We start from the raw sequence: 72,089 nt of genomic DNA, 5'->3' as shown, positions 1-72,089 counted from the left end.
AATTTAAATAAGTAAGTGATATAAAAACATGGACGATGAATGGATAGGAAATTAATATGCTAATTCCCGTATGATGCCGACTACTAGTATTTATAACGGACATTATTCCACACAATTTGAAAACCAATGGAGAATTTATAAACAGTGTAAGTTTATACATGGAGCAAAATACGTTGTCCAAAAATGAGAGCAATGGATTATCGGCTACGCACTCAAAATTTCCTAAAATATTCCTACGTCTTAGTTCTGCTGGGTGTTTGAGCTCAGAAGATTTTTATAAGACTCAAAAAATCGCTATCTCTTCTGAAATATTAAGGTTGTAGCTCTTATTCCCCAAATATGTGATTTGCATACTCTCATGCATGTCCGTGGACTAATGTCCTGAGTTGCGTAAATGCGCACATAGTGCTGATCCTGAATTTGCGCAACTGGTGTGCTACTTAAACCGAGTTGAAAAAATTCTGCCGGTTTTTGCCTATATTTTTGGCGTCACACTGTTGACATGAGATGCAGAAAACAGCCGATAACTTAAACCTATCACGAAGCATTCTTTCCTTGTGTTTAAATTTTGGCTGTTGTTCTTACGAATATAGTACGCCGAGGTTACGTTTCTTGAAACCAGGCACTTGCCAGTTCTGTCAGAAATATCTCCAAAGAGATAGTTTAGTTATTAGTTGTTGCTTTTACATACACCCTGAGTCGTTGAATACATTGCATTTTGTTTTTTATTTTATTACAGTATTAAAATCAATAGATGATAATATTGATTCCTGACATTTCAGTCTTGGGACGGTCTGCAGTGTACGATAACTGAAGAAAACTTCACAAGCCAAGATCGGTAAAAAGCATTTTATTGGATGACTGGTGTCAAGAGAGCTATGCTGTAATTTTTAAAGCATAAGATCCAATGATGACAACATAACTGTCTCGAAACCTGTCATCTAATAAAATGATTTCTTAGCGATCTTGGCTTCTGTAGATTTCTTCAGTTTTCAGGTCATTAATAACGTTAAGAGACATCACAGAGACAATACCAACAGAATTCGCTAGATCGCATGGTGATCCAAGACCCTGCCACTCCGTAGCTGAGAAGTGAGGCAGCTGCCCCCGAACTGAAGCCGCCAATTGCAGGGATGAATATGAATACTGGCTTAGTGATGTAAAGGGTATGAGAGACAGCGAAAGGAAACCAAAGCAAGGGATGTTTACTTCGCAGTTCATATTGAGTAAAAAAAATCTGTCTTGAATGTAGTTTTTTGTATTTGTCTTACATTAAAAGACGGGAAGTTATAGACACCTATTTAAGAGTGAAGGGTTCCTTTCTTACAAGCAGGAGGAAAAATGTGGCAAGTTATCGATGTAAGATAGTTGGATGGCTCTTACGAAGTAGCAGACTGTGAAGTTATTTCATCATTCTTTAAGTTTTTAACTTTCGGTTCTTCTTTAATCTTTGCTGGAACATCCTCTGCATCAGTCTTTTGCGCTTGTTTTCCAATCTTTAATATATTTTTGTATGGTACAGTTTTTTGTACCTTCCTTTCCACAATTTATCCTTTTTTTTTTACTTCACCTAGTTTGGATCTGAGTAATTGTATCTCCCATACAACTTGAACTGGCCTTTTCATTTTCCACACTTTCTCCTAACAGGGGTATCGAGCCTTTATGAACGTTATTTGCATCTATTAATTCATTGTGTATGAAACGTTCTTCAGGTATTTGACATCATTTACTAGGTGCAAACTCACAGTTACCCTGTGATTGGCGGCTTCAATATGGGAACCCAACACTAGCGCCAATGATCGACCTAGTTGATTTTAGTGTGTGTGTGGGGCAGACTAAAAATAGAGTATAAGCCAAGATTTCTCCAACTCCTTCAGCCTATCGAGTCACACTGAAACACAGCACCACTATCTTTCATTTGCATCCAGGTCAAATATTAATTTTCAGTATGTAATCGTCTAGCTACAATTCCACTTACTTTTAGAATCTGTTCCTCAAAAATTTCAACAACGACGTTCACATTTTTGCGAGCATTTTCCACTTTAAAAGTTACACTAGAAATAGCAACTTTAAATTAATGCTACAAAGTAAATTTTGGAAGGGTACCGAAATTAATATCGAATTTGATTTTCTATTTTATTGTCCATAAATGAAAAAAGTACCCTCGTCTGCACGGAATATGAAATGTACCATGGTCTGTTGTAAAGTGAGTCGCTTTTTTTCCCCACTACGTTATTTTGAAAATCAGGAAAAACAAAACTGGCGTTCTACAAGTCGAAACATGGAATATTAGGTCCCTTAATCAGGTGGGTAGGTTAGAGAATTTAAAAATGGAAATGGGTAAGTTAAAGTTAAATATAGTGGTAATCAGAGATGTGCTGTGGACGAAGAACAGGGTTCTGGTCAGGTGAGTACGTGATTACAAAAAAAAAAAAAAAAAAAAAAAAAAAAAAAAAAAAAACCAAAGAGGGGTAATGCATGAATAGATGTATTAACGAGTAAGCTTTTGTGAACAGAGTAGTGAACGCATTATCATAGTCGAGATAGACACGAGGCCAACATCCACACTACAGGTTTGTAATCTTTTTGTTACCAGCTCCACATAGGATGAACATATTGAAAGAACGTATAATGAAATAAGGGAAATTATTCAGATAATCAAGTGATGGAGGCCCAGAACAGGGTAGTGGGTAAAGGATGAAGGGGTAAAATAGTAGCGCATGGCTGGGATATAGGAATGGAAGAGGAAGCCTCATGTAGAATTTTGCACATCCCATAATTTAATCATCGTTAACACTTGGTTTAAGAATCATGTAATAAGGTTGAGTACGTGGAAGAGACCTGGAGACGCAGGACGGTTTGAGATACACAGAAGCGCCAAAGAAACTGGTATAGACATCGTATTCAAATACTGGGGCATGTAAACAGGCAGAATACGGCGCTGCGGTCTGCAACGCCTATATAAGACAAGTGTCTGGCCCAGTTCTTAGATTGGTTACTGCTGCTACAATGGCAGGTTTTCAAGTTTAAGTGAGTTTGAACGTGCTGTTATAGTCAGCACTCGAGCGATGGGACACAGCATCTCCGAGGTAGCGATGAAGTGGGGATTTTCCCGTACTACCATTTCACGACTGTACCGTGAATATCAGGAATCTGGTAAAAAATAAACTCCCCAACATCGCTGCGGCCGGAAAAAAGATCTTGCAAGAACGGGACCAACGAGGACTGAAGAGAATAGTTTAACGGGACAGAAGTGCAACCCTTCCGCAAATTTCTGCAGATTTCAATGCTGGGCCATCAACAAATGTCAGCGTGGGAACCATTCAACGAAACTTCATCGATATGTGTTTTCGGAGCCGAAGGCCCACTCGTGTACCCTTGATGACTGCACGACAGAAAGCTTTGCTCCTCGCCTGGGCTTGTCAACACCGACAATGGACTGTTGATGACGAAACGTGTTGCCTGGTCGGACGAGTCTCGTTTCACATTGTATAGAGCGGATGGACGAGTACGGGTGTGGTGGCAACCTCGTGAATCCAGGGACGCTGCATGTCAGCAGGGGACTGTTGAATCTGGCGGAGGCTCTGTATTGGTTGGGGCGTTTGCAGTTGGAGTGATACAGGACCCCTGACAAGTCTACATGCGACTCTGACAGGTGACACATACGTAAGCATTCTGTCTTATCACCTGCATCCATTCATGTCCATTATGCATTCCGACGGACTTGGGCAGTTCCAGAAGGACAATGCGATACTCCACACGTGCAGAATTGCTACAGAGTGGTTCCAGGAACACTCTTCTGAGGTTAAACATTTCCACTGGCGACCAAACTCTTCAGACATGAACATTATTGAACATATATGAGATACCTTGCAACGATCTGAAGAGATCGTCACCTCCTCAGATACTCTTACGGATTTATGGAGATCCCTGCAAAATTCATAGTGTCATTTCCCTCTAGCACTACTTCAGACATTAGTCGAGTCCATGCTACGTCGTGTTGTGGCACTTCTGTGTGCTCGTTGGGGCCCCGACACGATACTAGGCAGCTGTACCAGTTTCTTTGGCTTTTTACTGTAGCTGACATAACGGGAAATCACAGATTTCGAAAATAATTTTTAAACTTCAAGACAATTCCACGGGCACATGTGAACTCTGACCTTAATACACTCCTGGAAATTGAAATAAGAACACCGTGAATTCATTGTCCCAGGAAGGGGAAACTTTATTGACACATTCCTGGGGTCAGATACATCACATGATCACACTGACAGAACCACAGGCACATAGACACAGGCAACAGAGCATGCACAATGTCGGCACTGGTACAGTGTACATCCACCTTTCGCAGCAATGCAGGCTGCTATTCTCCCATGGAGACGATCGTAGAGATGCTGGATGTAGTCCTGTGGAACGGCTTGCCATGCCATTTCCACCTGGCGCCTCAGTTGGACCAGCGTTCGTGCTGGACGTGCAGACGCTTCATCCAGTCCCAAACATGCTCAATGGGGGACAGATCCGGAGATCTTGCTGGCCAGGGTAGTTGACTTACACCTTCTAGAGCACGTTGGGTGGCACGGGATACATGCGGACGTGCATTGTCCTGTTGGAACAGTAAGTTCCCTTGCCGGTCTAGGAATGGTAGAACGATGGGTTCGATAACGGTTTGGATGTACCGTGCACTATTCAGTGTCCCCTCGACGATCACCAGTGGTGTACGGCCAGTGTAGGAGATCGCTCCCCACACCGTGATGCCGGGTGTTGGCCCTGTGTGCCTCGGTCGTATGCAGTCCTGATTGTGGCGCTCACCTGCACGGCGCCAAACACGCATACGACCATCATTGGCACCAAGGCAGAAGCGACTCTCATCGCTGAAGACGACACGTCTCCATTCGTCCCTCCATTCACGCCTGTCGCGACACCACTGGAGGCGGGCTGCACGATGTTGGGGCGTGAGCGGAAGACGGCCTAACGGTGTGCGGGACCGTAGCCCAGCTTCATGGAGACGGTTGAGAATGGTCCTCGCCGATACCCCAGGAGCAACAGTGTCCCTAATTTGCTGGGAAGTGGCGGTGTGGTCCCCTACGGCACTGCGTAGGATCCTACGGTCTTGGCGTGCATCCGTGCGTCGCTGCGGTCCGGTCCCAGGTCGACGGGCACGTGCACCTTCCGCCGACCACTGGCGACAACATCGATGTACTGTGGAGACCTCACGCCCCACGTGTTGAGCAATTCGGCGGTACGTCCACCCGGCCTCCCGCATGCCCACTATACGCCCTCGCTCAAAGTCCGTCAACTGCACATTCGGTTCACGTCCACGCTGTCGCGGCATGCTACCAGTGTTAAAGACTGCGATGGAGCTCCGTATGCCACGGCAAACTGGCTGACACTGACGGCGGCGGTGCACAAATGCTGCGCAGCTAGCGCCATTCGACGGCCAACACCGCGGTTCCTGGTGTGTCCGCTGTGCCGTGCGTGTGATCATTGCTTGTACAGCCCTCTCGCAGTGTCCGGAGCAAGTATGGTGGGTCTGACACACCGGTGTCAATGTGTTCTTTTTTCCATTTCCAGGAGTGTATATTGGTTATGCACTGCAGACTAAAACCTAAACAAATGGACTCGGATATGTTGAAGGAACCGGAGGTTATTGACAATTTCAGAGGGAGCATTATGCAATGATTGTTTGCAGATGGAGAAACATATACAATATAAGGCGAATGGGTAGCTTTGAAAGTGATATAGTGAAGGCAGCAGAGGATCAAACAGCTAAAAAGACGAGTCCTAATGGAAACCCTTGGATGAGTCAGGTGAAAGTGGATTTAATTGCCGAAAGAAGAAAATATAAAAATGTAGCGTACGAAGCGGATGAAAGGGAATACAAACATCTAAAAAAATGAGATTGACAGAAAGTGCAAAATTGCTAAGCATGAATGAAAATAAAAGCAGAACTCCATGTTCTTTGTCAGACGAGTCAATCGGGACCGACCGGCCACCGCGACCACCTCTGACAGCAGCGTCATTTGAATGCATAGGGTAGTGGCCTGCGGTCAGCCCATGGTTCCCACGGCCGTTGTCGCTGTCTAGTCCCTGAAGCCGCTACTTCTCATCCAAGTGGGTCCTCCATTGGGGGTCACGAAGCTCAGTGCACTCCATTCCAGTCCGCCCTAGCGATACTCGGAATCGAATCCGGGTTCTCCACATTACTGTCACAGTCGCAAACCACGGAGCTACGGAGGGAGAGATAAGCAGGAGTGACTAGAAGATAAATTCAAAGCATTAGAAACATGCATGACTAGGAGAAAGAAAGATGTCATCTATAGCAAAAATGAATCGAAAAGTTAAACTCCACTAAGAGTGTGAAGTATGAAATGAGCAATTACGCCCCTCGAGTTATTGCATAGGGGGAGGTGAAACTTGAAACACAGTATGAATATTAAATTTTCTTTAACAAAACTTTGCACCAGGCAGCTGCCCTTGGTACTGACACAGATTTAAGCAGTCGCCGGAAATATGTGGGCCTTACTACCTTGAACCGCGTGGGAACGCTGATCAAGCAGTAAACTAAACAAGGAGAAATTTCGAAAAGGAATTAATGTTCAGGAGACAGAAATTAAAACTTCGTGATTTGTCGAAGATATTCTAATTCTGCCAGAGATAGCGAAGAACTGGAAAGAACAATTGGATGGAATGGATAGTGTCTTGAAAAGAGGTTACATGATGAACATCAACAGAAGTAAAACAATTCAGTGGAACGTACTCGAATTAAATCAGGTGACGCTGAAGGAATTAGATTAGGAAACGAAACACTAAAACTAGTAATGAATTTTCCTGTTTCAGCAGCAGAATAAGGGATGGTGGCCGAAGCAGTGATTGTATAAAACGCAGACTGGCTATTTTTGATGAAAAGCATTTCCGGAAAAGACGAATTTGTTAGCACGCAATATAAATTTGAGCGTAAGGAATAATTTTCTGAAAGCTTTGTATGGTGAGTAGCCTTGTACGGAAGTGATAAGTAGTTCAGACAGAAAGAGAATAGTAGGTTTTGAACTGTGATGCCACCGAAGGATGTTATAGATTAAGTTGTTAGAGTAACGAATGAGGAGAAACTACAGGCTGTTTCTAAAATGAATGTAAAAATGGGAGGGCTCGTAGACTGGTTGAAGTTTCTGTTTATATGTTTGTTCTCTCTTGACCTTGATATTAGTTAATAAATCTCTTTGTGACACTGTAGGTCCTTATTATCAATTTTTCAACGACACCCATTCTCATTCACCACGATGTCGCTGATTTTGTTGTGGGGTTGAACGAATTAAATTAATTTTATGTCAAGTTAGCCAACTCATTAGGTGTTCCACACAGGGGCCGCTATTTAATGAATGTCAGATTTCCTTGCGCTATTGACAATGTGACATCTCTTGGGTGTGGTGGTTACGAGTTTTCAGTCGTTTGGCAGACGGAGAACTGCCGCCCCCATAGGCTAGCTTTCACAATCGATAGTTCAATCAGAATCATTTTTATCTTCAGAAGAGCGACTACTTCACCATTCTAATATTTTTTTTGCGTGAATGAATGAATACACGATGCGGAGTACATCAGATGGAAACTAAATGATTGTGAGTTTCGAATTTAGGTTCACTATAGAGAAAGTGAGTCAGTGATTATTAGCGTAACATTTCAGATGCTAAAAGATATTCTGTGGTGTTTAAGTACGCGTGTCTGTGACGAAGCATACCTGAGAGTAGTCAGACTGTATACTATTACTTTCTTAGGATCTTATGCATTTTGAGAAATAGGAAACTTTTCTGTGGAGTCTAGCGACCACTGAAAGTAGCAGCATGAGTATACACTTACCACATAAAAACAGACATCATACAAGCTTCCTGGACTATCAGGATCTTGTGGAAACATGTCTTGGTGACAGCTTAGAAGATTGTTTCCGGAATCAGTCTTTCAAAAGGTAAGGTTCCGGGGCTGAATCCAAGTTCAGAGCACAGTTTGCCACGTAGATTCAAAACAGAACACACTCCTTTACAGAGTGAAGGACTCTGACTAAAAATTATGATAGTATGATGATAAATCGCTATTTTGTAATCGCGAGTACGAGCGACTGCATTAGGATAGAAACACCTTACGAGCTGTAGGTTTTGGAGACAGAAAAATTTGGACCGATGATTCGACAGCTTCCCGACGTATACCTCAAGTGTGTGTTTAATACCGAAACGTAATGTCATAAAATGCAAAACCTATACTTCTCGTTTTTAGATAGAAAGGTATCTGTATTTGACGTCATCAGGGGAAGAGGGAGGCAAGGGTAGAAAACAGACGCAATCTGTAGTAATATGAGGCTGTTCGAATGGAGCAGGTTAGCAGAGATCCAGGAATTCGAGGATGCCCATATTTTCCGCGTATGCTTTGTATACATTGCCATTATTAGTTACCTCCTAATGACAGAGTTTTCGGAAGGCCAGCCGTCTCTTTGGCAGGATTAATAAATCAGGTGAATCTAGGAGAAGGGAGAGGCTCTGTTTTCGTTGTCGTTAACACTTTAGTTCCTTTTATGGGGTATATCAGAATGTATTACACTTCAACAGCTTTCATTTTTTCTACCATGCATCAACTTTCACATATAGCTTCGTCTAGAGATTTGGAGATTACTGAATATTGGTTTGAAGAGGGAACGTTCAAGATTTTGCACAAACATCCACCAGAGCTGTAAGAGCAGTCTGTCATTTTGAGATGGAAATTTTCCTTATCTTTTTATTTATTTAAGTAATTTTTAATTTTGTTTCCTTATATTATGTGAAATATGTAAATTTTCTGTGTGTGTGAATGTTGTATATGTATATATTTTGTAATTCAAGTACTATGTCCGGAGAAATCAATATCAGGTTTTCCCAGTGAATCGGTTATTTGTAATGTTGCAGGGTGCCGAGAGAGCTGCTGTCGTTTACGTAACACGTTTATTTCAACAGCGTACCTTGCCGTCATCTTCAGTTGATACCTGTAGAATGAGCGTCTTTGATACATCCCGCCTTGTTTATACTCTTATTGCCCTCTCGCCCCTACGTCCACTGCCGATCGCAAGCCGAGACTAATGAGTATGGGGGGGGGGGGGGGGGGAGAGTGCGAACTCTGGTCCTTCAGTACTCCTGTGGCCTACGTCATGCGCAGAAGTCGCTCTCGGCCGACGCTGTGATTTTACTTGGGTGATGTTGGGTCCCAAGCTTTGCTGATAGTGAACCGAGTGTCTGTGTTGATCAGCCCATCAGCCACTCTTATTTCAGTACCCTCTTTCATAGTACAGTCCTAGAACGACGGGGTCTGTCTTAGCACTTCCAGTTCTTCATACTTCACTGAGTCTCCCGTGGCCACGCAGTGTTCTGCAACCGCAAATTTTGCTGGTTGCGAAAGTTCGGTATGTCTTCTGTGTTCCTTCATCTTCCTTCGATTGTCCGCGCAGTCTCCCCAATGTCTGCCTTTCCGCACTAACATGAAACACTGTAAACCATGGTTTACAGAGCCCCAGGTCATCCTTCACCGTATCTAAAAGGACACTTGTATTCGTTGGTGGACGGTAAACGCATTTCGTGTTACATCGAGCCAGAATTTTGTTGATTTTGTTCGATACTTGGCCGGCCTACGGCGGATACGCCATTCTCTTCTCACCCTCGTCGTTTTCTGTCTGCTGTGCTTCTACTGCCTTAAAGCGAGTCGGATTATTCTCTCGTGGTATCTGTTCTTCTTGAAAAAATAATTGCCTAAGGTGGTTAAGCTCCCCTGGTAGGCTTTCTCCGTCAGATACTACTCGGCCGTTGTGTACTGGTGTACGCAGCACACTCTCACGCTATGAAGGCTGACTGCAGCTGGCAGCATGGAGATATAAATGTGAGTGGCATTCGTGTACACTCTGTGTTCTATAGCCCCGTCCGTTCTGCTCTTGACTAAGACGTCCAAAAAGGGGATTTCGCTATTTTCTTACACCTCCGTGGTGAATCTGATAATAGGATGGCCGGCCGGTGTGGCCGTGTGGTTCTAGGCGCTTCAGTCTGGAACCGCGTGACCGCTACGGTCTCCGAATCCTGCCTCGGGCATGGATGTGTGTGATGTCCTTAGGTTAGTTAGGTTTAAGTAGTTCTAAGTTCTAGGGGACTGATGACCACAGATGTTAAGTCCCATAGTGCTCAGAGCCATTTTTTTGATAATAGGATGCAGAGAGTTCAGATGTTGAAGGAACTTCTGAAGTCCTTCTCTCCCATGCGGCCACATCACAAACGTGTCATCAACATATGTGAAATAGCATACCTGCTTTTCTGCAGCTGAGTTCAGAGGTTTATCTTCGAAGTCTTCCATAAACAAATTTGACCTGAGTGCCACTTGCTGATTCCCTCAAGTTGAACAGGGAGAAATTCAACCCGACAATGTCTAATCCCTTCGTCTTTGTCATCACATCAACATTCTTTCTCTTCAGTGACGCCTATTATGAACAAACGGATGGCGTCGCCATGGGGTGCCCTGTGTAATCAGTTGTTTATGGACGCTTTCAAAGAGGAAGCTTTGGAAACAGATGTACTGAAGCCCCCATCTTTTTCAGATCTGTTTATGTTGTGGCCACATGCGAGTGAAAGAATTCAAGAGTTCCTTGAACATCTGAACTCTCTCCTTCCTATTATCAAATTCACCATGGATGTGCAAAAGAATAGCGCAATTCCCTTTTTGGGCTTCTTAGTCAACCACAGAACGGATGGGAATATGGGACACAGTGCGTACAGGAAAGCCATCCACAATGATTTGTATCCCCACGCTGCCAGGTACCGTCATCCTCCAAGTACAATGGTGGACAGGGCCCACGCAATATCTGACGAAGAAATCCTACCAAGGGAGCTTAATCACCTCAAGCACCCTTTTTTCGAGAAGAACGGATGCGACGAGAGAAAAATCTGGCTTGCTTTCAGGTAGAAAGTACAAGCCCTGCAGACAGAAAACGGCGAGGAGGAAAAACCAATGGCGTATCTGCCTTACGCCACAAAGTATCGGATAAAATCGGCAGCATGCTGTCTGAATGTAACATAAAATGCGTTTTCCGTCCACCTTCGAAAACGCGTGCCCAGTTAGGAACTGTTGCGGCCACATGTAGTAAGCGTTGCTTCACGCAGTAGAGAATGGCAAAACAGAGGCAGCCGGCGACCGAAGTGTTGCGAAGTAAGCGCGGCACAGATAGCCTTGCTGACAGTTGCAGTCTACCAACAAGCTGACGCAAGGACGCACACAGACCGAGCGCCAAGCGAAGCCTGGAAAGTGCTGAGTAAGGAGAAGTGAGGCCAGCACGCTAAGTTGCACTGCAATATACTGTGGGAGTAATAACAAGAAGCTGCCACTGAGGGTAAAAGACGTCCTCCTGCCGGATATAAATAGTGGAGCGCAGGCAGCAACGGACGGAAGCCATTAGGAAGTTCGGATTTGAGGACGGATGTGGTCCGTGTCCGAATGTTCAATCTTCGTAGGTGACTATTCCGGAAGTCTGTTCCAGCTCGCAGGACTCATACGTTCGCCACCAGATGTCAACTTCAGCTCTGGGGTCGGCCCGAGTTCGGTCGGCACCATGGCTGACTAACTACAGCGAGAACTTCCATAAGGACCGGACGCAGCGCGGTCTCGGTCACAGGCGCCGCCGGGGACTGACGCCCGGACTTCACGGCAACCCGGCCACGCCGCGTGGTCCGTCCATGACGGGACCTCGCGGACATCGCGACTGACGGCTTCCCAGCCGCCGGTGCAGCAGGCGTCGGCAGCTGACCTCACGGCGACGCGGCTCCGACCGGCGACGAGTTCACCTTAACCACAGGGCATCCTAACTTCAGCGGAGCACTGGTGGCCTAGTGCGATCAGCGGCGCGCGTTGTGCGCATTGTCGGAAAATCAACACAGCAGCAGCCAGGCGGAGGGATCCGCAGGGCTGGGCAGCGACGACGGGGGAGGAATTGTAAAGAAAGTTCAATAAATAATTGTAAAACTCCACGCCGTCTCGGTCTTTGGCGCAGCCACTGTGTCTGCTGCTAACAGGTGGCCAGAAGCCGTAACAAGTACTGAAGAAGTCGTAACAAGTGGACATCTGTCGTAACAGTACGGTGAAAGACGACTTGGGGCTCTGTAAACCAGGTGTTTTCTGTACTCCGTATTCCATGTAACTGCGGAAAGGGGTGTATTGGGGTGACTGCACAGAGAATCGAAGAAAGATGCAAGGAACAGAAGACACACTGAACTTGAGGAGTCAACAAAATCCGCAGTTGCAGAGGACTCCATGAAGTGTGGAGAAACGGAAGTGCTATGACAGACCTCGTCGTTTTAGGACTGTGTTTTGAAGGAGGCAGATGGGCTGATCAACAGACACTGGGTTCACTCCCAGCAAAGCTTGGGATCCAGCACTCAGCCAACTGAAATCATAGTGTCGGCCGAGAACGATTATCACATCCGACGCAGGCCGCAGGGACCAGAGTTTGCGCCCGGGATGAGGCGGCGAGCAACCGGCAGAAGAGGAAGGGAGGGGTCGATAAGAATATAAAGGAGGCTGGAGTGTAGGAAAGACGCTCTTTCTACAGGCATCACCTGAAGATGACGGCAAGATACGCTGTCGAAATATCGTGTTACGAAAACGATGCCATCCCACTGGATTCCCGACAGTAGCAGATACAAATTAATATCAGTCTAAAATCAGAGGAAGCGGGAGAAGAAGTGCTGCGCTTCAGCACGACGTACTTCTCTAGCATTTACGTCACAGCTCGAGGAATCTCTATTCGAGCTTTAGACGGCTATGCAAACTGGCGACCCCTGTCGTTACAATCTCGATGAGGTGTCTTAGCGTCATTAATGGAATATGAATTTTAATTACTAAAAATAATTGTGAATCAGGGACGACAATATCTTCTGTATTGAAGGTAAGGTGTGAAAACCACAACTACTAAGTAAGTAAAAGATCGTAATCACTACCGAAATCAGTTCTCCAGCTTTCACCTGTCTTGCGATCTAGGTACGTTTCCTGTTGCTATCTCTGTCATGTAACTTATTATCCCGATCGCAGTTACGATCAGTTTAATATGATTTCTTTTGTTTACTGGACATTTAGTTCGTTCCTTGTTTCAACTAAATCTTACTAAATTGTTTTAAGCTGATGAAAAATGGATAACTTTTTTCCTGGTATTATCATAAACGGATAGTCATCGAAAAACTAATACCCAAACAAAATATTATATTGCTTTTAGATTCAAGTATTATTTTTAGATGCACAGCATTTTCGCCTTTGACTGTTAGCTTTACATAAAAATCACAATAAACGTTTGTGAATTCGTACATACTGCATACAGCAACTCTTATTGCATATTTGTTTGCATACAATGGAGTTCACACGGAAGTAGGATTTAATTCTATTTACTTCTGCGTTTCCTCTGCAAGTGTCAGAATTCAAGCAGAGCTGTATGCTGTGATTGTGGCTAGTTGGTTCAAAATGGTTCAAATGGCTCTGAGCACTATGAGACTTAACATCTGTGGTCATCAGTCCCCTTGAACTTAGAACTACTTAAACCTAACTAACCTAAGGACATCACACACATCCATGCCCGAGGCAGGATTCGAACCTGCGACCGTTAGCGGTCACGCGGTTCCAGACTGAAGCGCCTAGAACTGCACGGCCACACCGGCCGGCGCTAGTTGGTACTTTCTCGCTGACTGTTTGCACTCGCACCGCGTGGATCAAATACATTGTTTGCCCAGCCCTATGGAGAAGGGAAAAGTTGAAGGACGGTTGAGTGGAGGGAAATGTGATGCTGTTTTTGGGCTAACGAGTGGTTTTATGTGTGAGAGGAGGATGAAGTTACAGGAAAGAAAACTAGAACTGATCATCAGCGTGGAATGTGGTTTGAAGTAACTGCAGACAGTTGAATGACAGTGTTGCACGAGAGGTTAAGCCTAGTTTACACGACGACACTAGGTTGCAGGCAACTGCACTACCGGCCACTGCGCATGCGCGCCGCGCGTTTGCGCAACTTGTTGGTGAAACTTAACACTTTCGGCGTGTTCCAACTTTGGCGAGACTAGTTACATGACTTCTGAGGTTATGTGTGTTCGTGGAGTGTAGACAAACTGAAATATGAAGTGGGGAACGGAGAATAATGTTCGCTTTTTGGGTATCTAAGCTTTTCATAGATATTTGTGGGATCTCAGTGATGTTGATTACAAAAATAAGTAACATATTGCTGCCGCTGATACCGTCATGTGCGATCATAACTTAGATGTTTTTTTAATATCTGAGCTCCAGGGCAAAATTTATTGAGTTAGGAACACATATACAACTGAATTAAGAAAAATACAAGCAATTCTAACTGTGGCAATGCTCTCGTCTACAAGACTAAAATCCCATCGTTTGAGTTGGCCAACTCTTTGTTAAAGAATATTGTTGACAGTAGGGAAGGGTATACAAACTCAAGAAGCTGCATTCTTTATTCAATATTCATCTATTTAAATCGTTGCAGCAGTGCTCCCTATTCACATATGTTAGAATTTTGAAATATTGGCCGGCCGCGGTGGTCTCGCGGTTCTAGGCGCGCAGTCCGGAACCGTGCGACTGCCACGGTCGCAGGTTCGAATCCTGCCTCGGGCATGGATGTGTGTGATGTCCTTAGGTTAGTCAGGTTTAAGTAGTTCTAAGTTCTAGGGGACTTATGACCACAGCAGTTGAGTCCCATAGTGCTCAGAGCCATTTGAACATTTTTTTTTTGAAATATTGCCACTGTAAAGATCTCTCTTCAAGAGAATGGTTACAAACCATTCTCTTCTTAATGCGGTCTGCTTCGAGTAATTATTGTTGCTAATTTTAATTATTATTACTCTTAATGTTAATAATTATTGGTGTTAATGAAATATCGTCATCACGACCTAAAACCGTATCTTGTAGCACGCCGAGTGTTTTCGATTGCAATGCACGCAATATAATATGTAATTTCAGTTCTAGCGACAGTGCTTCATGCATTACAGAACCTTTATTCCTTATCACATAATTAACTCTGTTTAGAAGAAACATGAACAGTTCTGGTGACATTCTAAGATAATTAAACGAACTTCTTGGATCTTCCGTTATAAATTATTTCAGAAAGGATGCTGAGCAACCGAGCTGACGTCTTTTCTTAATCCAGTCACGAATCGAAACACGTTTCTTATTTTTTTTGTTATGCAGCGATTCCACGCAACAAGCTTTAACTCCATCACAACTCGTGCGACGTGCAGCTGCCAAAACTTTCATTGCAGACACGACTCAGGGACCCACAAAACGACGAAACTGAAGTGTACACTGATGTCACCGTGTCTACAGTCATATATGAAACCACTTGCGTGCAACTCATTCCACGCAACGAGTGGCGCCACCCAGTGTCGTCGTGTAAACTAGGCTTTAGCGATGGCCTTTGGAAGACTGTTTGTGGACACGTTCAGCTAGAGATAAGTAATGTTACAATAGAAGACGTTAAAAATTTATCATGTGTATGGAATGCAATTTGAATTAGTCTACACTGTTGGAGACCGAATGGTTACGTTTCAAAGGAACTGTTAAAGAGCGTATGTATCTAGTGTACTTCTTATACAAGAAAGGACATTGTATCAGAGGACAAGACACGTGCTAGACGTTGAATTTTGAGGGTATAGAAGATCGAATTTATTGTAATTAGCAATTAATAAACGATCTCCCATTTGTACAAATAACAACAGAGTGAGTGATATGTACTAAAGAAACCAGTTTCTGTTAATTTAGTGTCCAGCCCTATTGAGCATCCTTCTATAAACTGTGCGACATAGATTTGATTTTCACAAAATTGTCCAAGTACAGCGACTGTTCAATCACTTAACAAACTTCAATAATTTAACGGTGAATCTGGCGATATTCAAGGGGGGGGGGGGGGGGAGCGGCCATATTGGATACGCCAGAGGCAGCAGAACCAGAGATCAGCAGCAACCCTACCTCCTACGTTCGTCAGCTGATAGGATGTACATCTTTGGCTGCAGTGAAAGGAAGAGCAATAAGCAGCAGAATGAAGTAACTGAACGACAGCCTACACCAGTTCAACGTGAATCTATCAACTGAATTGAACTTGTGAATCAACATTAAATTACAAAGAGAACTTTCCTTATTATCTCGAGGTAAGTAGATAGTATGAGCTCGCATCCAAGCGAAATTATATGAACATTTGCTATACACTGGACGTTGTTGAGCGCGTGACACTTAAGAGTAAATATCCAGATCGAGAACCACCACACGACGTAGTAGCTGTTGGGAATGCAGGAGAAATGCGGGCACAGCGATATGTAGACAGCGTCTTCGTCGGGTGGCTTGAGCACCTCCTCGGGACGCGGGAAGGCCTTCCTCGGGCTGACGGTGTCCGCAAATCTTCGCTTGCAAACCGCAGTGCACGCATTTTCCCCGACAGCACCAGAACATACGGGGCTTCCACATATTCCATATTTATTAACGGTACTATATTATAAGTCCTTCATTATACTGAAACCACCATCGCAACATAAATAGTTATGTGAGCATTTTCATTTAGCAACGCTATTTCAAGAAGCCAAGATGTCGAACAACGGTTAAGCGTTTGTGGTCATTTCATTAACTAAGACTGTCCAAAAGCAACAACTAAAACAAGAGATAGATGAATAGTTGAGAATAAAGCAACGGCACACTCCACTTGCTCATTAGAATCTGATGTCTCTTGTGGCTTAATAAAAATTATTAATGGTATCACAGGACAACAGAGAAAAACACAGTAATCATAGAGGAAAATGCGGTTGGAAATGGGTTGGGAATAACTGAAATTTCTGGCGACAGGAAGGTCATTTGAGTCGTGTTTAGTGTTGAAATATCAGCAAAAGACAGCAGTACAGTTGTCAAGAAAACACGCAGAGCAGTTATATGTGTCGTGCACTAATGTATTACTTAACTAAATAAGAGTAAAGAAAGGTTTTTTGTTCTTTTTTATTGTTATTTCATATGAGATGAAGATCAGTGCTGCTGTAGAGTAATATGCAAATACAAACGAATGGAAATAAAAGTCTCAGAAATACACAGATTTAGATTTTGATAAACGCGTAACTGTTGATACAGCTGGATGACGAAATTTCTTACTAATTTGTGTAATTTCGTGAGATTGTCGTGAATTTTACGCACTACTAGTGTGGAACTGTTTACGTCTAGCGAGAGGCAGGAGAGAGATATTGTACCCATCCCTTCCGACCAAGTACATTTCTCCATTAACCGGTTGTGTACGGAAATCTTCGGATCCCGCTTTTTAACTAGTAATAGCATTACAATTCTACTAGCTGTAACTGTTTCCTGTTAAGTAAATTTTGTATGTGTGAAAGGTATGTATTTGGACGAATTTTATATGTGTATTCTGAATTTCATTTCAAGTATAAAGATTAGCAGTGGCAGAACAGCTTCACCAGAAATAATTAAAGAAGAGGACGGTTATAATTTGATCGATTTACTATTCGGACAAAGGAGAAATGATCGGTTCTTTTGTTGTAAGGTGTTGCAATAATGAGGTTCACATTAAATGAAATCATTCACGCTTTATTTCACAAATGTACATTTCATTTTCACATCGCACAATACATATCTAGGAAGACGTGGGACAGAGGGCTGCTAATACATTATTCTGTTCTTGTTCCTTCCAAGAAGTCTTACAAAAATACTATCAATCGTGGAGACGCTATGCAGCCTATAAATTATTCTAGTTTATTAACAGATCGCTGCTGCTGACTATGGTGCTTAAACAGTTTTGTATCTAAAAATAACGTTGATGTCTATGTGCCATTGAACCACTTACCACATATCACACAAAAAAATATTGCTACAACAATGATATTTTACCTACAGTATCCGTGATTCAATTCCGTTATGGAATTGCCGTGGAGAATCACAGAAAACATTAACTATTTGAGATCAGCTTACTCTCATTCCCGTGCTTTCAAGTACCACACAGGATTTTGCGTCCAGAATAGTTTAGATGCGCAAATTTTCCTTATTAAATAGTATACAAAATGGAAGGATAGAAACTTATATAAAAACTATGCATTTAAACACAGTGAAGACACTGAAAGAACAGAGGCTCCTGTTTAATATCCACCTCGCAGTCTGCATGCACAAAATTGACGCCTAGTTAGTCTCAACATTCATGTAACCTTCTCCTAAGCCACTTCGAGAAAGAATGTTGGTACGGAATGTGGCTTTATTTAGCTCAACTGAATAATTACAGTAGTATTGTCGTTAGAGTTAATCTATGGTCCGTTTGAACATTGTCGGCATATATGTGGCTGCAAGACAATTCGCTGGAAGTAGCTGCTCGTATGGGCGCAAAACATTTGAAGACTCATTATGTAGAATGTATAATGAGAATTTGTGAGCATATGACTGTCGGACTCAATGGAAGAGAAAGTTATTTCTGAAACTTATGAGCTGGTTATTCTTTTAAAATAATATTCTTTTCATTAAAACTAGAATCGTAAGCGTTTCTATACTAATCATTTTGTCGAAGGAGAACTGTAACATTTATCGAAATGAAATACTGATATTCATCCACAAGTCAGCCATCTGAATTAAGTAGATATAGCGCTCTGGAGCAATGTATCTCTTAGCAGACTGCGCTTGATCCCGTTGTAGCATTGATTTGCGTACAAATAAATATATTTGCACTACTTTAACGGTTTCCATTTATGATGAAATTAAACTACATCTTTTTTCTCTTTCAAACAGTCACAGAAATCCACAAGATGTTATATTGCCTCATGGCGTGGACAAAACGTTCATCAGAATATAACCATCTACAGAAAAGTACATCAAAGATTTTAGGCGACTTCCACAGATTACAACACACGTCTGAGTTCAACGAATGTCTCTGTCTCAAAAACCATTAAAAGTTCTTGCTTTACAAAATAGCTATCGAAATATTGTCCCATCGTTTTTTCAGTACGAGCAAGTCGAAGTATAAGTAATCAATACATATCTAATATGAGCCTACAGTGTTTGTGAGCACGATGTTGAATGGGTGCTTGTATACATATTACATGGCATAAATTCCATTACAAAGTTCGTAACAAAGCTATAACGGTACAAATTTGTATAGAAATCTACAATAAACAGATCTGTATGAAACAGGTTCTGTTACAAATATACATCTTTCATGTGGACTGGATCTAATAGCGTGAGCAAGATTTTCTATTTACATTGTTCCATATATTATATAAAGTTTTTTCGCTAACACTTTATCAGTTGTTGTAAGTATACAGTGTATATGCAGAATTGCCAAGTTATATGACGATGTCATAAAATGCATACTTGTATAAAATACAGTGAAAATATATACAGTAGTTCAGAGAATTTCTATTCTCTTGATCATAAAAAGCAGGGAGTAATTAGAGCTCCCTTTCCTCATTAATGCCATAGTCAGTTCATTGAAATGTAAAATAAAATAAACTAACGTCTTTTGATCAGATTCTCTTCTTCCAAACAGATATAGCATGGTTCCCAAATTAAAAAAAAGAAAAATTCTCTTTACATTCAGAAAAAATGCCTTCTCGAAACTGTGATTAATTTCCCTAACTGGTCTTTCGGGAAAGCACAACTCATTCGATGAAGGTATTCGAGTAACATTGGTTTTTTTCAAAGATTCGTCCCTATGAAAGCAGTGCCATCACACGAAATAACATATTAGTCTGTCTCTGTATGCGCCTTGCCAACTATTTTACGTGCTTGTTCCAATTCCTGAAACTCTGCATCTTTGCGGATAACGCAATTCAGACGTCAGACTATAAACTTTTCCAAATTGAATCTTTAATTGTGAATCAACACCAGCTCGTGTCTTTTGCAGGTGATTCTTGTATCTGCTAGCAATTCGAATATCTTTCATGGCTCAACAAACATTTTGCATGTTAAGCGCAATGGTTCATTCTCAAACAGCGATACACATTTCTAATTATACTCACGCCAGAGCTTTATTTAAATGTTTTACGATTTTCTAGCTACACCGGTTGGTCAAAGGCCTGTGAGGTTTCTTCGGGATTCTCATTGGCTATTCTCAACCTACGTGACAGCTGTGTGACGTGGCTGAAAATGCGAAGTTTCGAGACCATTTGAAGAAGCAAAAAACCGGAGGAAAGTTAATTGTACCCGACGTTCGCATGACATGTTTGTAACTGAGCGATCAGTAAACCAGTATTCCATTTCGAAGATGGGGTTCGAAACCTGGTACCACTAAGAAACGTCGGCGTTGGAGGGGGAGGGTGGGGGAGGGGGGGCGAGAGAATCACTGAGACCAATCGTCCCCCTCGGAGCAGCTGACAGCTGATTAGCTACGTCAAACAGATGTAACTGTTCGAGTTTCGAATGGTGATGTTAAGAACCACAGTAATGCATTGTACTAACCATTTGCCTCTAAGACACAAAGGATTTAAAGACATTAGCTGCTAGTGGGCGGCAAGTTGAAAAATTGTGGCGGACTGGGATTCGAACGCAGGTTTCCTGTTTACTAGGCAGATGCGATGACTACTACGCCATCCAAAGCACGGTGTGAGCACTGAAACCGCACTGACTCCCTAGCCCGCCTCCCGTCTGACCCAAATTCTCAACTTGTATCACACACTACTGATGCAGTGTGCTCCCGCTCTTCAGCCTCCTTACTTGCGGCATCTCGGCTGTTCCTGTAAGACTTCGAGCTTGGTGCGCATCTGCACTGAAGCGATCACTGGCTTCCAACATGGTACGTTAGACAAAAGATTAGGCATCAGTTGATGGCCACTGTGTAGTGACCAGCGTCTGATGACAGGTTTACTTAATCAGCATTACGAAGCTTTGTATTCAATACCTCGTAAGTCGACTCTCTATTGACTGCACTGCGATTTGTTGACGCTGAAATGGTATCACCGCTAGGAAGTGGAGGCTGCTGGTTCACCCCGTTTTAAAGTATCGCTAACACTGAGTGAAAAACCAGTGTAAGTTACATTCACCAGTGTATTACTTCCCAATAACCCTAACTAACCATAACTGAATACTATAAGGCGAACTGAACTCCACCGACAACATCTCTGAGGCTGTTCACGGGCAGTTCGAAATTATTTTGGTATGACGGAGGCGTGGTGTCCGATATGTCGGTACAAAGTAGTTGCATCTCGTTTTGATTTCTTTCCTCATTTATCTTTGTATGTGTGTTGCACTGAAAACATCTGCACAAGAATTCAGATATCGACGGTATCCGGTATATTTTGATTTTGAAACAAATTTGTTCCACTCACTAACAACACTTATTGTTGACAACAGCGCTCCGCCGTTCTGGCCTAGACGTGCCAATCGAGACCGACCTACCGCCCTGTCACCCTCAGACAATGACGTGACTAGGAAGTGGCATGGGGACACGTGGGGTCAGCACACCCCTCCTTCGACCATTTTCGGATCCGTAGAGCTTGGAGCAGGTATTTCTCATCCAAGGAATTGGCATCAGAAGGCTGGTTCGACCACATTCCAGTCTTCCCAACAATGAAAATACGCTGACAGTACTGGGAATTGAACCTGCGTCGACCGCATGGCAGTCATCCACGCTGAGTATCTAGATACTGCTCGGTTTTGTCTCAGGTTTGTCTTTTCCAGCAGTGTCAGTTCTACGTTTACAGTGATACACACAACGGTATGGATAGGTTTGCTGGTACGTATCTCGTGTAAAGATTAACTGAATGCAATGGAAGAGCTGCACTGTAACGCTACACTGGGTTGTTCTCATAGCTACGGCAACCACACCACTATACTTTTGCATGCATCCGAGGGCAATTGCTTTACTCTGTGTTTAGTATTGCACGTGTCGGTGACTGAATATTGCACTATTTTTCCTTATTGAGTAGGTATTCTCACAGCAGCAAAGGTAACAGGAGTAACAAACTGAGAGAAAATTACTTTGTAACGAGCCACAGGAGATCACTAATACCTTATACCAAAATACTCGGAAAACATCTCTGTACAGCCTCCGAAATATGCAGACCTTACTACTGTCGTAAACAGTAGCTGTGTAGTGAGTAGTAATGGTGGTGTATCATAGAGCAAGACACAAAGGAATTAAAACTGTCAGCTGCCAGTGGGAACTGATGTATATCAATGGGACAAATTGGAAATCTGTGCTGGACCGGGATTCGAACCCGGGTCTCCTGCTTACTTGGCACATGCATTGATCCAGACGCAGTGGTCACTACAACTGCACGGACTACCCTAGCATCCCTCCCGTCTGACCTAGATTCTCAACTTACACCATGTACTACTGATAGAGCACCGCTGCCCATTAGCCTCGTTACTCGCAGCATTTCGCCGATTGCCGTAAGAGTTCGAGCTTAGTGTGCATCATTACTGAAGGGATGACTGATATCATCGCCTTAATTATATGGTGTCTATTCTTTCGTACACGTCAGCATGTGCCATACTCGTCACACGATGTTCTCCATCTCTATCTCTTCTCGTGCCGTTCAGTTAGTTTGCTAGCTGCCTTCGGTGTCGATTTGTCATGCGAATTTGTTTGCACCCCTGCTACTACAATAGAGTACCGTAGCACAAGCCACGTCAGAAGGCGGCCCAGTTTTAAACCTGCTGCTAGCCCCCGGCACCCAAGGGGATTTAATCTTCCCCAGGGCACCTTGGAGAGAACACCGCTCCTAAATGCAACGCCGCAACACTTCAGAAGCGATATAATTTAAGTCTCCGTTGTCTGAAGCAACAGTTTGCAAAGCCTATCAACATGGAAGGTGTCTGTGCTCAATCTAGCACCCCACGCAAGTAAAACTTATCCCCTCCACGCTTTCTTAAAGAGTCTCTCTCTGTCTCTCTCTACACAGGCTCCTGTTGACAGTATGTGAACTTTATCCTGTAGAGTTGATAAGCTCTGCTTTCAAGTGACGAATCTTTTAAGCGAATCAATATTTAAAAGGACAGACATGGAGCCAATGGAATGTAATACAGATCCTCGCACACGGCAAGAATCTGTGGTCGTATGCACTGTACGGTAAAGTTAAATATTGCACTTGACACAGACCAGACCCTATCCCCACAGTATCACATTACACATCATATTGTTTCACAGCGCGTATATCACAGTTCAGGGGGTGTGAGGGATCACCAGACCATTCTACACACGGCACTGTAGCTGGCCCACCGTCGAACCGCTGCCTCACTCCGTTTAGCCACGCCACACGTTGCACAAGACCACCGAACGGTCTGCCCTGCGCCGAGAGGGTGGCGCTCAGTCGTCGCTGCGCGAGGGCAGCGGGGCAGGGGGGTCTCCTAAACGGAGGAGCACCTGGTTCAGACCCCGTCGAGAGCCGTCTCTGCGGGCTCGCACGCGAGCACCCACTCCCAGACGCGGCGCGCCACCAGCCGCTGGTCGACGGTGGTCTCCAGCCCGTAGCTGGAGAGCAGCTTGCGCAGCCGCCCCTTGCCCTCGTCCTCCTCCATGAGGGCGCTGCTCGGCTGCTGGCCGCGGCCGTGCAGCGCCGCGCTCGACGACGTGTCCGCGCCGGACGCCGTCGCCACGTGGCCGCCCGCGCTGGCGCCGCCCACCAGCCACGTGTCCTTCAGGTACTTCTCCACCTCCGACACGGGCGCCCGCTTCTCCACCTTGTGCTCCAGCAGCCGCCTGCAAGCCACACAGCGCACCACCGTCAACTCTCGTCGTCGTCCTCACTTGTCCTTTGTTCGTAGTTATTACCTTGCATCCGTCCAATTACGAGCGTCACTCCAAAAGAAATGCACACTATTTTTGTAAAAATACAGTTTTCATTCTGCATGTGTGAAAGTTTTACAGTTGTTTTCGAACTCACAAAGAGACAGCACGACCGTGGGGTCCGGGATTTGTCCGAAGATTTGTGTGGTGAAAGAGGACCCCTAACACCTCACGTGGTTAAAATATTAGGACGCACTACTAGGAAAATCCCGGGAAAGATCAATCCAAAGTTTCTTAGATGCCTTTGTTGTTGTTGTTGTGGTCTTCAGTCCTGAGACTGGTTTGATGCAGCTCTCCATGCTACTCTATCCTGTGCAAGCTTCTTCATCTCCCAGTACCTACTGCAACCTACATCCTTCTGAATCTGCTTAGTGTATTCATCTCTTGGTCTCCCTCTACGATTTTTACCCTCCACGCTGCCCTCCAATGCTAAATTTGTGATCCCTTGATGCCTCAGAACATGTCCTACCAACCGGTCCCTTCTTTTCGTCAAGTTGTGCCACAAACTCCTCTTCTCCCCAGTTCTATTCAATACCTCCTCATTAGTTATGTGATCTACCCACCACATTTCAAAAGCTTCTATTCTCTTCTTGTCCAAACTATTTATCGTCCATGTTTCACTTCCATACATGGCTACACTCCATACAAATACTTTCAGAAATGACTTCCTGACACTTAAATCTATACTCGATGTTAACAAATTTCTCTTCTTCAGAAACGCTTTCCTTGCCATTGCCAGTCTACATTTTATATCCTCTCTACTTCGACCATCATCAGTTAGTTTGCTCCCCAAACAGCAAAATTCCTTTACTACTTTAAGTGTCCCATTTCCTAATCTAATTCCCTCAGCATCACCCGACTTAATTCGACTACATTCCATTATCCTCTTTTTGCTTTTGTTGATGTTCATCTTATACCCTCCTTTCAAGACACTGTCCATTCCGTTCAGCTGCTCTTCCAAGTCCTTTGCTGTCTCTGACAGAATTACAATGTCATCGGCGAACCTCAAAGTTTTTATTTCTTCTCCGTGGATTTTAATACCTACACCGAATTTTTCTTTTGTTTCCTTCACTGCTTGCTCAACATACAGATTGAATAACATCGGGGAGAGACTACAACCCTGTCTCACTCCCTTCCCAACCACTGCTTCCCTTTCATGTCCCTCGACTCTTCTAACTGCCATCTGGTTTCTGTACAAATTGTAAATACCCTTCCGCTCCCTGTATTTTACCCCTGCCACCTTCAGAATTTAAAAGAGCGTATTCCGGTCAACATTGTCAAAAGCTTTCTCCAAGTCTACAAATGTTAGAAACGTAGGTTTGCCTTTTCTTAATCTAGCTTCTTAAATGAGTCGTAGGGTCAGTATTGCCTCACGTGTTCCAACATTTCTACGGAATCCAAACTGATCTTCCCCGAGGTCGGCTTCTACTAGTTTTTCCATTCGTCTGTAAAGAATCCGCGTTAGTATTTTCCAACCATGACTTATTGAACTGATAGTTCGGTAATTTTCACAATTGTCAACACCTGCTTTCTTTGGAATTGGAATTATTGTATTCTTCTTGAAGTCTGAGGGTATTTCGCCTGTCTCATACATCTTGCTCACCAGATGGTAGAGTTTCGTCAGGACTGGCTCTCCCAAGGCTGTCAGTAGTTCTACTGGAGTGTTGTCTACTCCCGGGGCCTTGTGAGTATAAAATGTTAGTCCGTTGCCGAGCCGCCGTCTGGCCTACATGGTTAGCGCTCAGACCCTTACGCCAAAGGTCTCGGATTGTATTCCTCCTCCGGCACTTTTTTTTTCCTTCTGTTGCTTGCAAAATTTCAGCGCATTGTTACAGGAGAATCGTGAAATTAACTCCCGGGAAGATTGTATAAAAATTCATTCTATAATTCACCATTAATTATCGTCACCAACATTCCGAGACATGATTCAGTATGCCTGGTTTGCCTTGAAATTATCAGAAACTCAAAACATTTTCGTAAATGTTAGTGGGGCATGTTTTTGTACAGATTTATTGCAAACGCCCTGTGATTGATAAAAAATCTGCTGTTATATGTTGCGCAAGATGCAAAACTTATTGCTTTGTTTGTTTTTACGATAATTACCACTGCGGTTCTTGTTTATAATTATTATATGTATAAAAACTGAATGTTTCCCAATCGCCTTTGTTATTCCGATTAAAAACCCAATGTTTCTCCTGATATAATTTACAGCAAAAAAATGGAAAACCCACCGCCATGAATTGTGTTGTTGGATAGAAAGAAAATAGTTTTTATTCATTAATGTAACTAATATGTTAAAGATAATGTAGGTTTGCGAAACTTTCTGAATAATTGGTGGAATAACAAAAGAAAATGAAACAAAAGAAAAAAAAGTGCCAGAAGAGGAATCGAACCCGAGACCTCTGGCGTAAGAGTCCGAGCCCTAAACATCTAGGCCAGAGGGCGGCTCAATAATAGACTAACATTTTATACTCGTAAGGCACCTAAGAAACTTTGGATCGATTTTTCCCGGGATTTTCCGGGTAGTGCGTCCTAATATTTTAACCACGTGAGGTGTTAGAGGTCCTCTTTCACCACACAAAATTTCGGACAAATCCCCACGGTCGTGCCTTCTCCTTGTTAGTTCAATCTGTTCCCTGAGTGTCTTCAAGGTGGCTGCTATACTTGACGTTCGTCAGAAGCAATGTGCTGTCATAAAATTCCTGTGTTGTGAAAACGAGATAGTGGGAAACATCCATAAGAGGTTGAAAAAGGTGTATCGTATCACAGTGAACGATTTGTCCCGCTACGTTGGGATAGGGGAAGGAAGTGTTTGCAGAATACTGCAAGTGTTGGTGTTAAAAAAGGTTTGTGCCAGGTGGGTTCCCAGGATGTTGACAGTGGCTCACAAAGAAATAAGAAAAACGGTATGCAGCGAACTTTTGGAACAGTACGAGAATGGTGGAGATGAATGTCTTGGAAGAATTGTGGCAGGTGATGAAACATAGCTCCATCATTTTTCACCAGAGACGAAGAGGCAATCAGTGGAGCGGCATCATGCAAATTCACCCAAGAAAAAAAAAAATTCAAAACCACACCTTCTATTGGAAAAGTTATGGCTACTGCGTTTTTCGATTCCGAAGGACTCTTGCTTGTGGACATCATGCAAAGTGGAACCACCATAAATTCTGCTGCATATGTGACGACACTGAAGAAACTTCAAGCTCGACTGAGTCGTGTTCGACAACATCGGTAAAAGCAGCATGTTTTGCTGTTGCATGACAATGCACGGCCACATGTCAGTCAAAAAACCACGGACGCGATCACAAAACTCGGATGGACAACACTGAAACACCTGCCTTCCAGTCGTGACCTGGGTCCATGTGACTAATCTCTTTGGGAAACTGAAAGACTCTCTTCGTGGAACAAGGTTTGAAGATGATGACTCCCTTGTGCACACTGCCAAACAGTGGCTCCAACAGGTTGGTCCAGAATTTTACCGTGCGAGTATACAGGCGCTGGTTCCAAGATGGGGTAAGGCAATTGAGAGGGATGGAAATTATGTGGAGAAATGAAAATACTGTTCCTAAACGATGTATCTAAACACTGTAAAACTTTCAAACATGTAGAATAAAAGATGGATTTTAAAAAAAATAGTGTGCTTTTCTTTGGGAGTGACCCTCGTACAATCGAATGAAACGAATTTTCTTGCCATACAGTTTCGCCCTTATTATCTGCAAGGCATCTTCAGTGGTTCTAAATACATAGGTTGGATAAAAATTAGTGGCAAGACGGCAGTTACAAGCGTTCACCATATTGTCGATGTCTCTCAAGGATCACCCTAATGCACAGATAACGTCTTCTCTCGTCTTTTCTTGGGAGAATTTTAGAAAATAGTGGTTCATCTGTTAAGGAGATCGCATATAGGACGCCAGTGCGAACTATTCTTGAATACTGTTCCAGTGTTTGGGATCCGTAACAGGTCGGGTTGAAGGAAGACATGAAGGCAATTCAGAGGCGGGCTGCTAGATTCGGTAGGTTCGAACAACACCCAAGTATTATGGATATGCTTCGCGAACCCAAATGGAAAGCTCTGGAGGGAAGACAACGTCCTTTTCGAGAAACACTATTGAGAAAAGTTAGAAAAATGGAATGTGAAGCTGATTGCAGAAAGATTCTACTGTCGCCAACATACACTGCGCACAAGGTCCACGAAGATAAGATACGAGACATTATGGCTCATACGGAGGCGTACAGACAGTCATTTTTCCCTCGCTCTGTTTGTGAGTTGAACCGGAGGGGAAATGACAAACAGTACCCTGCGCTACGCATCGTACGGTGCCTTGATCATTACGTAGACGTAGCCGTACTGTAGCGCGTATTAGGAGAGATTCCTTCATTATGGTGAATAGGTCGTAATCGCACAGCCTCATAACGGATGAATACGGTGGATGTTCCAGTATCTCCCACCCCCACATACGCAGAAGCTTCTGTACGGAGTTAGTCGTGTGGAATCGTGCTCTGCCATCAAGGACCATGGGATGCAGTGGCAGAAGGGAGCGTTGTTGTGTGTTCCGACCATGTGCCACTTCAGTTTTGATCTACGGACGTTGATCGTGTTTTCTGAACATACCGCTAGGGTCTTCTGCACTTTTACAGTACAGACAGCAACTGACTCAAACACAGCCCTTGCCTCTCATTGCACCACTTCAACTGATCTTCTGCTCTGAGCTACAGGCGGAGGCAGTGCCATGTGACGTACACTACTTTTTATCCAACCCAGGTATATACAAAAGCGTGTTTTTTTACTATTTTGTTTTCTGTATGGGACACTGTGCTTATAGACAGTACCGTCACTTTAGCATTTTTATGACGTATTAATGGTTTAAATCTCCTCTTATAAATTTCTTAGATGCTGCTCCATTAAGTGTATAAATTGAGACTTTTTCATATTTACTGAAATAGTCAGCAACCAGTTGCACAAAAGAAACTTTATTTCCGTTAAGGGTTTCAGGTAGCTAGCGCCCTTCTTCAGAAGCTTATAATTATCGGATTATTTGCGAACGCAAATAATGCAATCATTTTAACCTTCTGAAGAAGGACACTAGATGCTTGAAACTGGTAAAGGGAATAAAATTTATTTTGTGCACCTGATAGCTGATAAATTCAAGAAATAGAAATACAGCTGCTGCTGCTAGTAGATAAAACACTTTTTTCATATAGTTTATTAAGTTTAGCAGAACGTTTGTGTTGATATGTGTCTCTTCGTTTATCACCTGTTTTTCTCACCAACGGCCTTCTGGATATGCTAGTTTTCCTGCATTGGTGTATGGAATTTGTCGTGGTTATTTATCTTAACGATTTTATCTCTTGTTCTAAGCTGGTAGGATGATAGTTAGGGTACTTTAAGTACTCTGCAAAAGTAGACTGGTATGTTTCACACTTCCAACAACTGATGTGTTTACAATGACAAAATCACACAGAAACAATGTACACTAGAACTTCAATGTATACAGTAACACACAGAGTACCAAACATACTAAGAAATGGGGTCTCCATATGGCATATAAAACTGTGTAAACTCCAAAAGCAAACTTAAACTAACCATCAATCAGTAGAAACAAATTTCAGGGATCAGTAATATAAAAGTATGAATGTCAAAATTACGATGCAATATACATAGGTATGACATCAGGCATTTCAGAAGACGTTACAAAGAACACTTCAGCTGTTGGAAGTATGAAACAGACCTGTCCACATTTTCAGAGCGCTTAAAATGCACAACCATCATCATGTAAATTTAAGACATCTACAACAAATGACTTATACTAATGCAGGAACACTACAATAACTAGAGACCTATTGCACAGAACAAACAGTTTATAAACAGCCAGACACATATCAACACAGACCCTCTGATAAACGTAATACGAGAAATGAAAAACAGTATACACGCCGGCCGCGGTGGCCGAGCGGTTCTCGGCTCTTCAGTCCAGAACCGCGCGACTGCTACGGTCGCAGGTTCGAATCCTGCCTCGGGCATGGATGTGTCTGATGTCCTTAGGTTAGTTAGGTTTAAGTAGTTCTAAGTTCTAGGGGACTGATGACCTCAGAAGTTAAGTCCCATAGTGCTCAGAGCCATTTGAACCATTTGAACCATATAAAAAACAGTTTACATTTGTACAGCTAACCATACTATGGCAATAAGAGAAACAGCAGCAAAATCGTAAAAATAACTCGTATAGAGCAGCACTTACGAAATTTATAAGTAGAAATTGAAACTCTTAATATACGTCACTGGAAAACAGAAATAACCAGAACTGTTAATAATCTCCACATATAACGACCAGTTCGTAAAACAATATGTTAGAAACACAGGTATGTATATATTTCAGGTGACTATAGATTCCTTGCAAATAATAAAGGCGAAACGAGTATGGGACGTAACATTCGGTACTTTGAGTGGCAATTAGATGGATCCAAAGTAATAATTATCAACATATAACATCATTGTCATTAAATACTTTACACGCTAAACACAAATATAGTAAACTGTAGACCGTTTCAAATAGCTTTTTTAAGTCCACAAACTAGCTTTAGAACATTTTTAAGTTCATCATTAGTGCATGAGTTACATACATATTTTCGCAGGGTTACGATGGGTGCTGGCTTGCGACCGTATGGTTAGTATGTGCAGTATGTGGTTAATGCTGAGTGCGTGAATAGGTATGTTACAAGGTACGGTAGTTGGTAGATGGGTACCATGTGAGGATATTTTGCTACTAAAAATATGTTGAAAAATGCTTGGTTTATGTGTTAGCGTCTATGAAATAAAGAGGAGAATGTAGACTGTTTAGACCACACAATCTAGGCAGGGAATAAAGGAGATAATATCAATTGCAATCCCTCTGTGACTGTTGACTTGTAGGGCACCCGAAATGGGTGTGGCGTGCTTATAATTATGTATTATTTATATTTTAGGACAATTAATCTGTAAAAAACGCACCACATGTTATAAGGAAAGCGTGTAGCCCGTCTGAAGATGAATCCTAACGATTAGAAACCGGTAACGATACCCTCTAAATATAGGAACTGAAAGTAAATTTGTGGCTGGTTGCTGTCCCAACACCAACATTTGTCAGGCATATGTAATTTTATGATTCGTATTTATGCTTTTTTAGTGAGATTAGATAGTACTTGCTGTATAAATCTCACTGTTTGTGAATCAGTTAGTGAAAGGGACGTAATTTTTCTGAATAATGTGATTTCAATATTGTCAGATGTTCTGAAAAGCCAAACCTAACTTGGAACACAGTTTCACTAAAAGGTCAGTGTTGGTAATTCCCCACAATCAGTACCAATTCCCTGTCCAGGCCATGTTTTTCAGTGACGGTTCTTAAATGTTTTCATTTATCAGCCAAAAGAATTTCATGTACATTTGAAAGTATTACGGCCAGCATTGCACAGCGCTGAGCCTGAACCGGGCATATTTTTATTTTTTTCATGAGAGTGGAGAATATATCGCGTTCCACCATTGCTGCTTTAGAGGTAAGGCAATATAATGCACAGGAATCAAAGTTATCAGTTTTGAACATGGCCAGAGGATTTAGTGCCTAAGGGATAGAATATATTTCGCAGTGACTGTTTTTCTTTACTGGTACTGGGAGTTGCATTGCCCAATCAATTCGTATAAAGTTATTGCTAACAATAATAAAGAGTAAGTACACCCCTTGGAGTTACAACACACTACACGATAACACCAGTTAAGTATCCGTTCCTTAGTCTTCAATTCATTCAATAATATCTAAAGAACGTTACAAACTGTCTGTGTGTTTCGAGGTATTCTTGTTGCCTGTAGGATGCCGAGTCCTGTCCCCAATATAGCATTCGTTACACCAGCTCAGATGTCAACTCCGCCCCAGAGTTTGTCTCCAGAATACCAACGACCAGTTACAACAGTTGTGGGTCAACTTGCCTCAGGAGTGGATAAAACGGCTTTGTGACACTCTTCCTAACCGAATCAGTGCATGCTTGCAGGTCAGAGGTAGATGCAACGTCATAGTGATAAGTTGGCTCATACTACGAAGTTCTTTTAAAATTTGACTCGATTTGGTAATCACAGCGATAACATGAAATACTGTCACAGGACGAAACAACAGTGAAATTACGCCAGCCGTTAGTACACTACTGGCCATTAAAATTGCTACATCAAGAAGAAATGCAGATGATAAACGGGTATTCATTGGACAGATATATTATACTAGAGCTGACATGCGATTATATTTTCACGCAATTTGGGTGCATAGATCCTGAGAAATCAGTACCCAGAACAACCACCTCTGACCCTAATAACGGCCTTGATACGCCTGGGCATTGAGTCAAACAGAGCTTGGATGGCGTGTACAGGTACAGCTGCCCATGCAGCTTCAATACGATACCACAGTTCATCAAGAGTAGTGACTGGCGTATTGTCACGAGCATTATCCTGTTGAAATGTTGGGTTTCGCAGGGATCAAATGAGGGTAGAGCCACGGGTCGTAACACATCTGAAATGTAACGTCCACTGTTCGAATTGCCGTCAATGCGAACAAGAGGTGACCCGAGACGTGTAACCAGTGGCGCCCCATACCATCACGCCGGGTGATACGCCAGTATGGCGATGACGAATGCACGCTTCCAATGTGCGTTCACCAGGATGTCTCCAAGCACGGATGCGACCATCATGATGCTGTAAACAGAACCTGGATTCATGCGAAAAAATGACGTTTTGCCATTGGTGCACCCAGGTTCGTCGTTGAGTACAACATCGCAGCGCTCCTGTCTGTGATGGAGCGTCAAGGGTAACCGCAGCCATGGTCTCCGAGCTGATAGTCCATGCTGCAGCAAACGTCGTTGAACTGTTCGTGCAGGTGGTTGTTGTCTTGCAAACGTCCCCATCTGTTGACTCAGGGATCGAGACGTGGCTGCACGATCCGTTACACCCATGCGGATAAGATGGCTGTCATCTCGACTGCTAGTGATACGAGGCCGTTGGGATCCAGCACGGCGTTCCGTATTACCCTCATGAACCACCGATTCCATATTCTGCTAACAGTCATTGGATCTCGACCAACGCGAGCAGCAATGTCGCGATACGATAAACCGCTATCGCCATAGGCTACAATCCGACCTTTATCAAAGTCGGAATCGTGATGGTACGCATTTCTCTTCCTTACACGAGGCATCACAACAACGTTTCACCAGGCAACGCCGGTCAACTGCTGTTTGTGTATGAGAAATCGGTTGGAAACTTTCCTCATGTCAGCTCGTTGTAGGTGTCGCCACCGGCGCCAACCTTGTGTGAATGCTCTGAAAAACTAATCATTTGCATATCTCAGCATCTTCTCCCTTTCGGTTAAATTTCGCATCTGTAGCACGTCATCTTGGTGGTGGAGCAATTTTAAGGGCCAGTAGTGTAGTTTGCTCCTGACGTTGTCGGTAATAGCCGAGGAAGGTCCGTGGTGTTATTTATGTTACCTGAGCAGCCTGAGGAACCGCGGCGTGAAGCGGCGGAAGAGCGGCGGCAGGCGCGTGGAGCGGCGGCGCTGCCAGCGCGAGAAGGCGGCGTAGTCGGCGTCCGAGATGTGGTCGGCCGCCTGCCAGGGCGGCGACGCGGCCAGGCATACCACGACGAGCACGGCCAGCTGCCACGCGTCGCCCGCCGTGCGGCAGTGGTAGCGCTCGCGACTCAGCACCGCGCACACCTCGGGCGGTTGGCACCACTGCCACGTGCAGCGCGCTCGCGACACCAGCGAGCCCTCGCGCCGCGCGGACCCGAAGTCGCACAGCTTCACCTGCGGCAAAGGCGGCAGCTTCAGTGTACCGAACGTGCTGGAATTTCTAATGCCTACTGCTATCGAGTCTGCAGTACAGGAGGGAACTCACCAGACTGCATGAGGGAGCCGATGTGTGGATCAGGGATGAAGGGAAGAAGAGCATCAGATTCCATATTTCTAGATTACCATAAAACGCCTGACACGGTGTAGGGAAGCAGCATACTCACGCCTTATAAAATTCACATCAGTCTTTCCATTGTGTGCCAGCCTAGTCCGCTGTAACTAGCTCTGACGTCATAAATATTGCGCAATACTTTAAAATGAAGTAAATAGCCTGAAACGTTTCTAGCATGTCAGGAGTAATAAAAAATCTATGTGTTGGATATCAGTTCAATAACTTTAACCATTTTCTAAATTTGGATGTTTTTCTGAAAAAATCATTGGCGCAACAGAAAAGAGCTAGAAACTTAAAAATTTATATTTAGATTGCTTTTGCATAATAATTTAATAGAAAACAGTATTCTAGATCTCACAAATTAAAATTTTAGTTGAAATTCATGATTTTCTGGGTTTTGTCTTAAAAATTAAGTAAGCAAGATAGATTAAGTAGGCGAATAAATAAATCTAGGATGTTTAAATTTAAGTAGAAGGGGGATCCGTTATAATCATAAAGATGTGAGAAGTTTCAACTGAATAACTATAGCGATAGCGTATCTCCAAAGAGCAAGTTCAGAGCTTGTCTACTGCGTGTAGTGTAATTAAATTAATTCTCTTGCCCAAAATATTTGACTTAGCCATGTCAGAATTTTATTATGATTACTTACTTGTGTGCTGATTGCACAATTAAATTGAAAGCTTCATCGGCCATCAGCAAAGGAAGCAATGATTTATTCGATAAAGTAGTGCATTACTAGCCCAGCGGCTAGTCGGGAGAGCAGATTTGATCAGGCGTTCCCTTAGCCATCCGCACCGCGGCTTTATATGTAAGAACACTGCAGGAGAAAAGAAAGGCCCCAGTTCTCTCCAGACGCTGGTTAGCGCACCACCTGTGCCAGGAGTCGCGTCGCGTCGGTATCGTTGATATAAACAGCCTCGGATGCAGTAATAAGTTACTCGGGATACGCGTAACCATGAAATCGTTTTCGAGTGAAGTGTTAATTCTGGGATGACGTTAATTACCTATCTTCAGTTTGCGTATTTCGTATTTTCACGGGCCGCCGCAGGACAGACATTCTACCATTATTTAGCGTGGCGTTTGATGAACATTATCATCAAATTATGGCGAGCATTCACTTAAACATTTAATTTGAACAGTTATAGTTGCATCAGCGCATTAGACTCTGAACTGCTCTGGTAGTTGGATTGTGTGGATTCTTTTTGGTCTGTGACTTTCAGAATATAGTGAACATTTTAGAGAGAATGGTTTTTGATTATGAATCCCAGACAATCTCCTAATTCCTCAGAGCTATAAGCTGTAGCTATAAATGTATTTCTCAGATGAAGTGGGCACTAGGAATTCTAATTACAGGCTTCACGTTTTGCTAATCACTTTCTGATTGCCAATATTGTAGTTAGAGAGCCAGTGTTGAGAACAGCAAACAACAGCATAAATACAAAATATTTTATTCAATTTTTCCACTCGCCGCCCCACAACGGTGCCTCACTGCCGGCTCTTTATATACAGTGAAGAGCCAAAGAAACTGGTACACCTGGCTAATATATCTTTTGACTCTGTCGTAAGCCAGACATGGCACTAGTTCCCAAGCAGCGACATGGTCGCGAATGGCACAGTGACCCGAAAATGTTCACTCATGCTCATAAATTAATGCTTGATATCTTCTGTTTGCCATGCATGGCAATTATGGCATAGGCATATAGGGAACACACACGACACAGATCTGTAAGTCCACGGTATTGGTGATAAGTTGAGAAAACGGTCACGAAACACATGCGCTTCATAACACCACTGTTTCTTACGCCTGTACCCCTACATCAGTATGGGATACGATCACCATGCACACGTACACAGGCCGCACAACGGGTTGGCATACTCTGGAGCAGGTGGTCGAGCAGCTGCTGGGGTATAGCCTCCCATTCTGGCACCAGTGCCTGCCAGAGCTCCTGAAGTGTCCTAGGGGTTTGAAGACGTGCAGCGATTCGTCGACCGAGAGCTTACCAGACGTGCTCGATGGGGTATAGGTCTGGGGAACAGGCAGGCCACTCCATTTGCTTGATATCTTCTGTTTCGAGGTACTCCGATGGCAGTTCGGTAGGGCCGTGCGTTACCATCCATCAGCAGGAAGGTGGGGTGCAAAATGACGTCCTCATACACCTGACCTATTACACACCCTCTGTCAAAGACATGCAGGGGCGTACGTGCACCAATCATAATCCCACCCCACACCATCAAACCACGACCTCCATACAGGTCCCTTTCAAGGGCATTAAGGGGTTGGTATCTGGTTCCTGGTTCACGCCAGATGAAAACCGGGCGAGAATCACTGTTCAGACTATACCTGGACTCGTCCGTGAACATAACCTGGGACCACTGTTCCAATGACCAGGTACCGTGTTCGTGGCACAAGGTTTTACATGCTCTCCTGTGACCAGGGTTCAGTAAAATGCACCTTGCAGGTCTCCAGGCGAATAAATCATGTCTGTTCAGTCGTCTGTAGACTGTGTGTCTGGAGACAACTGTTCCAGTGGCTGCGGTAAGGTCCTGGGCAAGGCTACCTGCAGCACTCCGTGGCCGTCTGCGGGTACTGATGGTGAGATATCGGCCTTCTTGTGGTGTTGTACGCTGTGGACGTCCCGTAATGTAGCGCCTGGGCACGTTTCCTGTCTGCTGGAATCGTTGCCATAATCTTCACTGTTTGTGGCGCATGGAGGACCCGTGTGTTTGGAGGACCTGCTGTGTTTGACCAGCCTCCAGTCGTTCTAGTTTTCTACCCCTCAAGACGTCATCAATATGTGTTCCTTCAGCTATTTTCAATACACAGTCACCATTAGCACGTCTGAAAACATTTCCACACTTACTCGCTGCACCGTACTCTGACATGCACCAACACACCTCTGCGTATGTGGACTGCTGCCAGCGCCACCATGCGACGACTGCAGGTCAGATACACCGCATGGTCATACCGCGAGGTGATTTTAGCACGCAAACCGCCCACCAGAGGGTTGTTTCACCATGTATCAGCATTATCCTTGATTTATGAGCATGAATGTAGAATAAACTTATTTTATTTCACCTCTGCGGTCACAAACTTGTAGTCGCTCAGACCACCAGTTTCGGTCAGCAGTGACCTTGTTCAGATCTCGGTACTGATTTGCTGCTTCACTTTAAGGAGTCTTTGACGCTGTCGTAAGCCAGACATAGCACTTGTGACAACAGGCGTGAAATAAAAGAAATTTATTCTACATTTTCGGGTCACTGTTCGATTCGCGACCAGGCCGCAGCTTGCAAGTCAAATGTGATGAAACCGACCGCTAAATTAGTAAAACCGGTTCGGTTGTGGACATTAAATCCTTGGGGTGTCCTCGTGTCAGTCGTTGTGCGGAAATCATCGTCGACGTGGCTGATAAAGTTTCTGTAAGTCCGGTATAATCTGTTCGCCGACATTCACGATTGGATATTCCCAAAACCAGCGTGCAACAGATTCTCAAAGACGATCTGCACCTTTGTGCCTATAAAATCCAACTTACACAAGACTTGAAACGAAAAGTACTCACGAAAAACGCCGAGAGCATGTGCCCTTTTGGTGCTTGCGAAACAATGAACGAGCAACAGGTTCATCAAAACCGTTGATAGCCACTGATAAGGCGCATTTTGTTGTTGAATGACGTCGAGAAGAAGCAAAATTGCGAAATTTAGGGCACAGAAACAGCCGGCCACGGTGGCCGAGCGGTTCTAGGCGCTTCAGTCGGGAACCGCACAACTGCTACGGTCACAGGTTCGAATCCTGCCTCGGGCATGGATGTGTGTGATGACCTTAGAGTCGCGCGGGATTAGCCGAGCGGTCAAAGGCGCTGCAGTCATGGACTGTGCGGCTGGTCCAGGCGGAGGTTCGAGTCTTCCCTCGGGCATGGGTGTGTGTGTGTTTGTCCTTAGGATAATTTCGGTTAAGTAGTGTGTAAGCTTAGGGACTGATGACCTTAGCATTTAAGTCCCATAAGATTTCCCACACATTTGAGCATTTGATGTCCTTAGTTTAGTTAGGTTTAAGTAGTTCTAAGTTCTAGGGGATTGATGACCTCAGATGTTAAGTCCCATAATGGTCAGAGCCAGCACTACGGTGGCGGTGTGAATGGAATAACAAGATTTTCAATGCAAAGAAATGGCACACCAGTTCAAATGGTTCAAATGGCTCTGAGCACTATGGGACTTAACATCTGTGGTCATCAGTCCCCTAGAACTTAGAACTACTTAAACCTAACTAACCTAAGGACATCACACACATCCATGCCCGAGGCAGGATTCGAACCTGCGACCGTAGCACTCGCGCGGTTCCGGACTGAGCGCCTTAACCGCGAGACCACCGCGGCCGGCGGCACACCAGTTACGTGAAGCAATAGAACAATTTTTAACGTAACTAGTGACCTACTTTTTCACATCGGAATTCTTCAGAAACAGTTACTGAAAATGAAGAACAAAACTCTAAATGACAAGACTGTCCTTTGCAGTGGGCAGAGACGTCTGAGGGAAAATAGTGACGTAAGCTGCGCTCGGCGCTGCTAACAGAAACTGCAACGTTTAACTTCACCACGTAATTTTGACACCGCAGCTGCTAGTTCGCTAGCTTTTGCAGAAATGGAAGAATAGGAAAAGTCGATATTAAGTGTTTCGGACAAATCAGATATTTGAAGAAACCTAACGACGAACCCGTGGGATACCTTTTATTGTGCCATTTACATGCAAGCATTGTTAGCAAAGTGGCTATCGCCAAGCGTGAACTTGCATCGTTTACGCTCCAGTTGTTCCTCTAAGTGGGATAAGCAGACAACTAGCTTTTTGACGTACAAAATATCTAATAATAAATCAATACTTAAATATAAAGCTCCAAAATCGGCATTATGTTTACAATGTGCAACCGATATTTTTATCGGCCGATCCGTCGATATTTTGTCCGTAGATACGAGGGGCGTTCAGAAAGTAAGCTCCGATCGGTCGCGAAATGGAAACGACTATGAAAATCCGATAAAGCTTTGCACAGGTGTGTTGGGTAGTGTCTCTAGTATAACCCCAGTTAGCATCACGTCGCTCTTCTCATTTCTGAGCTCGCAGTGAGTGCGTAAAGATGTCTAGAAAATAGTGTCTGCCGCCAAGTACGAGGGCCTGGTGAGAAATTTCGCCTGAAGCTATGCAGCTAACATTACATAACTGCCGTGCTGTTTCTTCTTCAAGACAATTCTCAGCCGCATTCTGCAGGGGCAATGAAGATGCTCCTGCATCGTTTTCAAATGGAAATGTGAGATTACCCACAATACAGTCCGCAATCGTCTCCCCCTGAGTTTCATCTCTGGTCACATGAACCGCTGTCTTTGAAGACAACATTTTGACACAGACAACGAGGTGTAGGCCAGCGTGGAGAATTGGCGGAAAGCACTGGCGGCTGCCTTCTATGATGAGGCTATTGAAAAGTTGGTACAACGCTATGACAAAAGTCTAAGTCAGAACGGCGACTACGTAGAGAAGTAGCTGAAAGGTGTAGCTAATTGTTACAAGTAAAACATTTCTGATGTTCACTGTGGTTTCAATTTGGCAATCAATCGGAGCTTACTTTCTGAACAGGCCTCGTATATCGTTACTTTTTCGATGTATCGAATGCAGATACCGGTGCTTTTTAAAATATCGATATATTGGACTCCCAATATTTTTAAAAATATCAACAGTCCCTGAGTGCGCCCCGTACCAATGCTGCCACCAGTAACTGGAATCGAAGCCGAGCTGACCACTCAGCTACAGGGGTTGATACTAATATCATATTTCGTACATAATCACAGATATACACTGCAGTAATATGTAAATTACTTAATTCCATCAATAAAGTTGTTTGTCATTACGAGCTGAAAAGTTGCGTGCTTTATGGGACATCCTTTATTTCACTGTTCACCTTTTATGACCTCACTATTTTTTATCTCCCGTCCGCCTCCGTAGCGCAGCGGTAGCTTTACCGCCTACCACGCAAAGGGGCCGGTGTTCGATTCCCGGACGGGGGACTGGGTGTTTTGTGTCCTTCATCATCATTGACACGCAAGTCGCCGAAGTGGCGTCAACTAAGAAGATTTGCAATACGGCGGCCGAACCCCGAGGGGGATATCCGGGCCAATAAATGCCATACGATCATTTCATTTCATTTAAAGCACCAGTGCCAAAGCGGAAAAATCTGTTAAAATGTAAAACGTATATCTAGGCATCACAACTGTATCAAAAACAATAATCGGACGAATTACTCCTGCCTTTGGCGATGATTTAACTGAATGAACGAAATGTATATCCCATCGAAAACACACATTGCGGTAGCTGCTTGCACAGTAGTGTCACCGAGGTGAAGAGCAGCGAGTGGAGTGCTTGGAGAAGGCGGATCTGATTAGCTTTCCTCGACTTCTTATTACTATTTACTGCTTTCAGTTTGTTACAATTCGTTAAGTTCAACCAGCGTTATTTTTCCTGCCTGGTGGCCGCTAACGCCCCAGTTACCTGCCCTGGGGGTTAGTGTATGTAACGACAGTGTACTTTTCCCGCCGTTGCTGTTCGGTAAGGCGTGTAGTTTTGATAGCTTTCTTGATTGTAGGCCGGTTGGTGATTTTTTCTACTCTGGTGCTAGTGATTCATTTCTCCTTCCGGGCGCTCTAAACACTGTATTCTGGGGACGTAGTGCAGACTGCCGGTTCCAGCTTTGGCGTATTGTTCTATCGTTGTATTTGGTTTGTCGGACGTCAGGTAACTTCAGCAAGTAATCATTAGTCATTCGTTGGACTACCACTTGTAATGAGTTACCATCTTTTGAAGTGAATGCAACTCTTGGCTGCCTATCTCATCGCTCGCGAAAGTGTTTGTTACAGAGGTCGATTCCTGGAGCACCGTCTGTGACTGGTCCTTGTGTTTTATTATTGTATTATTTATTATAATACTTTGTAATGCCTACATTAAAGGTTGTGATGCCTTCTGCTGTGTTTGTGGCTACTTACCTGTAATACTTTAATATTTGTAAGTTGTAAATTGCAGCGAGTTCTTAAGCATTCTTAATTTATTGCCATTCTTGGCGTATAAGGCCTTCAGCCGTGATCACAGTGGCTTGTTTTTAAAACATTATCTGTTGTATCTGTATTTTAAGTGTAAGGATTGTCTTACAAGGTTTGGCATCATTTTATTTCACTCGTTTGGTGATCAGTTGCTTGTTTTTTGTTTTTTAAATTAATCTTTGCTTTCTATTTTCTGTTTTACGGCAGGTTTCTAAATTTTTTAATGTAATTGCCGTTCCTGGCGTGTAAGGCCTTCAGCCGTAATTGTGGCTATTTGCCTTAAAATTTTGATTTGGTATCGGTATTTTCAGCAGTAAGCCTTAAAACCTTATTTACTGCCATGTCTGGCGTCTGATGCCTTCTGCTGTGTTTATGGCTATTTAACTGTAATATTTTAATATTTGTAAGTTGTAAATTGCAGCGAGTTCTTAAACATTCTTAATTTATTGCCATTCTTGGGGTATAAGGCCGTCATCCGTGATCACAGTGCCTTGTTTTTAAGACATTGTCTGTATTATCTATATTTTATGGTCATTTCTAAATTGTAACTCTCTGAAAACACTATTATTTTACACAGTTGTTCATTCCTTCATTAATAACATGTGGTTTCTTTTATTTATTATTGAGTCTGGAATTATTGTTTTGAAATAAATGTGTGTACCTATAGAAGGCAACCAATAGTAACTGACTACGGCCCCGTCCACAATCGTAACCGAGTCCTGTCTTCCTCTGACTACCAGGTCACTTAGTCAGAGCCAGAAGTCTGATAAAAGTAAAAGAAATAATTAACGAGGAAAAGTGAGTACACTGAAACGCTTACCATGGCCACGTGCTGCAGCGGTGCGTTGTACACAGTGGTCGTAACGAATGGCACTGCGAGGAGCAGCTTACCTTGGTCATGTCGGCGGTGAAGACGAGCACGTTCTCCAGCTTGACGTCGCGGTGCACGATCTGCTTGGAGTGCAGGAAGTCGAGCGCCGAGCCGATCTGCGAGGCGACGCGCTTCACCTGCTCCTCGGGCAGTCCTCCGGCCTTCACCGCCCCGGACAGGTCACCCAGCGGCGCGTACTCCTGCCAGCAAACGTCACACATGTGCTCTCGTCACAGCTGCCAGGCCAATACTGCTCAGAGACATAAAAGTGAGTGCTGGGGTGTGCTACAGATTTACTGTGTATCGAACGATATGAATGTAACAGAAGTGTCATTCAACTACAGCTTTCAGTTCCATCCCCCATCCACCCCCACCACCAGCACAACATACGTTCCTCATCTCCAAATTGTGCCGCACATGGTGACACACGGGCGCGTTGTTAAATAGAGGTCTTGAAATTAATGTACGTTTATTCACATTAAGTCAAAGCTCATTTTAAACTTTTGTAGTCCAGTATTCCTCAGTTGCGTGTAATATTACTGTATATTGACAATTTTTACTTATGGACCGTCTGACAGCAACTGAATGAAACACAATTTTAGTGCCTTACGCGTTTGGCCTTTGTTTTCTGCAAGGCATCATCAGTGGCCTGGAATATGTACATATGTTTGCCCTTTAATATACATTTTTGTCACTGTACCTATAGGTTATAAACAGTTCTGGTGGTTGGTATTTCCTATTGAGTAGTAATGTTTTCGTTGTGCTTCCGTTCAAGGATCGACACACCAGTCACTAAGCGCTCCACCAAAGTGAGGTCGCTGGTATTTTCCACTGTTATTCTCCAAACACACGGAAAGACAAACAACGAACTGGTCAAAGCAACGGGCTGTGTTGTCCTTCCTGGGCAGTCAGTTGGCAGTTACGCGGCAATCACGTTGCAGTTCTCGTGAGGAGCACTATAGTAATATCAATGATCTGTATGGGAGCTTCAAATCTTAAATATATTAGCATGGTGGTGTACGTATGGACGTTTTGGACAAATAGTCGTAAGTGTTAATAAAGTTGCAACGAAATAATTACAGTTTTGGCCAACCCACATTGATGACCATTAAAATTTCAGCACCCCGAAAGATAACAAATAACGAAATTTTGATACATGCAATAAAACAGCCACCAGATACGGAAGGAAGCAGTCAAAAGCTCTTGACCTAGGTTCCAACACATATAAACGGGCCTTCTTCAAAAATCTTATTACCTTTTATATGCTGATCCTAATGGGCTGCCTGAAGGCTTAGTGATAATTAAATGTGACAATCGTAAAAACAGCCATCTTGTCAGTTTTAATTATGACTGGCAGAACATGTGGGTTGAAACGTAGGTCAAGTGATTTTGAATACTACCTTCCGCAAATGGCGGCTGTATTTATGCCATATATAACATTTGTAGAGTTGCTGCTGCAACCTTGCTTAACATTTTTGCTTGTTGTTCATACACTAAAGTAGCAAGAATACATTGATTTGGGGCTATACAAGGTGTGAAACTTAGTACACAGAGTTGGCGTCCGGGTACACAGGACTTCCCTTCCTTGACGAAGGACATTCGGCCGCGAAGTTAAATAATTAAATAAACCTTGCCAAATCCTGAAAAGCGAACCCAGTGCTATGAGAGAAAAATGCTTAGGAAAAGAAGAAATGGGAAGAATAAAGCTAATGACCCACCCCTAATGGCACAGACGTGGTGAGATATGTATGGGTAAAGGAATTGAGAAGAATATTACTTTTGAAGAAACAGATTCCATTCCTATGAGTCTTTCTGCAAACACAGCTGCTTTGCACTGAGATGGCAAAAGTCGTGGGATACCTCCTCATATCGTGTCGGATCTACTTCTGCCGGTGTAGTGAAGCAGGTGGACGAGGTATGGACTCAAGTCGCCGGAAGTCCCCTGCGGAAATTGAGCCACACTACCTCTATATCCGTCCACAATTGCGAAGTGTTGCCGGTGCAGGATTTTGTGCACGAACTGACCTTTCAAATACACTCCTGGAAATTGAAATAAGAACACCGTGAATTCATTGTCCCAGGAAGGGGAAACTTACATTCCTGGGGTCAGATACATCACATGATCACACTGACAGAACAATAGACACAGGCACATAGACACAGGCAACAGAGCATGCACAATGTCGGCACTAGTACAGTGTATATCCACCTTTCGCAGCAATGCAGGCTGCTATTCTCCCATGGAGACGATCGTAGAGATGCTGGATGTAGTCCTGTGGAACGGCTTGCCATGCCATTTCCACCTGGCGCCTCAGTTGGACCAGCGTTCGTGCTGGACGTGCAGACCGCGTGAGACGACGCTTCATCCAGTCCCAAACATGCTCAATGGGGGACAGATCCGGAGATCTTGCTGGCCAGGGTAGTTGACCTACACCTTCTAGAGCACGTTGGGTGGCACGGGATACATGCGGACGTGCATTGTCCTGTTGGAACAGCAAGTTCCCTTGCCGGTCTAGGAATGGTAGAACGATGGGTTCGATGACGGTTTGGATGTACCGTGCATTATTCAGTGTCCCCTCGACGATCACCAGTGGTGTACGGCCAGTGTAGGAGATCGCTCCCCACACCATGATGCCGGGTGTTGGCCCTGTGTGCCTCGGTCGTATGCAGTCCTGATTGTGGCGCTCACCTGCACGGCGCCAAACACGCATACGACCATCATTGGCACCAAGGCAGAAGCGACTCTCATCGCTGAAGACGACACGTCTCCATTCGTCCCTCCATTCACGCCTGTCGCGACACCACTGGAGGCGGGCTGCACGATGTTGGGGCGTGAGCGGAAGACGGCCTAACGGTGTGCGGGACCGTAGCCCAGCTTGATGGAGACGGTTGCGAATGGTCCTCGCCGATACCCCAGGAGCAACAGTGTCCCTAATTTGCTGGGAAGTGGCGGTGCGGTCCCCTACGGCACTGCGTAGGATCCTACGGTCTTGGCGTGCATCCGTGCGTCGCTGCGGTCCGGTCCCAGGTCGACGGGCACGTGCACCTTCCGCCGACCACTGGCGACAACATCGATGTACTGTGGAGACCTCACGCCCCACGTGTTGAGCAATTCGGCGGTACGTCCACCCGGCCTCCCGCATGCCCACTATACGCCCTCGCTCAAAGTCCGTCAACTGCACATACGGTTCACGTCCACGCTGTCGCGGCATGCTACCAGTGTTAAAGACTGCGATGGAGCTCCGTATGCCACGGCAAACTGGCTGACACTGACGGCGGCGGTGCACAAATGCTGCGCAGCTAGCGCCATTCGACGGTCAACACCGCGGGTCCTGGTGTGTCCGCTGTGGCGTGCGTGTGATCATTGCTTGTACAGCCCTCTCGCAGTGTCCGGAGCAAGTATGGTGGGTCTGACACACCGGTGTCAATGTGTTCTTTTTTCCATTTCCAGGAGTGTACGTCCCATAAAAGCCACATGGGATTCATGTCGAGCGAACTGGGTAGAATTTTTGAGAATGTTGTTCAAACCAATCTCCAACAGGTGTGGCTTGGTGACCTGGGGCATCGTCGTTTGAGAACATGAAGTCCATTAATGGCTTCAAACGGTCTCCATGTAGTCGAACGTAACCATTTCTAGTCAATGATTGGTTCAGTTGGTACAGAGCGACCAGTCCGCTCCATGTGAACACAGACCACAACGTTATGGCTAATTACCTTGTAGTAGTTTCCGCTGACGTGGTTCAGTTCGTCGACACGTTTCTCACTCGAGAAAGAGTAACAAAACACTACAAAAGCCACCATCGGCTTGCACAGTGCCTTTTTGGCATCGCCGGTCCATGGCTTCGAGCAGTCAGCGTCACACTTGAACCTTGCCACCAGCTCTTATCAACCGAAATGGGGGTTCATCTGACCAGGCGCTGGTTTTCCAGTATTATAGGTTCCAACCGATTAGAGATGGGCAAACTGAAACACTTAATTGTTTCGAAACAAATGAAACAGTACAATGTAATGTTTCGATACGCTGTTTCGAAACAGTGAAACAGTTTGTGTTTTGTAATCTAATAAACCTACACATTTTATCATCTTGAATGTCTACTGTATAAGTATGTCCATATAAACACAAATGAGGTGCGAGAGCGCTAATCATTTCGCAGAAAGTATGAAACTATCACTTGGGAGTCTTGGCAGTTTCGTATTTCCTGCAGCAAATGCGCTGCTTTCGTGTTGTGTGACTTACATACTTTTCAATTGGCTGAGGACAGCCATAGCTGAAGACAGAAGAACCACCACGAACGGAACTGGAGGTGGGAGCAAACTGCAGAAACAACGAATATGCTATTGGGATTCCCACATTCCGTTAGTATGGGTAATATACCCATCCTGCTAATTTCCATGCACACAAAGGGAATCATTGTGGATAATAGGCACAGTGACTATAGACTCACAGATAACACCAAATAATTCGAATAAATAACAAAATTTTGCCTTTCAAGGCGTTTCGAACCGTTACTATAAAGTCACCATGTTTCCCAGCCCTCCCCGTTCACCACTGCACTATCAGTGATATGTCAAACAGATTGCTTGCAATAATACCTAGATCAAATTTATGTATATATCTAATAACTGTCACTCTACGCCTTTTTTTATTCAGAATGTTGTAGGCTTACTTGCGTTTCTTAATACGATTACTCTACATGAAAAGAGAAGCGTATGTTATAAAAAAAGTGTAATTTAACCGAATGATTTTCACATATTTATTATTTTGAATGTGAATAGTATGCGTTGTTTCATTGTTTGGTTAGTGTTTATAAAGCAGATGTTACGCCATTTCGTAATAGGACAGTCAGCTAGAAACGAAGCTTTATTTTCGGATATCTTAAGCTTCATTCTATTGCTTGTCAAAAATATTTCGCCACTCTTGAAAGTGTTTCATTAAGTGTTATGTTGTGTTTCAGTGTCTGTGCCGAGCCCGAATCTCGTACGACACAGAGCGGAATGAAACATCACTGTTTCGATACAATTAGTCCGTTCCAAGCGCAGGTGGACTGAAACAGCCTTATTTTGAAACAACGATACAGTTTCTGTGTCCGGCTCGAGATCGAATCTGGTGCGGTTATCCGAGACAGGGGCGGAATGAAACACCACTGTTTCGAAACAGTGAACCGCAGCCGTTCCGAAACACTGAAACAGTTCCACGTATCGATACACTGTATCGAAACATAGAAACAGTGGCCAAGTCTACAACCGATATGGTCATGATCCCAGAGAGGTGCTGAGGCGATGTCGTGCCGTTAGCAAAGGCACTAGCGTCGCTCATCTGCTGCCATAGCTCCTCGAAATACTGAATTTCCTAACGATTCCCGTAACAGAATGTCCCATGCGTCTGGCACCAAATACCATTCCGCGTTCGGAGTCTGTTAATTCCAGTCGCGCAGCTATAATCACATCGGAAACCTTATCACACGAATTACGTGAGAGCAAATGACAGCTCCACCAATGCACTGCCCTTTTACATTTTGTGTACGTGCTACTCCGCCACCTGTATATGTGCATATCGCTATCCCGTGATTTTAGTCATCTCGGTGTGGACCACCAAAGAACAAAGAATGTTCCGTATGTTTCGTTAGGATCCCATACTACGAACTGAAATATTATAGCTGATACACGGCCTTGCCCCATCACTACACCAGAAAAACTGTAAGCCAACAGTTTTGTAACGCACGAAAATCTGATAGCTGTTTGCTAGAGGGTAAATACTGAACGGCTTCCAAAGAAAACGCAATGCTCCCGACGGGAAGAAGAAAGTAAGATTTGCTTCGTAACCTACTGTCAACAACCAGGTCATCAGAGACGGAACACAGTCTCGTAACAGAGAAGGATGGGCAAGGAATTCGGTCGTGCGCTTTTGAAAGCAAGCATCCCGCCACTCGCCTTAATTAATTTAGGAAAGCCAGGGAAACTACAATATTGATGGCCGGAAGGGGGTTCGAACATTACTAATATTCAACGTAAGTCTATGTACTAAACCCATCACCTCTTCGGTGCTACCCGCTGGGGAATGGAAAACCGTGGAAGGGGCGGGGAAGGCTGTAGGGGGGGGGGGAGGGGAGGGAAGGGTGGAAGAGGATGACGGAAGAAATAGTAGAAGGTGCTCGATCGTCGTCTCTTCTTTCAGGAAAACCAGGGTGCCGCGAATGCTCGCTGGGAACAATGTCGTGGCAGGGAGTGGAGCGAAATGTACCGGGGCTCTGGCGACGACGGGGCATTCGCTGCACCGTTCGTAGTCGAGAAGACGCCTCTGGCAGAACTCTGCTGCGCAAATGGACCTGCCGGCATGAGACATGTATAATGACTGCGTGGGCAGGAGAGGAATACTAAATTTTTCACTGGATGGAAGCACAACGGAGAGCGCCAGACAGTCTATAATAACTTTGTTGGTCGCAATCGCATATTATTTATACGGTAAGCGGTAAACTTGACATCGTAAATCGGGACTATCAAGCAGACGAAATAAAGAAATTTTGCTACCTTAGAAGCAAAGTGCCACGTCACGAGCGAAGCAAAGAAGTCATAAAAAGCAGATTAACACAGACAAATTGAGCATTCTTGGCCGAGAGAAATTTGGTAATGTCAAATATAGGTCTTCAGCTGAGGAAGAAATTGCCGAGAACGTACGTTTTGAGCATAATATTGAATGGTAGTGAATCATGGGCGTGAGATAACTGGAAAAGATAACAGTCGAAGCGTTTGGGATGTATTGCTATAGAAGTATACTGAGAATTAGGTGGACTGGTAACGTAAGGAATGAGGAGGTTGTCCGCAGAAGTGGCGAACATACGTAAATCACTGACAAGGAGAAGGGATAGGATGAGAGGACATGTTACGTCATCAGGAAATTACTTCTATGGTACCACAGAGGGTAAAAACTGTAGGGGAAGACAGAGACTGGAATACGTCGAACAAATAAAAAAAAAATGGTTCAAATGGCTCTGAGCACTATGCGACTTAACTTCTGAGGTCATCAGTCGCCTAGAACTTAGAACTAATTAAACCTAACTAACCTAAGGACATCACACACATCCATGCCCGAGGCAGGATTCGAACCTGCGACCGCAGCGGTCGCTCGGTTCCAGTCTGTAGCGCCTAGAACCTCACGTCCACTCCGGCCGGCTCCAACAAACAATTGAGGATATTACTGCCAATGTAAAATCCATGCAAGGAGCGCGAAGGCAAGATAAGAGAAATTAGGGATCGTGCAAAGGCATGTAGAGACTCGTTTTTCTCTCCCTCCATTTGCGAGTGGAACGAGAAGGGAATGACTAGTTGTGGTCCAAGGTACTCTCTGCCATGCACCATATGGTGGCTTCTGAAGTATGTATGTAGATGTAGATAATTGCCAGAGGTATCGCGTCAGTGAGCTCTTCCATCTCAGATGCCGGCTACGTCCTCTGGGGGACTCTGTGTCAAATCGATATCTACAGAGGCCTAACGATCTCTGACCGCACATATCTATCGATACGCGGGCTTGGCGGGAATCTGAATAACTGTTAGGTAGGAAAGGATCCTTTTCCAATTTGATACTGGAACGTTAAGCTGCAAACAAAATATGTGCGTATTTCTTCGCGGGCGTGCTGAAAAGTAATACCTTCGAATTTTATATGTACAAACTATTAAAGCTTTGTAATACGTCTTTATCCTGCATGTCTACATATTTATTTATAAACATAGTCACCCTGGCGACGAACACATTTCTTGCAACGAGAGACCAGTTTGTTGATACCGTCATTGTAGAACGTTTGACTTTGTTGACGGAGTCACAACCTCACCTCTACTTGAACCGCTTCATAACTATCAAGCTTAAGTCCCCGGATGTGTTCTTTAAAGTTTGGAAACAGATAAAAATCGGATGGGGCCAAGTTTGGACTGTGTGGAGTCGGGATACAGATGAAAATCGGATGGGGACAGTCGAGACTATATGGAGCATGATCCATGTCACTGAACCAAAGGCGTCGGATTGTTGCAGATGTCGTAGCGCTCGTGTGTTGCCATGCTAAAGGTGAAGGTGCTCCATGTGTCGATGAATTCTTCGAATTCTTGCTTGCAGTTTTCTGAGGGTCTCGCATACCTTGCAGAGTTTATGGTGGTGCTTATAGGCATGAGTCCCAATTAAACACCTTGAATATCCCAGAACTTCCCCCATGAACCATGGACCTTGCCGTTGGTGGGGAGGCTTGCGTGCCTCAGCGATACAGATGGCCGTACCGTAGGTGCAACCACAACGGAGGGGTATCTGTTGAGAGGCCAGACAAACATGTGGTTCCTGAAGAGGGGCAGCAGCCTTTTCAGTAGTTGCAGGGGCAACAGTCTGGATGATTGACTGATCTGGCCTTGTAACATTAACCAAAACGGCCTTGCTGTGCTGGTACTGCGAACGGCTGAAAGCAAGGGGAAACTACAGCCGTAATTTTTCCCGAGGGCATGCAGATTTACTGTATAGTTAAATGATGATGGCGTCCTCTTGGGTGAAATATTCCGGAGGTAAAATAGTCCCCCATTCGGATCTCCGGGCGGGGACTACCCTAAGAGGATGTCGTTATCAGGAGAAAGAAAACTGGCGTTCTACGGATCGGAGCGTGGAATGTCAGATCCCTTAATCGGGCAGGTAGGTTAGAAAATTTAAAAAGGGAAATGGATAGGTTAAAGTTAGATATAGTGGGAATTAGTGAAGTTCGGTGGCAGGAGGAACAAGACTTTTGGTCAGGTGATTACAGGGTTATAAATACAAAATCAAATAGGGGTAATGCAGGAGTAGGTTTAATAATGAATAAAAAAATAGGAGTGCGGGTTAGCTACTACAAACAGCATAGTGAACGCATTATTGTGGCCAAGATAGACACAAAGCCCATGCCTACTACATTAGTACAAGTTTATATGCCAACTAGCTCTTCAGATGATGAAGAAATTGATGAAATGTATGACGAGATAAAAGAAATTATTCAGGTAGTGAAGGGAGACGAAAATTTAATAGTCATGGGTGACTGGAATTCGTCAGTAGGAAAAGGGAGAGAAGGAAACATAGTAGGTGAATATGGATTGGGGGGAAGAAATGAAAGAGGAAGCCGCCTTGTAGAATTTTGCACAGAGCATAACTTAATCATAGCTAACACTTGGTTCAAGAATCATAAAAGAAGGTTGTATACCTGGAAGAATCCTGGAGATACTAATAGGTATCAGATAGATTATATAATGGTAAGACAGAGATTTAGGAACCAGGTTTTAAATTGTAAGACATTTCCAGGGGCAGATGTGGATTCTGACCACAATCTATTGGTTATGAACTGAAGATTGAAACTGAAGAAACTGCAAAAAGGTGGGAATTTAAGGAGATGGGACCTGGATAAACTGAAACAACCAGAGGTTGTAGAGGGATTCAGGGAGAGCATAAGGGAAAAATTGACAGGAATGGGGGAAAGAAATACAGTAGAAGAAGAATGGGTAGCTCTGAGGGATGAAGTAGTGAAGGCAGCAGAGGATCAAGTAGGTAAAAAGACGAGGGCTAATAGAAATCCTTGGGTAACAGAAGAAATATTGAATTTAATTGATGAAAGGAGAAAATATAAAAATGCAGTAAATGAAGCAGGCAAAAGGGAATACAAACGTCTCAAAAATGAGATCAACAGGAAGTGCAAAATGACTAAGCAGGGATGGCTAGAGGACAAATGTAAGGATGTAGAGGCTTGTCTCACTAGGGGTAAGATAGATACTGCTTACAGGAAAATTAAAGAGACCTTTGGAGATAAGAGAACGACTTGTATGAATATTAAGAGCTCAGATGGAAACCCAGTTCTAAGCAAGGAAGGGAAAGCAGAAAGGTGGAAGGAGTATATAGAGGGTCTATACGAGGGCGATGTACTTGAGGACAATATTATGGAAATGGAAGAGGATGTAGATGAAGATGAAATGGGAGATACGATACTGCGTGAAGAGTTTGACAGAGCACTGAAAGACCTGAATCGAAACAAGGCCCCGGGAGTAGACAACATTCCATCAGAACTACTGATGGCCTTGGGAGAGCCAGTCATGACAAAACTCTACCATCTGGTGAGCAAGATGTATGAGACAGGCGAAATACCCACAGACTTCAAGAAGAATATAATAATTCCAATCCCAAAGAAAGCAGGTGTTGACAGATGTGAAAATTACCGAACTATCAGTTTAATAAGTCACAGCTGCAAAATACTAACGCGAATTCTTTACAGACGAATGGAAAAACTGGTAAAAGCGGACCTGGGGGAAGATCAGTTTGGATTCCGTAGAAATGTTGGAACACGTGAGGCAATACTAACCTTACGACTTATCTTAGAAGAAAGATTAAGAAAAGGCAAACCTACGTTTCTAGCATTTGTAGACTTAGAGAAAGCTTTTGACAACGTTAACTGGAATACTCTCTTTCAAATTCTGAAGGTGGCAGGGGTAAAATACAGGGAGCGAAAGGCTATTTACAATTTGTACAGAAACCAGATGGCAGTTATAAGAGTCGAGGGGTATGAAAGAGAAGCAGTGGTTGGGAAGGGAGTGAGACAGGGTTGTAGCCTATCCCCGATGTTATTCAATCTGTATATTGAGCAAGCAGTAAAGGAAACAAAAGAAAAATTCGGAGTAGGTATTAAAATTCATGGAGAAGAAGTAAAAACTTTGAGGTTTGCCGATGACATTGTAATTCTGTCAGAGACAGCAAAGGACTTGGAAGAGCAGTTGAACGGAATGGACAGTGTCTTGAAAAGAGGATATAAGATGAACATCAACAAAAGCAAAACGAGGATAATGGAATGCAGTCAAATTAAATCGGGTGATGCTGAGGGGATTAGATTAGGAAATGAGACACTTAAAGTAGTAAAGGCGTTTTGCTATTTAGGGAGTAAAATAACTGATGATGGTCGAAGTAGAGAGGATATAAAATGTAGACTGGCAATGGCAAGGAAATCGTTTCTGAAGAAGAGAAATTTGTTAACATCGAGTATAGATTTAAGTGTCAGGAAGTCGTTTCTGAAAGTATTTGTATGGAGTGTAGCCATGTATGGAAGTGAATAATGGACGATAACTAGTTTGGACAAGAAGAGAATAGAAGCTCTCGAAATGTGGTGCTACAGAAGAATGCTGAAGATAAGGTGGGTAGATCACGTAACTAATGAGGAGGTATTGAATAGGATTGGGGAGAAGAGAAGTTTGTGGCACAACTTGACTAGAAGAAGGGATCGGTTGGTAGAACATGTTTTGAGGCATCAAGGGATCACAAATTTAGCATTGGAGGGCACCGTGGATGGTAAAAATCGTAGAGGGAGACCAAGATATCAATACACTAAGCAGATTCAGAAGGATGTAGGTTGCAGTAGGTACTGGGAGATGAAGATGCTTGCACAGGATAGAGTAGCAAGGAGAGCTGCATCAAACCAGTCTCAGGACTGAAGACCACAACAACAACATATCCCAGAACTCCTTGAACATGATTTGGCCTGCTGATGACACGGTCTTGAACTTTTTCTTGGCGTCAGCGACCCTCTGTGGCGGAACTCCACTGATGCTCCCTTTCGCCGGCCGCAGTGGCCGAGTGGTTCTAGGCGCTTCAGTCCGGAACCGCGCGACTGTTACGGTCGCAGGTTCGAATCCTGACTCGGGCATGGATGTGTGTGATGTCCTTAGGTTTAAGTAGTTCTAAGTCTAGGGGACTGATGACCTCAGATGTTAAGTCCCATAGTGCTCAGAGCCATTTGAACCATTTGATGCTCTCTTTCAACGCTTGCCACAATGTTGCTAAGGAACCCATCACACTCTCGCTCAAAACGCAAAAGAAATTGTTGACACATGTCCGGTACCCTCTGTTAATGTCATGAATGAGCATTCGAAGCATCCACGAAGCACACAGTTTTCTGTATGGCAGTTCTGCATTGACGCCCAGTACACACTCTCGTGATATGCCACACATACATGTGAGCTGTGTAGCAACCGACGATTTTGTCTGACGAGTTCATTAACATCTTCTATGGATTTCAATTGGAGGCAAGTTTTCTGCTGCTAGAAACTAGATTAGAGCATTCTGTTTCTCACGCACCGACATACTTTGTTACGTTACACACCGCGTCAGCGAAACCAGAAAATGGACCGAGTGATGTGCATGACATGTAGCCGATATTTAGAACAGAATAAATTCTTCGCAGGCATTACTTTTCGGAACACCCTCGTATTTATTGATGACTTAATGACAGGGAGAGGAAAATTTCGAAAAAAATAACGCGAAAAATAAAGTGAAATTCGCGGTTTTTGGGGAAATCTTTATGACATATTGCCAAATCTGTAGTTGTGCAATCTACAAAACTGTTACAAAAACAAGGACGGCATTTGGCTAATATTCGCAGGTGATGTTATTGAATGTTAGAGCTGCATTTTGGGTGCTAACTCCTGTAAACTGGGAGTTCGTGTACGATCTTAAACTAATTGTTCATTTCCTGCGTAACTGACTTTGATTTCACGACGTAAACAGCACCGAAACCAGCAAAGAGACGCCACCAATTTGGCAAAAGAAAACCAACTAGGTTGACCAAAAAACAACACCGAATTTGCCACAGAGGCACCGCTGAATTTGGCAAAAGACAGCATCTAACTTGTCAAAAATCAACACCAGATTTGGTAAAAAACACAACGAATTTGGCAAAAAACAACATCGATATTAGTAAAAACATCAAATTTTACAAAAAGCACAAATTTGACAAAAATAACAACACTGAATTTGGTAAAAAACCGAACTACACCGAACTTGGCAAAAAGCCAAATAACACAAAACTTAGCAAAAACAAAAATAACATCGAATCTGGCAAAAACTAGACAACACCGAATATGGCAAAAACCACCGAACTATGAAATAATAATCATCACAGAATTTGGTGAAAACAACACGGATTTTGGCAAGAAACGCAGAATTTAACAAGAAACAACACAAAATTTGGCAGAAAAAAGACATTAAATTTGGCAAAAAACAGCACAAAATTTGCCAAAAAATAACACCTAATTTGTAAGAAAATGAAACAGTTACAGCCGTCCTTATGATTTATTGTGTAGTTACTTGTTTCGTGATAGCCCCTTCAGCATCCCGCCCGGTTGGCCGTGCGGTCGAACGCACGGCTATCCGGGCGGGAAGGAGCGCCTGGTCCCCGGCACGAATCCGCCCGGCGGATTTGTGTCGAGGTCCGGTGAACCGGCCAGTCTGTGGATGGTTTTTAGGCGGTTTTCCACCTGCCTCGGCGAATGCGGACAGGTTCCCCTTATTCCGCCTCAGCTACACTATGTCGGCGATTGCAGCGCAAACAAGTTCACGTACGCCTACACCACCATTACTCTACCACGCAAAACATAGAGGTTACACTCGTCTGGTTTGAGACGTTCCCTGGGGGGGCCCACCGGGGACCGAACCGCACAATAACCCTGGGTTCGGTGTGGGGCGGCGGAGGAGTGAAGTGGACTGCGGTAGTCGTCGTGGGGTTGTGGACCACTGCGGCTGCAGCGGGGACGGAGCCTCTCCGTCGTTTCTAGGTCCCTGGTAAACATACAATACAATACAATATCCCTTCAGCATCAGCTGAGGCCTGGTGCACTGAAGCGCCGAAACTGGTAGCTACACAGCAAGTTGTAAGTAGGCTGTTCAGGTTTTTATGTTGGTAACGCCATTTAGCGCTCCATATGGAACATCCCCTTAGAAAAACAGACATTTCTCTCTTTACTTATTCTGATCATCACTAAACTGACACACAATATTTTTACCGCAACGCAATATGACTTCCAACGATCCCTACAAAAGAATGGCCCTGTCTAACATTAACCTATACCTTTCACAAATCACTTACCTCACAAAAGTCTTCGTTACTTGAGCTGCTGCAACACAGCGAGCACCACTACTGCCAGATAAATAAAAGATTCTAACTACTGAAGGCACTAACTACTGATAGGCATAGTTAGCAAATGAAAGATTTTGATAAAGAACAAATAATGTATGTACCTTAATAGTGTTCAAAAGTTATTATATATATATATATATATATATATATATATATATATATATATATATCAGTTGATGACATCCAGTCTTGCAGATATACTGTGTCTGATGGACACACGTCCAGATCATCCGCTCTCAAAACTCCGCCACTGCAGGCGGCTCACCTCCAACTGCGCGACGCTACGCGCTGTTCACATCCAACTGCCCAACACTTCAATAGCAAATTACAACAACGCAAACCAGCCACAGACTGCACACAGCATAGTCAGTGATTTTCATATGGAGCGCTACATGGCGTTACCAACATAAAAACCCAAACAGCCTACTTACAAAGTGACATAATAATGGTGGCTGTAGGTGTTTCATTTTCGTACAATTCTTAATGGCCGTAGTCTCTCAGACCCCCAGTCAAAATGATGGACGTATAAAAACACCGAATTTTGTCATAAAGTAAAACGATTCTTTCCTGCATATTTGTCATATGATGACATGATGGAGACCGTGGCTGTTGTTTGAAGACAAATGTTGATGGTGTTAGGACAGCAACCAGCCACAAATTTACTTTCAGTTCCTTTATTCAAAGCGTATCGTTACCGGTTTCGAATCGTTGTGATTCATCCTCAGACGGTTTACACGCTTTCTTTATGACATGTGGTGTGTTTTTTACACATTAATTGACCTAAAATATAAATAATACATAATTATAAACACGCCATACACAGATGGTTACGTTACAGATTTTCGTTGCATGTGACTTACGTGAAACGTCGGTTTGGAGTGTTTGTTTTCATAGTATTCGTCCAAGAGATTCTTTCCTGTCCCTGCTTATTGGACATGTGCTGCAGACCAGGAACAGTAGCATCGGTATGACGCAGTGTGCGATTTGTGCTTTTACCAGGGGGGGGGGGGGGAATGTCTTAGGGAGTTTGTATAGTTATATATTTTACTAGCTTGGACCGTGGCGTTACCCATGGTTAAACAGTTATTTATAAATAGATGTTAATTCCGAAACTCACTGTTCACGCGTATGCACTATCAGAAAAGCCACCCCTTGTAATATAGTTAAAAGTACATTATAGGTAAAGCTTATTTACAAAATCATCTACATACAGGTATACGAGGGGTATTCAAAAAGTAAAGGCACATTTGTGAAAAGCTGTACTTATTCTGATGATAGAAAACTGAAACATGCGTTATTTTTCTAAGTAACCTCCCTGGACTTCAATGCAGTTTTCCCGACGTTTTAGGAGTTTTTTTATTTCATGAGATAATACGTTTATCGGTTGCATCTGTAGCCAATTTTGCACCGCAGCAATGACGTCTTCATCACTTTCAAATCTTCTCCTCTGTAGTGCTTCCGTTAAGGGTCGAAACACGGGAAAATCGCTTGGAGCCAGGTCTGGACTGTATGGTGAATGTTCCAACACCTCGAATCTGAACTCCTTTATTGCGTCGGCTGTCCGTTTGGCAGAAAGTGGGCGAGCGTCATCTTGCTGCAGGATGACACCTCTTCACAGTTTTCCACGACGTTTGGATCTGATTGCAGGTTTTACAGGGCTACTACAAATGACTGAAGCGATTTCATAAATTCACTGTAGCTCCATTCATTGACATATGGTCAAGGCACACTACAGATACGTAGAAAAACTCATAAAGTTTTGTTCGGCTGAAGCCGCACTTCAGGTTTCTGCCGCCAGAGCGCTCGAGAGCGCAGTGAGACAAAATGGGAACAGGAGCCGAGAAAGCGTATGTCGTGTTTGAAATGCACTCACGTCAGTCAGTCATAACAGTGCAACGACACTTCAGGACGAAGTTTAACAAAAATCCACCAACTGCTAACTCCATTCGGCGATGGTATGCGCAGTTTGAAGCTTCTGGATGCCTCTGTAAGGGGAAATCAACGGGTCGGCCTGCAGTGAGCGAAGAAACGGTTGAACGCGTGCGGGCAAGTTTCACGCGTAGCCCGCGGAAGTCGACGAATAAAGCAAGCAGGGAGCTAAACGTACCACAGCCGACAGTTTGGAAAATCTTACGGAAAAGGCTAAAGCAGAAGCCTTACCGTTTACAATTGCTACAAGCCCTGACAGCCGATGACAAAGTCAAACGCTTTGAATTTTCGGCGCGGTGGAGATCATGCTCAGCAATTCATGTCATGGCCTCCACGCTCTCCCGACTTAACCCCATGCGATTTCTTTCTGTGGGGTTATGTGAAAGATTCAGTGTTTAAACCTCCTCTACGAAGAAACGTGCCAGAACTGCGAGCTCGCATCAACGATGCTTTCCAACTCATTGATGGGGACATGCTGCGCCGAGTGTGGGAGGAACTTGATTATCGGCTTGATGTCTGCCGAATCACTAAAGGGGCACATATCGAACATTTGTGAATGCCTAAAAAAACTTTTTGAGTTTTTGTATGTGTGTGCAAAGCATTGTGAAAATATTTCAAATAATAAAGTTATTGTTGTAGTGGACTGACAGGGCAGCCAGTCCACAGTGACGGGTAGCCGAAAGGGCACACGTACACACACGCCGACTGGCGCGAAGTCTGGAACAGGATTCGTAATGAATGCAATAAAGAAAAGAACGTAGCTATGGAATATACTTAACTTTTAATCCTTATTTGTATACAGCATTCTTGATGATACAAGTGAGACTATCTTGAGATACATGCAATGTTACAAATGGCGCCTTGCTAGGTCGTAGCCATGGACTTAGCTGAAGGCTATTCTAACTGTCTCTCGGCAAATGAGAGAAAGGCTTCGTACGTGTAGTCGCTAGCAATGTCGTCCGTACAACTGGGGCGAGCGCTCGTACGTCTCTCTAGACCTGCCATGTGGTGGCGCTCGGTCTGCGATCACACAGTGGCGACACGCGGGTCCGACATGTACTAATGGACCGCGGCCGATTTAAAGCTACCACCTAGCAAGTGTGGTGTCTAGCGGTGACACCACAATTGTAGAGCTGTGAAATCGCTTTAATCATTTGTAATAACCCTGTAGTTTCGTACGCAACACATCAGATCCACCATACAATATAGACCTGGCTCTAAAGCCTCGTTTAAGCCGGGGCGACGTCTTGCAACATTGTGGCATGTTACGGAAAAGTGGCGTGCGTCGTCTTGTCGTTTAGTTCTAAATGTTTTGAAATGCTCAACTACTACATAACACTTTTCAAAATTAATAAGCAAACATATTAATAGTATTAGTAGTAACCTTTCAGTGTTCGGCTCCACAAATTTAAATTATATGTACAGTTTTACTCCAGTGCGTGGGAAATAAACATCCCAGGTTGGGATGCATAAACTAAAACCAGAGGAGAGGATGGTCTGATGCAGAGGGGGGGAAATCCCCACCATCCACCCCTGCAATTCGCACACTGATCCCAGGTTGGGATACATAAACTAAAACCAGAGGAGGGGATGGTCTGATGCATCCCCCCCTGCAAATCGCACACTGGTATGACGAGACGGATCAACGTACCTGGGCGAAGACGTAGCAGCCGTCTGCGCGGAAGGCGACGGGGTAGACGGAGAGCACGGCGGGGTGCGGGCTGACGCGGTAGCTGTAGTGGAACTCGCGCTGGAAGTCGGCCACGCTGGTGAGCTCGGCGTGGACGGCCTTGAGGACGACGGTGGTGCCGGTGCGGCGGTGCGTGGCGAGCAGGATGCGCGCGAAGCAGCCCTCGGCCAGCGTGCGCGACACCGAGTACTCGGCGGACAGCGACAGCTCGGGCAGCGCCACCTCCTGCACGCGGTGCATCGACTCGGCCGCCGCCTGCTGCGCCTGCGACCGCGGACCGCCGCGCATCCTGGCGGCAAAGTACACGCTGTATAGCCGAGCATAACATACACTGGAGGAACAAAAACGCAACACCAAAAATAATTAATGTAGAATGACGACATTACGTGAATACATTCGTACAGGCTACATCCGTGAGTGATTAACATCGCAAGATCACAGGCTATTATACGCGCGAGATAAGCCATTGCAAATGTGAAATGCTGGTACATTAATAACCAGTGTAACCACCTGTGGTGTGCTTACTGTAAGACCGTCAGTAAACACACCGTCAGATTATTTCACTTGTCGCTCTAACGAAGTAGTGTCAGCAATATGTCTCGTGGTCTTATCGTAGCGTGCTTATCTTCTGCCGTTAGGTCAGACGGTAGAAATGCCACTTGCACACTTAGAGTAGCAGTTGACGGTGACCAACTTTAAACAGAAGTTCATTAATTTTCACACACATTTATTAAAATAATATCAAGCATCAAAATTACTTAACTTGGTTCTGGATGCTGTTTACAATTGACAATCTGAATTCCTTTGGTATTGGTACGTTAATCTTATTCTCCCGTATATCTCTGATACTTGACAAAAGTGTCTATAAATTTATCTTCATGGCTATGTACAGGAATATGGTAATATTATTAGGCGCAGACTGAAACTTGACTATAGACTGGTACAGACAAATGTAGAACTCGTACAGACTGGTACAGACTAATACAGACTGGTACAGACTGTTTCAGACAAATGCAGACTGGTACAGACTGGTGCAGACAAATGCAGACTGACTAATCGGAGGTCTGTACACTCGTTATAATACCTCGTGCGTTCATCTATCACTGCGCGAGTGTGATCCGCGAGAAGAAAAGGTTCAATGTTAGCAGCAATCTCATTGGCTGCATTACATATTAATACGCGGATCGGCGGAAGCAGAATTTGGTCTGTCTCTATGGCAGCGACATCTCGTAGTGCGGAGATGGACGAGCGCTGCACTTGCGCTGTTGTGCTTAGCGGGGCGCACTCTAGTGCGAAAGTTGTGTACGTGCTGACTACGCGGAACTATGTACACAACACCACCACAGCCCCCTATCGCCCCCTTCCATCCTGTTTTCTCCCCGCCTACCCTCTCTCTGCCTCCCTTCTCTCCCCCAAGTCCATTTTCATTTTCCCTCCTCTGCCTTTCCCCATTCCCTCTCGCGTCTGCCCTGCCCCCCCCCCCCACCTTCTCCCACCGTCGGTTCCCTCTCCCCCCTTTCGTTTTTCTTCTCCTCCCCCCTTTTTTTCCCCCTCGTCTGTCCAGGTCCCCCCCCCCCCCCCCAATGCCCTTGGCTGTGATATGTCATCATCGTGCCAACTTTTTAGTGCAGTGTTTCCAGTGATTGTTAAGTGTTGTGCGCCTTCTCAGAAGTGTTGCGAACGGACGTCATGCTGTCGCTGGGTGCGATTTTTATATCTCTTGCGAACAGAAACCAGACTGTCGCCGTGTTTTTTTTTTTTAATTCTCTGTCTGCTATTTTCCCTGTCTGCTTCCTGTGTATTTTATCAGCATCGCCCACCCTTTGTTTTATGTTTTAACTTTTCACAATTTTTCGACGTTTTACAATTTACGTCACCGTTTTATTACCTGCTTTTATTGTTTCTTTTCTTCTTATGTTTTACAAATTCTGTAGGCTGAAGAGCAGCGTACTAAGCTGCTGCCAGCCCGCCCCTTTCAGGGGGAATCGAAATTCAATAACTGAAAAAAAAAAAACATCACAGCGAGAATGTTGAATGCAAGCATGTAGACGTGCATGCATTGCGCTGTACGGGTGCCGGATGTCAGTCAGTTTGTGGGAGTGTGTAGAGTTCCACACCTGTTGCACTTGGTCGGTCAATACAGGGACGGTTAATTCTGGTAGTGGATGACGCTGGAGTTGTCATCCGATGATGTCCCGTGTGACAGATCTGGTGATCGAGCAGGCCGAAGCAACATGTCGACACTCTGTAAGGCATGCTAGGTTACAACAGCGGTGTGTGGGCGAGCGTTATCCGGTTGGAAAACACCCCCTGGAATGCTGTTCATGAATGTCAACATAACAGGTCGAATCACCAGATTGACGTACAGATCTGCAGTCAGGGTGAGTGGAATAACCGTGAGAGTGCTCCTGCTGTCATAGAAATTGCACTCCAGACCATAACTTTGGGGGTAGGGTCAGTGTGTCTAGCAAGCAGATAGGTTCGTTGTAGATCCTCTACTGGCTTCCTTCTGATCCACAAATGGTCATTACTGGCACCGAGGCAGAACCAGTTTTGATCAGAAAATGCAGCAGTCCTCCACCCTGCCCTCCAATGAGCTCTCTCTCGTTTGACGCCACTGAAGTCGTAAATGGCAGTGGTTTGGGATCAGTGGAATGCACGCTACAAGGCGTCTGCCTTAGAGTTGTTCTTCAAATAACCGATTTGTAACGGTTAGTTGTATCAGTGTAGTGCCAACTGCTGTTCAGATTTCTGCTGCACCTGCAGTATGACGCGCCAGAGCCACGCGCCCTACACGATGGTCTTCGCCCTCGGTTGTGCCAACCGGTAACCGGTCTTCTTGCGGCCATACATGATCATGATCATGATCACCGCTGCCAGAAATTACATACATCAAATAAAGTTTTGCATCACCTCGGTTCCGAGAGTTCCGGAACCTCTACAGAAAATTGAAATAGAGATCAACATAAACATCATTTCCGCCCTTTTTATTGCTCGTGAAAACCACACATTGAATGTTGTACCACCACACAGCGAGACCTTCAGAGGTGGTGGTCCAGATTGCTGTACACACCGGTACATACCTCTAATACCCAGTAGCACGTCATCTTGCAATTATGGATACCTGTATTCGTCGTCTCTTACTATCCACAAGTTCAAGGCACTATTGGTCGAGATCCCTTATAGTAGTTGGTAGGTCACATCGTCCATAAACAGCCCTTTTCAGTCCATCCCAGGCATCTTAGATAGGGTTCATGTCTGAAAGACATGCTGACCTCTCTAGTCGAGTGATGTCGTTATTCTGAAGGAAGTCACTCACAAGATGTGCACGATGAGGATGCGAATTGTCGTCCATGAAGATGAATGCCTCGCCAATGTGCTGCCGATATGGTTGCACTATCAGTCGGAGGATGGCATTCACGTATCGTACTGCTGTTACAGCGCCTTGCATGACCAGCGGCGTACGTCGGCCCCATATAATGCCAGCCCAAACCATCAGAGAACTTTACCTTGCTGCACTCGCTGGACAGTGTGTCTCAGGAATTCAGCCTGACCGGTTTGCCTCCAAACCCGTTTCCGACGATTGTCTGGTTGAAGGCATCGATGAAGAGAAAGTGATGCCATTCCTGAGCGATCCATTCGGCATGTTGTCGGGCCTATCTGTACCACGCTGCATGGCGTCGTGGCTGCAAAGATGGACCTCGCCATGGACGGCGGGAGCGGAGTTTCGCATCATGCTACCTATTGCGCACATATTGAGTCGTAACTCGACGTCCTGTGGCTGCACGAAAAGCATTATTCAACATGGTGGCGTTGCTGTCGGTATTCCTCCAAACCATAATCGGTAGGTAGCGATGATCCACTGCAGTAGTAGCCCTTGGGCGGCCTGAGCTAGGCATGTCCTGTCTCTCCGTATCTCCTCCATGTACGCACAATCGCTTTGATTCACTCCGAGATGCCTGGATACTTCCCTTGTTGAGAGCCCGTTCTAGCACAAAGTAAGAATGCGGAAGCGATCGAACAGCGGTATTGACCGTCTAGGCATGGTTGAACTACAGACAACACGAGCCGTGTACCTCCTTCCTGGTGGAATGACTGGAACTGATCGGCTGCGGACCCTCTCCGACTAATAGGCGCTGTTCATGCATAGTTGTTTACATCTATTTAGTGACATCTCTGAACAGTCAAAGGGGCTGTGTCTGTCATACAATTTCCACAGTCAACGTCTGTCTTCAGGAGTTCTGGGAACCGGGATGATGCAAAACTTTTTTGATGTGTGTATATAGAGTGATTACTATCCTGCCAAGACTTTCTCCAACATTGCAGAAGGAACATCTACCATCTCGTAGCCTTATTAAATGGCCTCTCAAACTCAGTGGCGTTGATAATGACTAACAGCAACTCACCACATCCACTGTCAAAGTTACGAGAGTTACAGCGTGTGTTTAAAGCAAACGTGACATGCATCCTCGTAGTTGCGCTACTGCGCCACCTTTATGCCACTGGCGCGAAATTTGAACAGACTTCATCCTTCAGATGTAGAAATACGCCTATCAACCTTCGTTTATGTCGCACAACTCGTTCTTGGTGTTAGAATTTTTTTTCCATCAGTGTCTAGTGATATAATTGTATATTTGCATCCCTTTTCCTCAATTGTTCTACGGTAAAGATAAGAAAACTTCCCATTTTTCCACCTGAACTTTATTCTTACGCGTATTCATGCCAGGCATCTTCAGTGATATTCATTTTTGTGTCCTGTTCATGCAGCCATTTGTTATTCTGTGTGTGCTACAAGTACGTAGGGTAAACTTCTTCCAGTAAATATTTCTTTGTGCATTACTTATACTGTAGTAAACTGCACATGCTTGCACTCCTCTTGGAACAACTGGAAGAAATAGAGTACCAGCAAAGCAGAGAAAGACGCAGAAAACGTCCTTCCTCGCTTTTCGTAGGGTGTCACGGGAAGACCGTCATTAACGATATCCAAGAACTATCTTGAATACGTGTCACTTCTAGTACATCATCTCAAATACATATTGAATGGAAGGAAAAATCAGAAGATTCCAATAAGCCGGGTGAGGTCGCGAACTGTGTCCTCTACTCCTTTTTCTTCTTCTTTTTCTTCGTCCCTCAATATTTAGGCACTATACCTGTCCCGAGTTCACATTTTTAATACCATTTTTTCCGTCCTGTATTGTTTCCTTTTCCTCGGCGCTTATACTTGTATACAAACATGTTTCAGTTGTTGCCTCCATTTCTCTCTATATTCTTCGACTTTGTCGTTTAGGTTATATATTCGTAATTGTCCTCGCATATTCTTTTTTTTTCTTTTCTTTTTTTATAAGATCCCTCCTCGAGCAGCTTTTCACATATCTTAAAAAAATTCTCTTCAGCTGCTTATACGTTGTTTTTGTTTTTCCTTTTTTCAGTCGAAGATTCACTGCCATAGCCCAAGAGAGGCACAGCCACTGTTTTGTAAAAACTTAATCTTGTTCTTTACGGTATTATTTTTACTTCCACATATGTGCCGAAATTTACTGATTTTATTCTGTACGCCATTGTCGTTAGTCAAACTTATTATTGCACGCTAAATATCTAAAACCTGACAGATGTTCCAGTACCTTGTCTTCAATAACAATTTCTGATCAGCCTTGGTGTTTTCCACAGCGAGCCGTAACTTTAGTTTTCGTGCTGCATATTTTCAGTTTATAGCATTGTCTTCCTAGTTGATATAATCCATACACCAAATGTAAGTTTACTTCATTCTTCTATTAAGACTACATTATCTGCACAGAAATGGTTCAAATGGCTCTGAGCGCTATGGAACTTAACTGCTGAGGGCATCAGTCACCTGGAACTTAGAACTACTTAAACCTAACTAACCTAAGGACACCACACACATTCATGCCCGAGGTAGCAATCGAACTTGCGCCCGTAGCGGTCGCTCGGTTTCAGACTGTAGCGCCTAGAACCGCTCAGATCTGCACAGAGCACAGTGTTTAGATGACAGTTTCTTTCCACTTTTGTGCCTCCATTTACTTTATTCTTTCATTTTTTATAAGATACTGATTACAGGTGTAAAAGATTGTCGGTGCCAGGCAGCATACTTGCCTGACGCCTTGTTTATTATTCTTTCTTCTGTTACTTGAGCTACCTGTGTTTATGATTATTTTATAATATTCTTATAAGTTTTTGATTGTCGCTATAAGATGCATGGGATATGATCTTTCTTCCATTGTGTTACATATTATCGCGTGACCGCTACGGTCGCAGGTTCGAATCCTGCCTCGGGCATGGATGTGTGTGATGTCCTTAGTTAGGTTTAAGTAGTTCTAAGTTCTAGGGGACTGATGACCACAGATGTTAAGCCCCATAGTGCTCAGAGCCCTTTGAACCATTTTTTTTGTTACACATTATGTTTGTGGCGAGCGAGTAAAAAGCTTTCCCGAAGTCAATAAAAGCAATCTGTGTTTGTAGAATGACTTTGCGTCGTTTATGTAGAATTCTTTTAATGAGGAACCTTGTTACCCGTATCAGGCACGTCCCTCGAGTAGCGGATGAGGGATCCCATTAGACATGATGGGGTGAACCGAATACATAATAAGGCCTGTGGATCAACAAGCAGCCAATTTTCTGGTTTGCTTAACAATACTGGAACAACCTCTCTCCAGAGGACATAAATATGGAAGGCCCAGACGAGAGTAACAGCGTCAAGACATCAGCGATGAATCACAAGAACAGTGAAGACGCAGCCCTCCAATTAGGAATAGTATAATTACGATTCTGCAGTGCATCTTTTGTTAAGAAGAACGCTGCGGTGAATACAGCCGTTACGAAATACACGATACGTTTTCGCAGTTGTGAATACGGACAACCATCAGTCGTACAAGGGAATGACGACAATGAAAATTCGTTCCGGACCTGGTCACGAACCCGGATTTTCCGCTCTAAGCGAGCAGTCTCCATAATCGATTTGGCTATCCCTGCATGACTCCCGGCCAGACCCTGATTTCCATATGTCGTCGTTCATGCATGACAACATGCTCTCGTACACATTATGAAATTCCCGTACAGGAGAGGACATTTTAACTGAAAGTCGCTGCCTGGTATCGTGTAATATATTGATTATACCTTGCTACTGTAGTGTTATCCTGAAGCTGTGAGAACGGAGGACAGGCGTTCCAAGGCACGGAAGCAGAGACGATGCTGAGGGCAGACGAGACTAGGAGAGATATTGTTACATGAAGTAAACAGTAAGGGGAGAGCCTTGCGAAATGCAGACGCCCCCAGACGCGGTCCCAGGGCATTAGTTACTCTTCAAGGAATTAACATGTAACTACACATGTCGTCTAGACGCTGTAGTAGGTTGTCACCGTAGAAGTTTGTAACCAACAGGAACGTACTACTGTATAAAGCCAGCTTGATACCAGCCCCGAGAACAGCAACGTCAGTAGACACACAAGGGTTAGAAAGAGAGCGAAAACGGCAAAAACTGTTGACCCAGCAGTCCCTACTCCGGGGAGCCCGAGGGGCGGGGCTAAATGACGTATATAATAATGTTGCAAGCCTTATTTGGCCGAGCAGTTACGTTTAGCTTTCAGCTGAACAATTTTGATACCAAATAAGGACTTAGTTAGTGCAACTGTATTACCACCCCCGCCTTAGGAGCAATAGAGGGGACCTAACTAAACCGTGATTGGCAGGCGCCTGCAAGAGACCTGTGGGATTGACTGGGTGGCTTTAAGTGGGAAAAACAGTGCCCCCACGCGACTCTTCAAAACCCCTAGACTCATCATTTAGGCGGAGTTTTCAGTCAGACGATCTGGGCGCCGAATCCGCGACCGTCAACTCCAGCCTCGGTCCAGCTTCGCGTAAGTCTGCTCTCACACTTGGAGTGCCTCAGTGAACATTGTCACATTCAGTATGTTTTGCTTTGCAACTAAGTTGTTGCCTTAAGATACTGCTAGTGTTTGCTACAGTGGCTAGCATTCACTCCTGGGACTTCTGCACTGGCTTCTGTTGTGACAGTGTTATTCATGCTTTTTCTAACACTAGAACTAGATCTAGTGTATTATTTGACCCGTCTGGAATAAACAACTATTTCAAAACCCTGTTTGTCCTAGAGTCTCCACAACGAGTTCCCTACCGAGTCTCACCACCTGCATTTCTAGTAAATGCCTTCACTGTGAATTGTCCTTCTGCCTTCTGCTCTGTACCGCTCCGGAGCGCAGACTGACCAGCAACCCCTTTTTCCCTCTCCCACCTATGTCAGGACACGACAATCGACGTCCCCTGTACGGGAATTACATAATGTGTGTACGAGTGCAGGTTGTGACGCATGAACAACGGCATATAGAAGTTAGCCGGCACGGTAGCTCAGCGTGTTCGGTCAGAGGGTTAGCTGCCGTCTGTAAAAAAAAAAAAAAATCTATATACACTCCTGGAAATTGAAATAAGAACACCGTGAATTCATTGTCCCAGGAAGGGGAAACTTTATTGACACATTCCTGGGGTCAGATACATCACATGATCACACTGACAGAACCACAGGCACATAGACACAGGCAACAGAGCATGCACAATGTCGGCACTAGTACAGTGTATATCCACCTTTCGCAGCAATGCAGGCTGCTATTCTCCCATGGAGACGATCGTAGAGATGCTGGATGTAGTCCTGTGGAACGGCTTGCCATGCCATTTCCACCTGGCGCCTCAGTTGGGCCAGCGTTCGTGCCGGACGTGCAGACCGCGTGAGACGACGCTTCATCCAGTCCCAAACATGCTCAATGGGGGACAGATCCGGAGATCTTGCTGGCCAGGGTAGTTGACTTACACCTTCTAGAGCACGTTGGGTGGCACGGGATACATGCGGACGTGCATTGTCCTGTTGGAACAGCAAGTTCCCTTGCCGGTCTAGGAATGGTAGAACGATGGGTTCGATGACGGTTTGGATGTACCGTGCACTATTCAGTGTCCCCTCGACGATCACCAGTGGTGTACGGCCAGTGTAGGAGATCGCTCCCCACACCATGATGCCGGGTGTTGGCCCTGTGTGCCTCGGTCGTATGCAGTCCTGATTGTGGCGCTCACCTGCACGGCGCCAAACACGCATACGACCATCATTGGCACCAAGGCAGAAGCGACTCTCATCGCTGAAGACGACACGTCTCCATTCGTCCCTCCATTCACGCCTGTCGCGACACCACTGGAGGCGGGCTGCACTATGTTGGGGCGTGAGCGGAAGACGGCCTAACGGTGTGCGGGACCGTAGCCCAGCTTCATGGAGATGGTTGCGAATGGTCCTCGCCGATACCCCAGGAGCAACAGTGTCCCTAATTTGCTGGGAAGTGGCGGTGCGGTCCCCTACGGCACTGCGTAGGATCCTACGGTCTTGGCGTGCATCCGTGCGTCGCTGCGGTCCGGTCCCAGGTCGACGGGCACGTGCACCTTCCGCCGACCACTGGCGACAACATCTATGTACTGTGGAGACCTCACGCCCCACGTGTTGAGCAATTCGGCGGTACGTCCACCCGGCCTCCCGCATGCCCACTATACGCCCTCGCTCAAAGTCCGTCAACTGCACATACGGTTCACGTCCACGCTGTCGCGGCATGCTACCAGTGTTAAAGACTGCGATGGAGCTCCGTATGCCACGGCAAACTGGCTGACACTGACGGCGGCGGTGCACAAATGCTGCGCAGCTAGCGCCATTCGACGGCCAACACCGCGGTTCCTGGTGTGTCCGCTGTGCCGTGCGTGTGATCATTGCTTGTACAGCCCTCTCGCAGTGTCCGGAGCAAGTATGGTGGGTCTGACACACCGGTGTCAATGTGTTCTTTTTTCCATTTCCAGGAGTATATATATATATATATATATATATATATATATATATATATATATATATATATATATATATATATATTTTCTGGGTTAATAGATGGACGACGAACTTAAGCGGGTGTCTTACGACGTCCGCCCCGAGCAGGTGCAACGAACGAAAGCGAACAAAATGAGATAAAAAAGGGCGACCGCTAGCGTAAAGCGGAAAATCCGTGTTCGTGTCCCGGTGTGGCACAAATTTTCACTGTCGTTTTTCCCATATACAGCTGAATGTTTTTCGTATTCGAAACTACGAATGCCTTTCATGATAGTAACTGGAAGCATTTCTCAAGGCTGTGAAGAGACATCCCCTCTAATGGACGGCGACAGGTTGGCGTCTTATTCTGGGGAGAAAACACTCGAAATCTTCATAGTGAGACAAGTTAAGTGACAAGGATAATAAAGTAATAAATTGGAAACTAATCAGTTATTTTGCGACCTGCAAAACAGAGGCGACCTCAAGTGCCCACGACGTGGTCTCAGAAAGTAATCTTTGCCCGCAGTTCACTGTCTCTACACTGTGTGAGTGCCGTCATAGTTATTGTGTTGGCAGGAGAGCCAACACCGTGTTACGAATGGAGGCCGAAATGCACGCGTTTTAGCTCACGCAGGCTGGCATGTCTGGAACATGACAAGGAATGACAATTCAGAAAGGGGACGTAATCAGTTTGATACTTAAGTTTAATCCATTAATGATGAACGTCGCTCTTGACGGTACATGATTCACAATATTATCTGTTAGTAACTGATTATGGCGCCTTGCTAGGTCGTAGCAAATGACGTAGCTGAAGGCTGTGCTAAACTGTCGTCTCTGCAAATGAGAGCGTATGTAGACAGTGAACCATCGCTAGCAAAGTCGGCTGTACAACTGGGGCGAGTGCTAGGGAGTCTCTCTAGACTAGACCTGCCGTGTGGCGGCGCTCGGTCTGCAATCACTGATAGTGGCGACACGCGGGTCCGACGTATACTAACGGACCGCGGTAGATTTAAAGGCTACCACCTAGCAAGTGTGGTGTCTGGCGGTGACACCACAATACTCATGTTGGGACTGAGGGTTAGTTAAACACCGCTACACTCTCATTGTACCTATCTTGATAATTTAAAAAAATCATATTTCAGTACTACCAGAAGTTGCTGATGACCAGAACCTTTTCTCACCACGGCTTTCGATTAACTGATCATCACGAGGCAAGATATATGGTACCTCATATTGCTTGATCAGCAACTCTTGGTCGGTATGAAAGATGAAAGTTTTCAAATATTTACGGGCTGTGGGATTCCACCAGCATAAAATATATTGTCTTGGAACCGTAATTTTCGATCGAGATATTGCTTTGTTGTATTCTAAAGTGAAGCCATTGTATTTACATCTGCATCTGTTTGTAGTCTTTTAACGAACTACGAAGTTGAAACCTGATTTTATCGAACATTCTACTCTATTTGCTATTTTCATTAAAATTTCATTCCAGTATAATACCACTGTTTTGGCCTTTCGATAAAATAATATTGAATTTACAAAGGAGGTTACTGCAATACGGTGTGTCAACAAAGACTTCACGAAAGGAAATGGACGTGATGTGTGCTACACGCAGCTAGATTGTTTAGAGTCCAGAATGCATAGAAGTGGTCCACCTTGGAAATAAACAGAATTTTTGATAATAATACTGTGTAGTTTCTTAATATTGCTTTTCTCTGTTTGTTCCATTGTTTCATCATCAGATCCCATCTCGGAACTAGTGGAATGAAGTTCAGTATCGGTTGTAATAAAACCTAAGCGCCACTTTGACATAGTTGTCACATAACTCCAGGAAGCTGATCGCAAAAGATGCTGTTGTCTTTTGGAAGATTTCAATACAGAAGACCTCAGGGAAATGTAGGGAGATCTGTGTAGGACTGGTGATGGACGTTGAGTCCGGCAGTTGATCCTGCATGCATATAAACCGAACGTATTGTCCATAAATAGGCAAAAATATCCATTAATGTTTGATTAAGCTCATGGCGAAAAGTTGACTGCAAATATTAATAATTCTAAGACAGCTAGAAACAACCACCTGGGGCGACTTAAAGTGGAATGACTACATAAAATAAATTGTAGGAAATGACAGAGTGAGATTCATCGGAAGAGTGTTAAGTAAGAGTAATTCATAAGTGTGGCTTATGGCTCTGAGCACTATGGGACTCAACTGCTGAGGTCATTAGTCCCCTAGAACTTAGAACTAGTTAAACCTAACTAACCTAAGGACATCACAAACATCCATGCCCGAGGCAGGATTCGAACCTGCGACCGGAGCGGTCTTGCGGTTCCAGACTGCAGCGCCTTTAACCGCACGGCCACTTCGGCCGGCTATGTGGCTTATAAAACACATGTTCGACTGATTATTGAGTACTGCTGAGCAATCTCTGCTGGATGACAAGGGAAGTTTTATGTATCACAGAGAGGTTTTCAGTTCTGAGACTGTAAGTTCCGAGAAGAGACAGGTGCCACATTACTTCCTCCTACATATGACTCGTGAAAAGCCTACGACCAGAAAATGAGAGAGATTAGAGCTCATACGGAAGTTTTTCCACGCTCGTCCTTCCCTTCACGAATAGAACAGGGGAAGGAAGGAAAGGGCAGCGGTACCAGAAGTGCCCTCCGCTACACTCCGTAAGGTGACTTATTCAGCACAGATGTAGATAAGCTCGTAACGATCACCAACTGATTCCAAGAACTTCTTTCTTTTGTTAATAAGAAACAGAGTTGTTTGCGGGCTTGTACCAGCGTTTTGGACAAACTTATCTAAACTGCTACGATAATAGAGCCACCAAAATAATGCACCAATCTCCAGGGCCAATAGCCACGTCAGCACACTTGCCAAGCCGTGAAGTATCGCGCCACGAGCCGCCTGCTGCCCAATGAAGTGTGCCAGTGATAGTGTATCCAGTCTGCTGCATTCCCGGCGGCGCATGG

General features: G+C 44.4%; 1 protein-coding gene across 1 annotated transcript; it reads right to left on the bottom strand.

The window, feature by feature from the left end:
• Positions 1–23,367: 23,367 nt before the first annotated feature.
• On the bottom strand, positions 23,368–59,548 carry LOC126252187 (serine/threonine-protein kinase meng-po). The gene is made up of 4 exons (XM_049953058.1): positions 59,222–59,548; positions 41,716–41,895; positions 33,281–33,597; positions 23,368–23,698 (listed from the first exon to the last, which is right to left on the bottom strand). The coding sequence occupies exons 1-4, from the start codon at positions 59,546–59,548 to the stop codon at positions 23,368–23,370; spliced, it is 1,155 nt and encodes a 384-aa protein (XP_049809015.1).
• Positions 59,549–72,089: the final 12,541 nt, after the last annotated feature.

This window comes from Schistocerca nitens, chromosome 4 (assembly GCF_023898315.1).
Source record: "Schistocerca nitens isolate TAMUIC-IGC-003100 chromosome 4, iqSchNite1.1, whole genome shotgun sequence".
NCBI lineage: Eukaryota > Metazoa > Arthropoda > Insecta > Orthoptera > Acrididae > Schistocerca > Schistocerca nitens.
This window is presented reverse-complemented; position numbering and strand designations above follow the sequence as displayed.

What these genes read in the sequence shown, in the direction of transcription:
- LOC126252187 (XM_049953058.1), bottom strand. Translation starts at nt 59,548, where the DNA reads ATGCGCGGCGGTCCGCGGTCGCAGGCGCAGCAGGCGGCGGCCGAGTCG. An exon ending in GCTGCTACGTCTTCGCCCAG is followed by an intron (nt 41,896 to 59,221) that starts GTACGTTGATCC and finishes GTTTGCTGGCAG; the next exon opens with GAGTACGCGCCGCTGGGTGA. An exon ending in TCACCGCCGACATGACCAAG is followed by an intron (nt 33,598 to 41,715) that starts GTAAGCTGCTCC and finishes CCTTTGCCGCAG; the next exon opens with GTGAAGCTGTGCGACTTCGG.